General features: G+C 40.3%; 4 protein-coding genes and 1 pseudogene across 5 annotated transcripts; 3 read left to right on the top strand and 2 right to left on the bottom strand.

Annotated features, from left to right (window-relative positions):
- Positions 1 to 248: 248 nt before the first annotated feature.
- LOC101689669 (olfactory receptor 52B4-like) lies at positions 249 to 1193 on the top strand. Its single transcript, XM_004768225.1, has one exon. The coding sequence runs from the start codon at positions 249 to 251 to the stop codon at positions 1191 to 1193; it is 945 nt and encodes a 314-aa protein (XP_004768282.1).
- Positions 1194 to 14293: 13100 nt separating this feature from the next.
- LOC101689956 (olfactory receptor 52B4-like) lies at positions 14294 to 15253 on the top strand. Its single transcript, XM_004768226.1, has one exon. The coding sequence runs from the start codon at positions 14294 to 14296 to the stop codon at positions 15251 to 15253; it is 960 nt and encodes a 319-aa protein (XP_004768283.1).
- Positions 15254 to 22227: 6974 nt separating this feature from the next.
- Positions 22228 to 23816, bottom strand: LOC101676566 (annotated as a pseudogene).
- Positions 23817 to 24665: 849 nt separating this feature from the next.
- On the bottom strand, positions 24666 to 35856 carry TRIM21 (tripartite motif containing 21). Of its 2 annotated transcripts, none has more exons than XM_004768195.3 (7): positions 35768 to 35856; positions 33595 to 34050; positions 29635 to 29730; positions 28349 to 28579; positions 26501 to 26523; positions 25738 to 25838; positions 24666 to 25477 (listed from the first exon to the last, which is right to left on the bottom strand). In XM_004768195.3, the coding sequence occupies exons 2-7, from the start codon at positions 34000 to 34002 to the stop codon at positions 24930 to 24932; spliced, it is 1407 nt and encodes a 468-aa protein (XP_004768252.2). In that variant the 5' UTR covers positions 34003 to 34050; positions 35768 to 35856; the 3' UTR covers positions 24666 to 24929. The 2 variants fall into 2 exon arrangements, with proteins under 2 accessions (XP_004768252.2, XP_004768253.2); XM_004768196.3 differs by having other exon boundaries at positions 35785 to 35805.
- A 12829-nt stretch (positions 35857 to 48685) lies between these two features.
- On the top strand, positions 48686 to 49723 carry LOC101690219 (olfactory receptor 51G2-like). Its single transcript, XM_004768227.2, has one exon. It carries the CDS (start codon positions 48686 to 48688, stop codon positions 49721 to 49723), a length of 1038 nt encoding a protein of 345 aa, XP_004768284.2.
- Positions 49724 to 60948: the final 11225 nt, after the last annotated feature.

The raw sequence follows: 60948 nt of genomic DNA, 5'->3' as shown, positions 1-60948 counted from the left end.
TTGTTCAGTAGTCCTCTATCTGCTCTCAAACTGTCCCTTCTCTGTTATTATCTCTTCTTCTGTTTTTATATTTGATGTTTTTGTTATTTTAACTGATGTTTTAACAGGTAGGAGGAGGAAACAGTAGTAAACACAGGCATTTAATTAGATATATTTAATCAGAAACCTCAAGGAAAACATTTATATGTAATCTGTGTCTCTTTGTCTCTGCTAGGTGAAATTAAAGTCCACATTTGCTTGACTCAGAAATGGCTAGCTTCAATCACACTGGTGTTAACCATGTAGTCTTCTACCTGTTGGGCATTCCAGGCCGAGAAGACCTACACATGTGGATTTCCATCCCCTTCCTCATCTCCTATGTCTTTGCTCTCCTTGGAAATGGTCTGCTCATCTTCATTATCCTCATCAGGAGCAGCCTCCATGAACCTATGTATCTTTTTCTCTGCATGCTGGCTGGAGTTGACATTGTCTTTGCCACAACCACAGAACCCAAGGCATTGGCCATTTTCTGGTGCAATAGTAGGGAGATCTCTCTTAACAGCTGCATTGCCCAGCTCTACTTCCAGCATTCCTCCTTTATTTCTGAGTCAGGCATCTTGCTGATGATGGCATTTGACCGCTACATTGCAATATGTTATCCACTGAGATACACCCTGATACTCCCCCACTCTCTGATAGGGAAAATTGGTGTGGCTGTTTTCATGAGAGCACACTGTACAATTTTTCCCATGATATTTCTTCTGAAGAGGCTGACTTTTTGCAGAAATAACATCCTACCACATACATTCTGTGAACACATTGGCTTGGCCAAGTATGCCTGTGATGATATCCATGTAAATATCTGGTATGGATTTTTTGTTTTAATGTCAACAGTGATCCTAGACATTGTCCTCATTTTTGTTTCCTATACTCTGATTCTCCGTGCTGTCTTTCGTATCCCTTCCCGAGATGCTCGCCACAAAGCTCTCAACACATGTGGTTCCCATGTCTGTGTCATCATCCTTTTTTATGGGCCTGGGATCTTCTCTGTTCTCACTCAGCGCTTTGGCCGTCACATCCCGCTACATGTCCATATCCTGTTGGCCAATGTCAGCATGCTTGCTCCACCTATGCTGAATCCCATCATTTATGGGGTCAGAACAAAACAGATAAGAGACCAAGTGTTTTATGTATTGTTTCCAAAGCAGAAATAACGGGATGGCAGAGACTGCTTTCTAAGAAACTCTGGTCATTTGTGAGATGGGCTTTCACAGCAGTGAACCAGAGAACTAGAAATGAATCCCCAGCAAAATAGCTCCTTGAATTATGGGCCTCTGGAGCAACTTACCTAGGACTGTCAGACTTGCCCCCCTAATCAATCTGTTCTTAGATTGATTCTTAACCCACAGTACCTGTGGGTTGACTGGGATAGTTACAGCTCATTATTTGGGGAAGGGACTGGTTTCTCTGTAGTAATCATGTATAACTCTGTAATATTCAACTCAATTTTGGGAATAGACAATATAATAAGTCTCATTTAGATAAATAGTTTTCTGTCTTGAGCTGTGTCAAGCCCTGAGACCCCTCATCACATGCTTGGACACCTATGTAAACCCTTCATCCCTTCATATGCTTTCTCAAATTATCATGGGCATTAAGAGGACTTAAGTCAACTGTACTCCTAACTTTTGACATTTTGGGAGTTATTTCTCAAAAATCATCCCCCTCAGATGGTACAGAACAAATTCAGACTTCCTTTCCAGCAATACTTTCCCAATTACTTTTACATAGTCTGTGCTTCAGTCTCAAGGAACTGTCTGTCTCTAATTTCTCCATGTTCAGTCATGTTGTCTTGGTACATTTCTCTATGGGATTCATGTGCCTGGAATGACCTCTGCTGTCCTTGATCTTTTATTTTTAAAATAAAAAAAAATAAAAAAATCTGAGAGTGCACACAAGTAGTAGGGAGGGGCAAAGGGAGAGAGAGAAGTAGACTCCCCACTGAACAGGGAACAAGCAGGGCTCAATCTCAGGACCCTGAGATTGTGACCTGAGTCTAAGGCAGATGCTTAACCAACTCAGTCACCCAGGTGTCCCTGTCCTTGACTTTTTAATAAATTCCCTTTATTCATCTTTCAAGGTCTAGCTTGGTGTCATCTACTCAGTGAGGTCATTATAACCACCTCATCTCGAATAGAGATATGACTTCTCGATGAGGTGATATTATATTGTTTGACTTCTTTTGAAAACATTTACTTTGTTTTTTATATAAAGATTCCATAAAAAAATAAGAAAATGAAAATTGCATATAATCCCACCACCCAAAGAAATTTACTGTTATCATTTTGGTATAGAATTTTCCAGATTTTAAACATAACTCTTACTCCAACAACTGTAACCATACACACATATTCAGAACTTAGACATGATTCCGTAATTCAATATTATTATACAGGCCCATAGTGTGGCTATTTTTTTTTTAAAGATTTTATTTATTTATTTATTTGACTGAGAGAAATCACAAGTACACTGAGAGGCAGGCAGAGAGAGAGAGAGAAGGAAGCAGGCTCCCTGCTGAGCAGAGAGCCTGATGCAGGACTCCATCCCAGGACTCCGAGATCATGACCCGAGCCGAAGGCAGCGGCTTAACCCACTGAGCCACCCAGGCGCCCCCAGTGTGGCTATTTTTAAATGACGGTACATTTGGAAATCTGTTAATGACTATTTTATCTTTTAATCATTTACTTAAAAAGCATGCTTGCATTCTTTTTTTTTTTTTAACAATAGCTGACTAGTATTCATCATTTAATTAATTAATTAGTTAATCAATTTTTAAAGCTGTCATTCATTTGAGAGGGAGCGAGAGAAGGGGAGAGAGGAAATGAGTGACAGGGTGGGGCAGAAAGGGGCAGAGGCAGAGGGAGAAGCAGACTCCCCACTGAGCAGAGAGCCTGATATTGGTCTTGATCCCAGGACTCTGAGATCTTGACCTGAGCAAAGGTAGATGCTTAATGAACTGAGCCTCCAAGATGCCCCTCATCCTTTTATTTTTTAAATACTTATGTTTTTGTTTTTGTTTTGTTTGAATCAAATAACTTTATTTTTTTAAATTTATTTTTTATTTTCAGCATAACAGTATGCATTATTTTTGCATCACACCCAGTGCTCCATGCAATCCGTGCCCTCTGTAATACCCACCACCTGGTACCCTGACCTCCCACCCCCAGCCCCTTCAAAACCCTCAGATTGTTTTTCAGAGTCCATAGTCTCTCATTGTTCACCTCCCCTTCCAATTTCCCCCAACTCCCTTCTCTTCTCTATCTCCCCATGTCCTCCATGTTATTTGTTATGCTCCACAAATAAGTGAAACCATATGATAATTGACTCTCTCTGCTTATTTCATTCAGCATAATCTCTTCCAGTCCCGTCCATGTTGCTACAAAAGTTGGGTATTTGTCCTTTCTGATGGAGGCATAATATTCCATAGTGTATATGGAATATACACTTCCTTATCCATTTGTCCGTTGAAGGGCATCTTGGTTCTTCCCACAGTTTGGCGACCGTGGCCATTGCTGCTATAAACATTGGGGTACAGATGGCCCTTCTTTTCAGTACATCTGTATCTTTGGGGTAAATACCCACGAGTGCAATGGCAGGGTCATAGGGAAGTTCTATTTTTAATTTCTTGAGGAATCTCCACACTGTTCTCCAAAGAGGCTGCACCAACTTGCATTCCCACCAACAGTGTAAGAGGGTTCCCCTTTCTTCACATCTTCTCCAACACATATTGTTTCCTGTCCTGCTAATTTTGGCCATTCTAACTGGTGTAAGGTGATATCTCAATGTGGTTTTAATTTGAACCTCCCTGATGGCTAGTGATGATGAACATTTTTTCATGTGTCTGATAGCCATTTGTATGTCTTTATTGGAGAAGTGTCTGTCCATATCTTCTGCCCATTTTTTGACACGATTATCTGTTTTGTGTGTGTTGAGTTTGAAGAGTTCATTATAGATCCTGGATATCAACCTTTTGTCTGTACTGTCATTTGCAAGTATCTTCTCCCATTCCGTGGGTTGCCTCTTTGTTTTGTTGACTGTTTCCTTGGCTGTGCAGAAGATTTTGATTTTGATGAAGTCCCAAAAGTTCATCTTTGATTTTGTTTTCTTTGCCTTTGGAGACATATCTTGAAAGAAGTTGCTGTGGCTGATATCGAAGAGATTACTGCCTATGTTCTCCTCTAGGATTCTGATGGATTCCTGTCTCACATTGAGGTCTTTTATCCATTTTGAGTTTATCTTTGTGTACGGTGTAAGAAAATGGTCGAGTTTAATTCTTCTACATATAGCTGCCCAGTTTTCCCAGCACATTTATTGAAGAGACTGTCTTTTTTCCACTGTGTATTTTTTCCTGTTTTGTCGAAGATTCGACAATACTTATGTTTTTGCAATCATTAACAACATAAGTGCTGTGTTAGGGACATTTTTGTATATAAGATTTATCTAATAATAAGCTTTGCATATTTTCAGCCTTCAAAATAATTACTAGGTTAGGGGTATGAAGATTTTAGTCTTCTCTGGCATATTGAAAAAAGGCATCTAGGGAAGTTATTAATTTTCATTCATCAGAAATACATGAAAGTGCCAAAATTTATTGTACCCCCTACTATTATTTAGTAAGTAGTTCTATTTTATAAAAATCTGCCACATGACAGAGTAAAACCATTTTTCAATATTCTTTCATTTGAATTTATTTAGTTAACAGATACTTTGGGTAATTGTTATGGATATTCTATTTCTTTGTGGATTAATAGTAACAACCATTTATTGAACCTACACAAAACTTATTTCATACTTTATCTTATTGAATCTTCACATTAAACTTGTTATTGCTTTTAAATTTTACCCATTTTGCAGATGTAATTTGAAGCTTAGTGAGAATATATAACTTCCCCAATGTATTAATATTTATTGAGAGTATTTTCTCAGGTGGTTTAAATTACAAATTCTGTAATTTTCTTTGAATGGTTTGGTTGGCTTTTGTTTTACTTAAAGAAATAGAGTATGAAATATTTTCAAATCCATCTTCCTTTTCCTTTTGTGGGTTTTATTGTTTTAGTCTTAGAATATTTTCAACCTATGATTTGATTATTTTTATATATCTTCTAGTTTATTATGGCATACTTTCTATAGTTAATCTTTCAAGAAATATATTAATAAATTAAGCAACAGAAAACAAACTTCAATGACCAATAATAAGAAAACTGGGGCATGATTGTTAAATTTTAGTATGTTTTTCAGTTTTTATATGATTATGTCTGACTATATGATACAGTTAACTTTTTTCTCTTTTTTTGATATAGTTAACTTTTTTCTGTAACATGTTTGTCACTCAGTAAAACGTCAGAAAACAAATTTTCTAATGTTTTATGAGCTAAAGAACAGGTAAAACTTATTGTACTGTTCAAGCCTTCTATATACATACCAATAAAAAATGATTCAGTAATTATTGGTGACAAGAGTTAAATTCCTCACAGTGATTATTTGGCAGTTTTGTGTAATTCTTGTAATTTTTTTCTCTGAAACAGCTGATCTTTGAAACACAACAGCTTTGAGATTGTTAGTATACTGTTCAGTAGGCTATGATTATAGCTACATAGGTTTTCTATTGGTTAGTGTTCTTTTAGTGGCCTATTTATATGTTTTATTCCCAAGCATTTTGTGCTCATGATTTAAGTTGACGTTCTTTAAATGTAAAACTGGACTTTTTGTTTCCATATCTGATAATCTTTGAGTTTTATTGCTATGCATAGTCCAATTTTCTTTTTTATTTCTAATTTTTTTTTATTAGTTCCAGAGGTAGAACTTAGTGATTCATCAGTTGCATATAACACCCAGTGCTCATCACAAGTGTCCTCCCTAATGCCTATCACCCAGTTACCCCATCCTCCCAACCATCTCCCCTCCAGCAGCCCTCAGTTTGTGTCCTAGAATTCAGCATCTCTTACAGTTATATTTCTTATGAATTTAAAATACTGTTTTAAGAAGTTGATTCTTCTGTCTCTATCCTACAAATTATTTAGCCTGTCTTTTTGCATCTCTTTGCTTCTCTCTCCAAGTTTCTACAGATCTTTTAGTTCCTTTTAACAAACTATTTAACAAATCCACTGAATTTTTTTAATTTCAAGAATTGCATTAAAAATTAACAAGTATTTTTAGAACAGTTTTAGTTTTATAGAAAAATTGAGTTGAAAGTACACATTTCCCATATACATCCCTACCTCCTCAGTTGCCTAGAGTTTCTCCTATTTTTAGCATCTTGCATTTGTGTGATACATTTGTTATAATTAATGAGCCAATACTGATACATTGTTAATAAAACGAATAGCTTACATTAACATATACTCTGTGTTACACACTTCTCTGGGTTTTAAAAAAATGTATAATGATATATATTTACCATTACAGTATTGTACAGAGTATTTTCGATGCCCTAAAAATACCCATGTACCCCCTATTTGTCTTTCTCTTGCTCTCCTTGAACTCCTGGAAACCACTAATTTTTTTTTTACTATGTCTATAGTTTTGTCTTTTCCAGAATGTCATAAGGTTGGAATACTACAGTGTGTAAACTTTACATGCTGCCTTCTTTCACTTAGTGTTATACACTTAAGGTTCTTTCATGTTTTGGGGGGCTTGATATGTCATTTCTCTATATTACTGAGTAACATTCCATTGTATGGGTGTACTAGAGTTTGTTTCCTCATTCACCTGTTCAGAGATATTTTGGCTGCTTTCAAGTTTTGGCAGCTATGAATAAATCTTCTATAACATCTGTGTGCAAGTGTTTGTATTGATATAAGTTTTCAATTCTTTTGGTGATTGCTACAACATATGAAAAGAATATGTTTAGCTTTTTAAAGAACAGCCACATTGTTTTCCAAAATGGCTGTACCATTTTGCATTCCCACCAGCAATGAATGAGTCTTGTTGATCCACATCCTCACCAGCATTTGGTGTCAGTGTGTTGGATTTTAGCCATTCTAATAGGAATATAGTGGTATCTCATTGTTTTAATTTGCAATTTTTAAATGAAATATGATGTTGATTATCTTCTCATCTGCTTATTTTCAACATCATGGGTTCTCCATATCAGATTTCTCATATTTTGTTTTCCTAGACAGAACATATGCTGCAAATTTTACCCCAAAATCATGCTTTCGAGGACCATAGTTATGAATGCTCATGGTTATCTTCCTTAGGTGAAGGGATTATTCTTTGACAGGAGACATGGCTCCTCCAATAAGGAGAAATGGGTGGGAGCTGATGCAGCTATGTTTTTATGTTCAGTTTCTTGAATTCGTGTGTTTCCAACTGATTTATTCTGATTTAGTAGGCAAGGTTTTTTGCCAAGCATAAAGAGCTAGGTTTTGGAATCAAGGTTGGAGCTTTGAATATACATATGAAATGTTAATTAGGTAGAGAGATTTAGGTTAATTAGGTGGAGAGATTAGGAGGTTTGATTTAGCTGACTTGAGCATATGTGTAAGATTGCTGGGCTCTGTTAATAGTCTAGGTTGGTAATTATGTTAGTGGCACCATTTTGATTTCCAGGTGACTAGCCAACTATGGTTTTTGTTTTGGTTCATAATAATGTTGAGATGGACTAGATAAAATGGAGAAAAAGATTTGAAGGTATTGATGGGGGAGGGGATGGGTTAGCCCAGTGATGGGTATTAAGGAGGGCATGTATTGCAATGAGTACTGGGTGTTATACATAAACAACGAATCATGGAGAACTGCATCAAAAACTAATGATGACTAACATAATGCAATGAAAGAAAAATAAAAAAGATTTGAAGGATTTGAGCATCTTTAAAGGTATTATAATGAAGGGCAACAGAATTTAAAAATTAATTAAGAAAGGAAATTATACAGAGTGGGTTGGAGGGTTAGAAAGGAAATCATGGTATTGATTAGTAATTAAGAAAGGGAATCATACAGAGTGGGTTGGAGGGTTAGAAAGGAAATCGTGGTATTGATTAGCAGGTTTGGTGAGATTAGTAAGCAGATAGAGTCAGCATATAGTTGGGCAAGTAATTGTGGCTAGGCAGTGGGATGTTTGAATTAGTAAACGTGGAAGTGGAGAAAAGGTGTAATGGGAATGCATAACTAAAGTAAAGTAAAGGAAAGGAAAATGCAATTGAAATCAGAGGAGGAAATGGGAGCAAGAGCACAAGGTAAAGAAATGGTTTTCCAAATGAACATTGAAATCTCTATGACATGAGTGTAAAACATGCACGCATTTGTTCGTGAGGATATCGAGAGAATCTTGAGACCACTTTGAGGAATGGGGAAGGTAGATAACATTATCTCAAAGCAGTGTTAGCTCCTACACTAAAGTGAATGAGCACTAGTATGGAAAAAATTATTAAAGAAAAATTCCTATCAATAATAAAAAATACTACATGGAAATAGAAACATTGCTGTAACAGTTCCTTCTTTGAAATATCAAACATTTAAATAATCTAGGACAAAATGCAAATTTATATGTAAATAAGTTCATTATGGAATTTTTTAACAGAAAAATATCAGTTTTATTTATTTATTTATTTTTATTTATTTTTTTTCAGCATAACAGTATTCATTGTTTTTGCACCACACCCATGCAATCCATGCCCTCTCTAATACCCACCACCTGGTTCCCCCAACCTCCCACTCCCTGCCCCTTCAAAACCCTCAGATTGTTTTTCAGAGGCCATAGTCTCTCATGGTTCACCTCCTCTTCCAATTTCCCTCAACTCCCTTCTCCTCTCCATCTTCCCTTGTCCTCCATGCTATTTGTTATGCTCCACAAATAAGTGAAACCATATGATAATTGATTCTCTCTGCTTGACTTAATTCACTCAGCATAATCTCTTCCAGTCCTGTCCATGTTGCTACAAAAGTTGGGTATTCATCCTTTCTGATGGAGGCATAATACTCCATAGTGTACATGGACCACATCTTCCTTATCCATTCATCCATTGAAGGGCATCTTGGTTCTTTCCACAGTTTGGCGACTGTGGCCATTGCTGCTATAAACATTGGGGTACAGATGACCCTTCTTTTCACTCCATCTGTATCTTTGGGGTAAATACCCAGTAGTGCAATTGCAGGGTCTTAGGGAAGTTCTATTTTTAATTTCTTGAGGAATCTCCACACTATTTTCCAAAGTGGCTGTACCAACTTGCATTCCCACCAACAGTGTAAGAGGGTTCCTCTTTCTCCACATCCTCTCCAACACATGTTTCCTATCTTGCTAATTTTTTGCCATTCTAACTGGTGTAAGGTAGTATCTCAATGTGGTTTTAATTTGAACCTCCCTGATGGCTAGTGATGATGAACATTTTTTCACGTGTCTGATAGCCATTTGTCTTCATTGTTTTCATATGTCTTCATTGGAGAAGTGTCTGTTCATATCTTCTGCCCATTTTTGGACACGATTGTCTGTTTTGTGTGTGTTGAGTTTCAGGAGTTCTTTATAGATCTTGGATATCAACCTTTTGTCTGTACTGTCATTTGCAAATATCTTCTCCCATTCCGTGGGTTGCCTCTTTGTTTTGTTGACTGTTTCCTTTGCTGTGCAGAAGCTTTTGATTTTGATGAAGTCCCAAAAGTTCATCTTCGCTTTTGTTTCCTTTGCCTTTGGAGACATATCTTGAAAGAAGTTGCCTTATCAAAGAGTTACTACATATCTTAGAAAGAAGGATTCCTGTCTCACGTGGCTTTTATATTTCAAACGAGGTTACTACCGAGTTTAATTCTTCTATTATAGCTCCTCTTCCCAGGGTTTTTTATTTAATTTTTTATTTTATATAAACTATGCAGCCATCAAAAGAAAGAAATGAAATCTGCCTCACAACATGGATGGAACTAGAGGTCTTTTAGCCAAAATTCGAGTTCATATGATCTCCCTGATATGAGGAAGTGGTGTGTACATGAGAATGAAGAATTGAAAGAGAATGGGATGGGAGTTTAATGACTCTTCTACATATAGGGTGTCCAGTTTTCCCAGCACCAGGTGGGAAAAATAGCAGTGTTGGTGTATAAGATGTATTGTAAAAAAATATATGTATAAATGTATTGTAGTATGTCACTGATGTGGACTATTTAGTCACTCAAAATTTTCAGGGAATATTTATAGACTACTATGTGGCATTGCATTAGACTGGAGACATATGCAGCTGAATTAAAGGAGCTACATGGCTGATAGAACATTTATTACAAACTGGGGACATTTATTACCAATTATAAATTCAAAATACCTGTATTTTGAAATAAAGCATGCAACATGTACAGTTTTATCTTACCATATATAAATCCATGAATAAGGGAGAAAACAATCTTGGAAGGTCATCAATGAAAATGTTCTATTGATAATCCTTGGATGTTGGAATCAAAGGATTAGTCCTATATACAAAATGATATAAATAAACTTTCTGTGGGTTTGATTTTATTAACATTTTATCGTGGCATGGTCAACATAGCACTTAATACATATTGTTTGAATGGGTGGTGAAAGAATAAATGAATGTTTGAGAGAATCTATAGGATTTTAGCTCCTAATATGCCTCTGTGCCTTCTGGAAGTCAAGGATGAAAAGGATGACCTAAAGTGAGGTGTGGGGCCTTGATAAACGTCCCTAACCACAATCCTATCCTCTGCCCTGCCCTCTCCCCTCTAAAACCTCTCTCTCCTTCTCTGTTCTCCCAAGTCCATACAGCCTCTTGGTACTTTTCATAGGGGGCTTCTAGTATTCAGGAAAGGAAGGGTTAAGTGCTTACTGTTATGTCACTGCAGTAGTGGAAATCCCAAGGGAGAAGAGTCACATGAATAAGTTCATGGTCGCCATGATATTTTAAAGATGCTCAGATGCAGTTCCTCTTTCAACCTGGTCCCCTGGCCACTGCACAGAGTCTCCTGGTTGTGGGAACACCCTGCCATCTGGGCAGGGGCATGGCTTCTGTCTGTGGTTCCTCAGGGCTGTGACAGACAGTTTGGGTGAGGAGAGATGTAGGTTGGTATTGACTCAGGATAGCCTGATTCCTCTCTGGGCTCTTCTGTTCATAGGCATCAGTGGTGGGGTCTGAGCGTGGGGATGTTTATTGTTGAAATATATAGGGAAAATGATGGATTGCCATCATCATTTGGTAACCCTTTAGAGGCTGTATTTGGAATTCTCCATCCCCTGGCGGCAAAGACAGAGAGGAAAGACCAAAATGTTTCCCTAGATGCTTTGTGGCATAGTGGAAATACGAGTGGAAGGAGAAGCAGGAGACCTTCTTGACTCACTTTCTCTATAAACTTGGGAAAATTGCCTTTCTCTCTGTGGCCTTGGCAAAAAGTTACATGATCATTCTAAAGCAGGGGTTGGTAAAATTTTTTTTGTAAAGGGCAAGAGTAAAAGTCTTAACCTTTAAACATGGTCTCCGTTGCAACTACTCTGTCCCACAAAAGTAGTACTGAACAATAAGTAAATATGGTGAATGGTTGTGTTCCAATAAAATTTTACTCACAAAAGCAGGTGATTGGCAAGATTTGGCCCACAGGCTGTAGTTTGATGACCCCTGGTGTAAAGTGCCAACCAGAATTGATCTACCCAAACATGAGTCAGAGATCTAAAATATTGAGTGGAACTGGTGATACGGGAGTGTTGTCCTATGGTTGCATTTCTGTGAGAGTCCTTTCTTCTGGCAGTGGTAAGGGGTATAAGCCTGGAGACAGGGGAAGAGTGGAATAGTCTGTGGAAGCTCTACCTCTCAGAAGAAACTGATTTCATGTGAGGAGAATCAGTGTGCTGAATGAAGACGGCAAATTTATGACCTAGATGTCATAACTCACCTCTGTGGGAGTGAGTTTGAGTTTGACTGGTTAATGACTGTGTGAATTTGGGTGGGTATGTCTGTGAAGAAAAGTTTAAAAGTGTGTATGTGTATGTTAATGTGTTCACAGTGAGGGGCTATTTGTATCAATAGTGAAAATGTGTGTTAGTGTATAAATCTTCATCAAAATTGGTAAGAGTGATTATACACGTGGTGACTATACAAATGAATGTTTGTGATAATATGCACCTGAATGGAAGATTGTGTGTCTGTATTGTCTGTATGTGGATCTGTAGCAGGCACAACTGGAATCAAATCCCAGTGGGTCTGGTTCTAAACCTCTGTGATTTTTTTCTGTATTACATTGTCTTGCATGCCTTACATATTGTGGAATAGATAGGATTAGAAGAGAGTGGGGAGGAACCCAAAGAAAGGTGGCTTAGGTAGTAAAAAATAACAAAATGGAAGTTTTTAAAGATAATGGAAGCTTTGATTCTAATGATCTTGGATTTAAATATCAGCTTAGCTATTAGTTGTTTGACTTTGAGCAATTTCTTGTCTGAGAGTCAATTTTTTCATGCATGAACTTGTGTTACACTCAATTTCATAGATTTAGTGTGATTATGAAATGTCTAACACTTTTTAAAATTTTTTAAAATAATTTTTAATTTTTTAAATTTCTTTTCAGTGTACCAGAATTCATTGTTTATGCACCACAACATTAATAGGTATTTAATGATCACACAAAAGTATTGACAGAAATTGGAGATTCCTAATAGCAAATTAAAAGTAACATTAGATTTGGCAACTGTGATATGATAGATTATTTTAGAGAAGGAAGCCTTAGCAGCATATTGGGGTTATAAGTAAAGTGAGTTTGGGTAAAGATTAGGGGATGATAAGAGGATAGAAGGAGAGAGAGCACATTCTTCTGTGAGACTAAGATGAAGGGGAATGAGATAGTTGAACATATTTTCACATGATATAAGAAGCTAACAGAGAGGGAAAGTTTGAAGTTACTAGAGTGACAGATCAGTGGGGAGAGGCTTAAAGAGAAAGTTGGAGTCCAGTGTGGATGGGGTCCAGCCAGATGGATGGCTGAGCCTTGAATAGGGGGAAAAGGTGATTCAAATATAAATTTGTAGATGGCAGAGTGATGGTAGGAAGTTTAAATGAATGAAAAATAATTGTTTCTATTGTTTTTGTTTCACCTTAAGCCAAGAGGAAGGAAAACACAATCCTGATGAAGGGGACCAACGTGGAGTAGGGCAGGTATGAGTGACTCTAAGGATGGTGTGGTAGCCAAACTCTAGCTCCACAATTTACTGGCTAGGTGACCTTGGGTAGGGTACTACTTAAACCCTGTACACTCTGTTTGCTCCCCTATCAGTAAGATGAAGGAAATGACTGCATTTATCTCAATCACCACAGTGTGAAATAATGTACATGCAGCCCTTAGTACAGAGCCCCTCCTAACTGTTCTGTCTCCATTTTCCAACCTGTCTTCTCCCTTCACCATCCATCTTACACAAAACTGAGAGAGAGAACTACTTAAATAGCTAACTTCATCATGCTATTCTTTCATCACAAATCCTTCAATGGCTCTTACTGCTTCAACATAAATTCTAACCTTTACACTGGTACTCAAAATCCTCAGTGATGACCCCTACCTCACTGCATGACATTATTTTCTACCATTTTGTACCACATCCTCTTTGCTTTGGTAACAGTGAATCATAATTTTCCTCTAAACTCCATGTCCTTCTAGATCTCTTGGACTTTGTTCATGTTATTCCCTCCTCACATGACTTTATTTGATAAAACATTACTTCGTCAAGGTTCCACTTAGACTAGTGCCTTTTAGAAAACCTTTTCTGAATTCCTGGGAAGCTCTTCATGTTTCTACAACTCCTAGTGTTTAACTTTTTCCTTTACATTATCTCTATCATTTAGATATTTTACTTAATTGTCTCCCCCAAGTAGGTTCCCTAAAGAGCCATGGTAGGTGCTCAACAAGGCTTGTTAAAGTATTGTCAACTGTGACCAGTTTCCTATTGAGAGGCATATTATATTCTGATAGTCAAAGTGGAAACTCCAGTATTTGTTATTCACAGCTCTTAACTGTTTATAACAACCCGAGACTGAGATCTATAGCATTCTAGAGCTGGAACAACTCTATTACAAATTAAATAATCCAACTTCTTCCCAACATTAAATTTAAGGCAATTAAAGAGAGACCCAGAGCAGGGAAGTAATTTTACTGAGATCACATAATGTCAAAGAGTTTTAACCCATATTTCTGGACCTTCTGACTAGGATTCTTTCCACAGCTCATCCAGTGAAAAATGATCTTTTCCTACCTCCCCTACTTCAACAGTAGTCGCCCTTTTTTGGCAAAAGAGAAGAGGTGTCTGCAGATCTTAGACATCAACACTGGGTGACTTGTCCTGGGAATGGCAATCCTCAACTATACTGGTACCAGCCACTCATTCTTCGTTCTGGTGGGCATCCCTGGCCTGGAAGACCAACACACGTGGATTTCTCTTCCTTTCTTTATTTCCTACCTGGTTGCTGTCCTTGGGAATAGTCTCCTTGTCTTCATCATCATCACTGAACGTAGCCTCCATGAACCCATGTATCTCTTCCTCTGCATGCTAGCTGTGGCTGACCTCATCCTGTCTACTACCACTGTGCCCAAAGCCCTGGCTATATTCTGGTTTCATGCTGGGGAGATTTCCCTTGATGGCTGTGTCACTCAAATCTTCTTCATCCATGCCACCTTCATTGCTGAATCAGGGATTCTGCTGGCCATGGCATTTGACCGCTATGTGGCCATCTGTGACCCATTGCGCTATACTGCAGTGCTCAGTCATGCCATAATCATAAGGGTTGCCCTGGCTGTGGTCATGAGAAGCTTCTCTGTGATACTCCCAGATGTGTTCCTGGTCAAGAGACTGCCTTTCTGCCATAGCAATGTGCTACCACATACCTACTGTGAGCACATGGCGGTTGCCAAGTTTGCTTGTGCTGATATTCGTGTCAATGTCTGGTATGGCTTGTCTGTTCTCCTCTCTACTGTAGTGCTAGACGCCTTGCTCATCTTGGTTTCTTACACCCTCATCCTCAATGCAGTCTTCCATCTCCCTTCCCGAGGAGCTCGGCAAAAGGCCCTAGGCACATGTGGCTCCCATCTTGGAGTCATTTCCATGTTCTACTTGCCTGGCATTTTTACAATAATTACCCAGCGGTTTGGGCATCATGTTCCCCTCCACACTCACATTCTGTTGGCCAATATCTGCATGTTAGCTCCTCCCATGCTGAATCCTATAATTTATGGGGTCAAGACCAAGCAGATTCGAGAGCGTGTGGTCAGTACTTTTCACAGTGGAACCATGCTGAGTCTGTGTGACTAATCAGGTGGTATGTTTACCACTATAGGGCCTCACATTTTCTTCCCCTGCTTTGTAGTGCCTTATGAACTAAGGGTTCTATTGGTTGTGAGCAAAGTGATACATTATGACTTTGAAAGATAGATTGCCATATTGCTTTGAGAAGGGTAGTGTTTAGAAGGGTAGTGTTTAGGTAGTGTTTAGAAAGTTCATGCCCCTTAGAAAAGGGCATGAACTTTTTTGGATATCAAAGTACAATCAATAAAAACAAAATAAAGAAGCAGAACTACATCAAACAAAAAAGCTTCTGTATACTAAAGGAGGCAATCAAGAACAACAACAACAAAAAACAGGCAACATATGGAATGGGAAAAAATATTTGCAAATCATGCATCTGACAAAGGGTTAATATCCAAAAAATACAAAGAACCCATACAACTCAATAACAAAACTCAGTGGCAAAAGAATAACATGGTTAAAATATGGGCAAAGGGACTGTACAGACTTCTTCTTCTTCTTCTTCTTCTTCTTCTTCTTCTTCTTCTTCTTTTTTTCAGAGAAAACCTACAAATGACCAACAGGTACATGAAAAAAATCTCAACATCACTAATTATCAGGGAAATTCAAGTCAAAACCACAATGAGGTTTTACCTCATACCTTTAGCATGGTTTTTGTAAAAAAGACAAGAGATAACATGTGTTGGTGAGGGCCTGGAGGAAAGGGAGCCCTTGTGCACTCTTAGAATATAAATTGGTAGAGCCACTAAGGAAAAAAAGCATGGAGGTTCCTCAAAAAACTGAAAACTCAAACTGTCATATAATCAGAAATTCTACCTCTGGGTATATATATATGAAGGAAATGAAATCACTATCTCAAAAAGATAACCGCGTGCCCTCATGTTCACTGCAGCATTATTTACAATATTCAAGACATTGAAATGACCTATGTGTCTAGAGAGATGAGTGGATAAAGACAATGTGATATACACACATACACACTATTACACAAAATGGAATACTATTTAGATATAAAAAGGAAATTCAACCATTTGTAACAACATGGATGAGTCTTGAGGCATTACAGTAAGTAAAATAAGTTGGATAAAGACCCATACTGTATGATCTTACTTATATGTGGAATCTAAAAATAAACCAAACTCATACAAACAGAACAGACTGGTGGTTTCTGGAGGTGAGTAGTGGGGGATGGAAGAAAGGGGTGAATGTTGACAAAGTGTACAGCTTCCAGCTATAAGATGAATAAGTTCTAGGAATGTAATGTATAGCATGGTGACTACTATAGTTAGTACTGCACTGTGTAATTTGGAAGTCTCTAAGAGAGTAGATTCTAAAAGTTCTTAACACATGGAGAAAAATATAACTATGTAAAGTGATGTATGAGTTAACTAACCTTATTGTGGCAATCATTTTGCAATATAGATGTATTAAATCATTATGTTTTATACCTTAAGCTTACAAAATGTTATGCCAATTATATTTTAATAAACCTGGAAGATAAAATGTACATATATACAATAGAATACTATTCAGCTATAAAAAGGAGAAAATGCCACCATTTTTGACAACATGGCAGGAGGTGTTTTACTACGTGAAATAAGCTGGACACAGAAAAACAAATATATGATCTTTTATATGTGGAATCTAAAAAAGGCAAATTTACAGAAGTGAAGGGTGAAATGGTGGTTGCCAGGAGCACCAGGGTGGGGGAAATAGGTGTTGGTTGAAGGTTACAAACTTTCAGTTATGAAACCCAAGGATCTAATGTACAGTCTGATGATTATAGTTAATATATTATTGTATACTTGGAACTTGCTGAGAGTTGACATTAAATGTTCTCACTACACACACAAAATGTAACTATGTGAGTCAAGGAATCTCTCAATCAGCTTGATTGTGGTAATCATTTCATAAAGTATACATGTATGTACATGGTGTACATATAAGTACACCTTAAGTGTATGCAGTTTTTTATGCCAATTACACCACACCATCACTGGAAAAAATTTAGAATGTAATGGATAGTTTCATAAAAGTATCATATCTCTAAATTCCTTGATTATACCTTTATCATATGGCTGTGAGAGAACTAAAAAAATATAAACAGGATCTTGAATATATATGACAGAGTAAGTACTGGATACATTTTTAACTTCTTAGCTTGTTTATATTTAAATATTTGGTATGATAATTTCTGCCTCTTCTAATACAAAAAGAAGTTGTAGAATCAAAGACCACAAAAGTCAAAAGGCCTTACTTGCATTTTAGTGGAAAATATTAGAATTAGAATTATTGCTGGTACAATTTTTCTTCATTTCTCAAGAGAATTTTTGTTTGATATGCAGGGTATACCTGGATCATTTTTTAGTAATTACTGATGGGTTAGAAGTTGAGATACTCTAAAATCTCTACAACTTAATTCCTTTCAATGGGGCCCAGGAGGATGGTAGTATGTCATTTGTGTAGTGGATATCTCCAAGTATTGGGGTAACCAGATATGCCAAGGTATTTGGATTTTGAAAAATGAGAATATTTAAGTTTATATCATCATGTTAGTTTTCTCCTACTAGAATATCAATTAAAGGGAACAACTAATGATGTACTATACAGTGGCTAACTGAACATTAAAAGAAAAAAAAAACGAACAAACTATCATTTACATTAATCACTCCAAGGCAAAGGCATAGCAGCAGAAAAGTGGATTTTATAATTTACCCTTAAAAAATTTCTCTGTGACCTTGACATACAGAATCCCACCATTTCCCAGTACATCCCCATGCATATAGGTCTGGGTGCTCCTTTTCTTCCTTCTGTTTATCAACCAAGACAACATTGATTTTGCAAACTTTTATTGGTTTAGCTCTATAATATCGTCATCTTGCCTGAAGATTCTGTTCTTTCTATCCTTCCTTCAAAGTAACTTCTTTTTGTCCATTGTTAAGATAGACCTATATTCATTCTTATAAATAATTCTTTTTAATAAACCTTAAGGTCACTGACATCTTTGTACATTATCTAAATTTCATGAAATGAATATTTACCAGATTTACAGAGAGCAAACTGAGATTCTATTTTATTTAAAAAGATTTAATTCCAGTGTAGTTAACATACAGTGTTAAATCAGTTGCAGGTATATAATAGAGTGATTAAACAGTTCCATATATTACTCAGTGCTCATCAGATAAGTATACTTTCTTTTTCTTTTTTTTAGATAAGTATACTTTCTGTGTTTTTTTTTTTTTAAGAGTGTGCTCCATACACAGTGTGGAGCCCAACATGAGGCATAAACTCACAACCCTGACATCAAGATCTGAGCTAAGGTCAAGAGTTGGAGACTCCACTGATTGAGACACCCAGGTGCCCCCAAGTAAATGTACTCTTAATCCCCCTCATCTATTTTACCCATTCCCCAACTCACCTTCCTTCAGGTAACTGTTTGTTCTCTATAGTTAGGAGTATGGTTTTTTGTTTTCTCTCTTTATTTTGTTCTTTGTTTTGTTAAATTCCACACATGAGTGAAATAATACAGTATTTGTCTTTACCTGATTGGCTTATTTCACTTAGCATTGTGCTCTCTACATCCAGCCATGTTGTTGCAAATGCCAAGATTTCATTCTTTTTTATGCCTGAATAATATTTCAGTGTGTGTGTGTGTGTGTGTGTGTGTGTGTGTGTATGTTTCACATCTTTATCCATTCATATATTGATGACCCTTGGGTTGCTTCCATAATTTAGCTATTGTAAATAGCTATAAACATAGGGGTGCATATATCCCATCAAATTAGTGTTTTCATGTTCTTTGGGTAAATACTTAGTAGTGCATTACTGGATTGAAGGATAGCTCTGTTTTTAATTTTTTGAAGAAACTATACTGTTTTCCACAGTGGCTCTACCAGTTTGCATTGCCAATAACAGTGCATGACCGTTCCTCCTTCTCCACTGCCTTGCCAACACTTGCTTTTTTTGAGTTTTTGGTTTTAGCTATTCTGACAAGTATGAGGTGATATCTCATCGTGGTTTTGATTTGCATTTCCCTGATGATGAAGAGAATTTTTTCATGTGTCTGTTGGCCATCTGGGATTTGGAGAAATATCTGTTTATATCTTCTGCCCATTTTAATTAGATTTTTGGGGGTGGTGTGTGTTGAGTTGTATAAGTGATACGTAGAATTTTTTTGAGAGTTAGTTCATGAGTAGGGTTGGGAGGGGCAGGGGTAGAGAGAGAGAGAAAATCTTAAGCAGGCTCCATGCTCAGCAGGCAGCCCAATGTGGGGCTCAGTCTCACAACCCCAAGATCATGACCTGAGCCAAGATCAAGAGTTGTATGCTTAACCAACTGAGGCACCCCAGTTTTTAAAAATTAATTGGAATATAAGCCCTTTATTGGATATGTCATTTGAAAATATCTTCTCAATCAGTAGATTGTCTTTTAGATTATTCGTTGTTTCCTTTGCTGTACAGAAGTTTTTTATTTTGCTGTAGTCTCGATAGTTCATTTCTGCTTTTTGTTTTCCTTGCCTCAGGAGACATCTTCATTCTGTGATTTGGGGATTTTTGTTTGTTCTTCTTTTTCTAGATCCTTTAGGTGTAAGGTTAGGTGGCTTGAGATTTGTCTTGCTTCCTGAGATAGACCTCTATTGCTATAAGCTTTCCTCTTAGCACACTTGTGCTGCATCCCAGAGGTATTGGACTGGTTTTTTTTTTTTTTCATTTCTCTCCATGTAATTTTTGACTTTTTAAAAAAAATTTCTTGGTTGGCCATTAATTGATTAGTAGCATGTTATTTAACCTCCATGGATTTGTGCAGTTTCCAGATTTTTTTCTTGTGGTTCCTTTCTAGTTTCATAATGAGGTCATGACCATGAGGTCAGAGAAGATACATGGTATGACTTTGATCATACAATGATCAAACTGATTGAGACTTGTTTTGTGGCCTACTATTTGATCTAGCTTGGAGAATGTCCCACGTGTACTTGAAAAGAATATGTATTTTGCTATTTTAGGATGGAATGTTCTGCATATATCTGTTAAATCCATCTGATCCAGTGTCATTCACAGTGACTGTTTCCTTGTTGATTTTTCTGTTTGGTGATCTGTCCGTTGATGTAAGTAGAGTGTTATGGTTTCCAACTATTATTGTATTATGATTTATTAGCTCCTTTATTTGTTATTAACTATTTTATGTATTTGGGTACTCTCATATTGGGTGTATAGATATTTACAGTTGTTCAAATTTTTGTTTAATTGTCCATTTGTTATTATAGTGTTCTTGTCCTTTGTTACAGTCTTTGTTTTAAAGTCTATTTTGTCTGATCCAAGTATTGTTACCTGGCTTTCTTTTCATATCCATGTGCATGGTAGATGTTTCTCCATCCCCTCATTTTCAGTTTGCATGTGTCTTTAGGTCTGAAATGAGTCACTTGTGGGCAACATATCTATGGGTCTTGTCTTTTCATCCATTTTGTCACCCTAGGTCTTTTGATTGGAGTATTTAGGTTCATTTACATTTAAAGTAATTTTTGATACATATGTATTTATTGTCATTTTGCTACTTGTGGGTTTTTAAAAATCCTTTTTTATTAACATATAATGAATTGGTTCAGAGGTACATCTGTGATTCATCACTCTTACATAATTCACAGCACTCACCATAGCACATAGCTTCCCCAATGTCACCTCATCCCTTCCACTCCCTCCCTTCCAATAACCCCCAGTTTGTTTCCTGAGATTAAGAGTCTTTTATGGTTTGTCTCCCTGTCTGGTTTCGTCTTATTTCATTTTTCCCTCCTTTCCCCTATGATCCTCTCTTGTTTCTCAAATTTCTCATATCAGTGAGATCATACAATAATTGTCTTTCTCTGACTTATTTCACTTAGCATAATACCCTCTAGTTCCATTCATGTTGTTGCAGATAGCAAGATTTCTCTTTTTTGATGGCTGCATAGTATTCCTGTGTGTGTGTGTGTGTGTGTGTGTGTGTGTGTGTGTGTGTGGCATCTTCTATATCCATTCATCTGCTGATGGACATCTAAGCTCTTTTCATAGTTTGGTTATTGTGGACATTGCTACTATAAACATTTGGGTGCATGTGCCCCTTTGGATCACTACATTTGTATCCTTAGGGTAAATACCTACTAGTGCAATTGCCAGGTCTTAGTGTAGTTCTATTTTCAACTTTTTGAGGGACCTCCATACTGTTTTTCAGAGTGGCTGCACCAGCTTGCATTCCCACCAACAGTGTAGGAGGGTTCTTCTTTCTTCTCATCCTCACCAACATTCATTGTTTCCTGACTTATTAATTTTAGCCATTCTGATTGGTGTGAGGCAGTATCTCACTGTGGTTTTGACTTGTATTTCCCTGATACGGAGTGATGTTGAGTACTTTTTCATGTGTCTGTCAGCCATTTGGATGTCTACTTTGTAGAAATGTCTGTTCATGTCCTCTGCCCATTTCATGATTATTTGTTCTTTGGGTGTTGAGTTTGATAAGCTCTTTATAGATTTTGGATACTAGCCCTTTATCTGATATGTTGTTTGCAAATATCTTCTATTCTGTCAGTTGTCTTTTGGTTTTGTTAACTGTTTCCTTTGGTGTGCAAAAGCTTTTGATCTTGATGAAATCCCAATAGCTCATTTTTGCCCTTATTTCCCTTGCCTTTGGCGATACTCCTAGGAAGAAGTTGCTGCATCTGAGGTCAAAGAAAGAGGTTGCTGCTTGTGTTCTCCTGAAGGATTTGGGTGGATTCCTTTCTCATTGAGGTAGTTATCCATTTTGGGTATACTTTTTTGTGTGGTGTAAGTAAATCATCCAGTTTTATTCTTCTGGATGTGGCTGTCCAACTTTGCCAACACCATTTGTTGAAGAGACTGTCTTTTTTCGACTGGACATTCTTCCCTGCTTTGCCAAAGTTTAGTTGACCATAGGAATTGAGGGTCCATTTATGGGCTCTCTATTCTGTTCCATTGACCTATGTGTCTGTTTTGTGCCAGTACCATACTGTCTTGATGATGACAGCTCTGTAATAGAGATTTGTGGCTGTTTTTGTTGTTCTTTTCTCATCCTTCTCTCCCTATTATGGTTTACTGAACTTCTTTAGTGATATACTTGGATTCTTTTATTTTTTGCATGTTTATTACTGGTTTTTGATTTGTGGTTATATATACTAAATTTGTATATAGCACCCACATATAGCAGTCTATATTAAGTTGATCACTTAAGATTGAACCCATATTTAACTCTTCTCTCCCCATGTTTTAGGTATATATTGTCATATTTTACATCTTTTTGTGACTCTTTTGACTGATTTTTACAGATACACTCATTCATACTTCTTTTATGCTTCCGACTTTTAAAAAAAATATTATATGGCCATTTAAAATCTTTAATCAAATTTCATCAAAGATTACCAGCCATATTACATGCCATGCTTAGCTTTCTATAAACAACTTTGCTTTCTGTGTATAAATCAGTGTTAACGAAATAAAAAATAAAACCGTATCCTAGGCAAAGAACTTTATTAACCTTGTTTCAAACTTTATTCGCAGGCTTCTTCAGCTTAATTAGCTGCAAAGAATGCATTGTGTATAAGCAAAAACTGAAAAGAGCTGCAGTGTCCAAGGGGCTTGGGCTTAAAAATATCAGAGATCTAGATTTTATCAGATCCATGAGCAAAATCTTAAAAAGCAGTCATAATATTAAATAGCAGCTCCCAGTAACTTCTTCAAGTTTTATCTTTTTCAGAAGTTGACTCAATTCAGTTTGCTTCATTCCTGGAAGCTTCGTCAAAATTCCCCACAAGATCTGGAACTTCATCATCATCATCTGCTCTAGTAGCAAGTGGTGCTTTTCTATGCAGAGATTATTTGGGCAGAGCTTCAGCCAGTCTTCTTAAACTAGTCAACCTGTCTGCACCAAGTTGGTTTAAGATACTGGGTAGCATTTCTGTCAGCTGCTTTGTCTCAGCATGGCCTGTGTTCATGCCAGCGATGCCTGAACTTTGGGATTGTTAAAGTGGATAACTGTTTTTTGGTTTGTGAACATAATTCACTTTTCCAATACGAGAGATATTGTTTACCCCTAACTTCTTTAAGGAGAACTGAAGTTTTTTTTTTTTTTTTTTATCATCTGCTGTAGCCGTACTATGAACCACTTTCTTCTTTGGCGAGCAGTTCCTTTCCCACCAATGTGCACTTGTGCTTGCAGTTTGGTGAGTTTCTCCTGGTTCATGAGTTTCTTTCATTTTGTTGGAACAGAAGTGGGACCACACAGGGAACTAGGGTGCTCAGAGGGGTCTCGGGCGGACCAGCCAAGATTAGGTGCACACACGTGGGGACGAAAGATGGCAGCTAGAGCATGCTTCCTACTTTTACTTGTCTTTTCTTTCCACTCAGAGTCCCTTTAACATTTCTTGTAGAACTGGTTTAGTGCTCATGAACTCCTTTAGCTTTTGTTTGTCTGCTAATCTCTTTACCTCATCCAGTCTGAATGGTAGCCTTGCTGGATAGAATAGTCTTGGCTGCATTTTTTTTTTCACCTTTCAGCACTTTGACTCTATCATATCACTCCCTTTTGGCCTACAAAGTTTCTGCTGAAAAGTTTGCTGAGAGGCTTATGGGGTTCCCTTGTATATAACTATCTTTTATCATGGTGCTTTTAAAACTCTCTCATCATCAAAGAAGCAGAAACTAGTAGGAGATAAATATGATGAGATTTATTGCAAGGAATTCACTTATGCAATTGTGGGGGTAGACAAGGCAGGTCCTAAATCCACAAGACAGGGCATCAGAAACAGCAGGCTATAACTTTGGCAGGAGCTAAAGCTGCTAGGGGTAGATGGATCATCTTCAGTAAAGCTTTGCTTTTCATGTTTTTTACTTAATTGTCCTGTATAAGTTAGGCAGGCCTAATAAAAACTCCTTAAAGTCACATGATTATGGACTTTAATAACATCTACAAAATGCCTTCACAGCAAAATTTAGATTAATGATTAAAGAACTGGGGGCTTATGGCCTAGCCAAGTTGACATATCAAAAATCTATCCCACCTTCCATTTAGGATTGACACACCTTTTGACCAACTCCATTAAGAAGATGTGGTTGGAAGTGCATGATAGGGATAGGGGAGCACAGGAGCTGGATATGTGATGTGGTAATGTAAGGCATGCATCATTCAGCCTTTATTTTCAAAGGATGATTGTTTTTCTATAAGTTTTGTGGAGCCATTTAAGATGTGATGTGTGTATGTTACAACAGTAATCCTAAATGTATACAAGAACAAGGATCGAATGGGATATGTCAAGGCCCAATGCATTTAGGAAGCCCTTTTGCAAACCATGCAAGGTGTATAAGAGATCTGACAAAAGGGCTAGAGCTGGAGAGGAGAAAACAAGACTTGGGTCACATAAGACAGCAGAAACAAATTTTGGTTGATTGAGGTGGTTTGAGCCAAATAGAAGTAGTTTATTTCATGGAAGGAATCAGAAAGCAATCTAGTGCTAGGAATGCTGATGTAGATTTTCAGGGAACTCCCCTGCCAAAGTCTGCTTGCTGGTATCCTGACCCCTCTGCAGAGACAAAGTGGTTCAGAGTTCCTGGGGAAATGAGGAGGGTCAGTGGCTGAGAAGGGCACCAACAGGAGAGGTATTGGTATCCAGAGAATGCCACAACAGGTCAGTGGATCCCTATCACCCCATCTCCAGAGGACAGAGGACAAGAGGAGCTGCATTTCTTCCTCCATCATTAAAACCAGTACTGAAGAAGGGCCGTAGAGGTTCAGCAAAGGCACATTCAGAGAAGGTATAGATGAGGGAGCCATGGTCAGTGATGTTATAGAAGGAGACAATGCGGGCCTCATAGTCCAGGAAAATCCCAACTTGGCGTGGAGGGACCTGAAGGTGGAGGGGAGTCTGGATGCAGGTGCCAGCCTCATATTTTTGTTTGTTCCACAGCCAAATTGTCCAGAAGCCCGTCTCCGGGCTGAGCGAAAATTGCCCCTTCCTTTGCACAGAGTCTCTACAAACACCCAGGTCCCAGGCCTCCTTCCCTGTCACATCTACCTCCCAGTAAACCTGTCCAGAGTCAAAGCACTGGGCACCCAGGACCATGGGATAATGGTCAAATCTGTCCTCATTTTCAGGCACTTCCTGCCGTCGGTCTCCAAGCCTTACTTGTCTCCGATCCTCTGAAAGGATGAGCCATGGATTGGCTGTGTGTGGATCCAGAGTGATGTGTACTGTAGAGAGAGGACCACAGTCAGGCAGGGAGAGGGAGGGGAATCAGGAACCCTGGGCCTGTGGTGTGAGGTAAGGATGAGAGGTGAGCATGGCCTCACTGCGGGAGGAAATACCCCCCAGCCTGACTTTAGAAGGAACCACCTATCTGTCCCTGCCTCACCTTACCCTGACTGGCTATCTCTCCCTGACCCTGGGACCCATTCTGCACCCTTAACACCCCCTGTGTTCCCCAGTCCCACTTTCCTGGTGCTTGCCTCACCTCCACATGTCCTCAGCATCCTCTTCAACCCTGGCACAAGGCACACATTCCTCAGGTCTGGGGAGGTGATGTTCAGCTCCTTCAGGTTCCAAGACTCACTCCTGGGCAAACAGTTATAGACTCTGTTTCCAACTCTTGCCTCACCCTCCTGAACCCTGATACTATAACCTCACTTGTGGATAACACTTTGGTGCAAATTTACAAATACCTGTATTAGGATCCCTGAGGGTAGAAGGCAAAAAGTGGTAGAACTTAGTTCCTATCTAGGTGTTCCTGATTACATGGGCTCCTGAAGCTACTGCGTAGTCTCTATCTCCTCTTCAAGCCTGAGGTCAGCAGGCAAGCACATTCTGTTTCATTTTACAGGTGAGGTATCTGCTACAGATGGAATTACTTCCATAAGGAAGATTCCATGTTGCTGGTCTCCTCACCTGGCTCTTTCTGGGAGATGTGTAACCAACTAGATTCTTTTTAAAGAAAGAGTTCTAGGAGGCTGTGGACTTAGAACTTCACAGAATTTCCCAGTTTGTTGGGACTTCACTTTGTAAAGCTCTTATAGTCCAATTACTTTGGGAAGCTCACTGAGATGTCCATTAATTAGCATCAGACCAGAAAATATTTTATGGAAGACTGGATCTTTGAGAATAGGGAGGAGAATGGGGAATACATCAGTGCATGTTTTTCTAACTTGAAAACCTTTCCCACAGGTATATATGTATGCTTCCTTCCACCCCCTCCTCTTATAAAGAAAACCTCCTCTTACCTTCCCAGGACATTCTTCACCTCCTGAGGAGAAAAGAGATAAGAGTATGAATTCTGGATCACTGGTTTATCATGGAGACCTCAAGACCATAGTTCTGTGGGTGAGGTGATGCCCTTCCCCGCGGAGGCCCATGGGACATTGCTCTACCCTGTTCCTCTGGGCCAATACCTGAAATATTTCCCACCAGCCTGGAGGAGAAAGGATGTGGATATTTGTGGGGTAACCAGCATGGGTGTGACCTCTAGCGAGGGGAAGAATGATTAGTTTAAGGACTGTGATTCGGAAAATAAATGAGAATGAGACTTGTGGGTAGAAGGAGTTGGAGGAAAGTGGAAAGGAACAAGTAGCCCAGCTTGGCCAAACCCCAGAGGCAGTCACAGGGTGAGAATGGCCAAGTCAGGGTGCACAGAAACTGCTCCATCTCATTTGTAGGCTTGTGTTGTTTGGGAAGGAAGGGCTTTTATGCTGGAGTTAATGCTACTTTCTCATGTATGTGAAATTGAATCATTTGAGAACATGCTGTTTCAGACCTTGGGAGCCCTTCACTAGGAACTGGCACCCTCCTAGGCCCAGTCAAAAGTGTGTTTAGAAAGCATGGTTCAGTGTTGGGAAGAAGCAAGCTTTAGAGTGGAAGAGGGTCTGCCAAATCAGGCCAATCCAGTCAGTCTTTTTGCACAAACAAAAACAAAGAATGGCTTCATGACCACATCTGACACACCTTGAAAAAGTTTGGGAAGAGGAAAACTGTAGGACATCAGAGCAGAAGGGACTTTTTAGACTCTGGTCTCCTATAACAAGGTAAACATATAGGGGATGAGAGAACATACAGGGATGAGGTTTTTTTTTTCTTTTTCTTTTCTTTTTTTTTTTTAAACAGTTATATGCTTATTTTAATTTTAGCTATGGCTCTTACTATTTGGGCTAAAGTGGTTAAGTTATTTAGCTGTAGTCTCTTGAGTTTCTCAACCTCTCTGCTCTTCTGTTTTCTCATCTATGAAATGGGGATAACAGAACCCACCTCACTGCATTGTTGTGACAGAATGAATACACTGAGGTGTGTCCTACGTGCTATTTAAGAAATGGCCGTTGTAGACATGAAAACAACAACAAAAAAATCAGTAACATATCAACACATAATTTTGTGACTACTATTGCTTAGGACAAATTTCCTTTTATGCTGAATTTCTTCCGATGAAAGAGTGAGACCATGTTAAGAAAACCCAATGCTAACAGGATTTGGGTAGTTCATAGAAATGGCAGGAAGTATGAAGATGATACATCGTGACTAAAATCTGGGTAATCTTTGTTATTCAGCCCACTCCCTCCCTCTTGTTTCACAAGTGGAGAAAGGAGGTCTTGGAAAAGAAGAGCACTTGCCCTAGAATTATGGAGAAAACTGATGGCAGGGCTGGGGCTGGGCTACTGTCTCTTAATTTCTAGTGCCATGTTCTCAGTTACGTCTGTGAGAACTTTCCCAGGGCCAAACCATCATGAAGAAGCTTTTGTGGTTTCTCTCATTTAATCCTCACAAAAATCCTTTGAGATATGTAATATTATAATGTCCACTTAACATAGGAGAAACCTGACACTCTGAAAGGTTAAGGAACTTTCTCAGGATCGTGAAGTTGGTATGTGTCAAAGCAGCTCTAATGGGGATGCCTGCTTTTTTAAATTGCTGCAAGGAAAATTCCCTCCTAAGTTGGACCTTTCCATGGCTTGAAAGCAGACCACTCATGGGTCTGAATTCTGGTTAGTCCAGACACTGAGTTTCATTTGCTGATGCTAGAGCTCTCTGAGGCTACCCATTTTTCAGTTCATCCTTGAGACTCAGGGAGAGGGCCGGCTCACCTGCAGCAGCTCCACAGCTGAACCTCTGCTCCTCCTCTCCAGCTCCATCACCAGCTCCTGCAGGGCTTGGCTCTTCTGGGCCAGCATGGCCTCCACCTCCCCCAGGATTCTCAGTTGGTTCCTCTCCTCCATGTCTAGCCTCTGCAGTTGCCGCTGCTCCTCTGTAGCCAGGAAGTTTTTCTGCTGCACAAACTCTGCATGAATTCTCAGTTTGTGTGTTTCAACCTGATTCTTTAGTGTCAGTGGGAAGAAAGAGAAGGTTCAGGAATGAAGGTGTTTATATCTATTTCTATTCCCTGTAGACTCATCATTCTGGGTCTGAGAACATACATATGTACATACTATTTTGCTGGGGAAGTACAAGGGTGAGGCTTCTGGGCTAAGAGAGAGATGGGATTATGGGGCAGGGGGCACACTGTAGCAGCCCTACAACCACAGCTGCATGGGCCCATGGTATCAGACTTTCTACAGCCTCTTTCAAAACCCAGACAGTACCCAACTATGCTGCTCTGTCTTCATATCTCCATGAGTTCCTGAGACTGTAACACCTGTCCCCACCGCCAATAACCTCCCTTGCAACATTTCCTCAGTTCTGAGGAAAGAGAGTCCTTGGGATAATCTTTGCCATTTCCTATTAGTGACTGAAGGTCACCTGATGACACAGGATGACTCCTTTTGTCATCACAGCCTGACTTACCCTTCTCCAATCCCAAATGTTCCCTTTCTGGGCTCTATTGGCCATGAGTTCCCTCCATTCCTCTAATCCCTGCCCCCTGCTGCCCCCCCCCATCCCACTTACAGAGGCTTAACAAGCTTTAGTTCTCCATTCTACTTTGGACCAGTGATCTGGACAAGGTCAAGCACCTACCCAGTCACACTGGTTTTTCTATGTTTTGCCTTGGTCATTCCTGTAAGTCTGTTACTCACAGCCTTTGTCATTTCCTGACAGGTGTAGTCATTGGTGATCTCTATATTTCTATTGGGGAACCTCTGTCCCAGACACCAAGGCAGGCATGCTATCATGTTTTAAGACTAGGCTCAAGGATTGGGAATTTAAGGTATGGCTTGTTCCTCTTGGCACCTTCTCCTAAGACTCTTGATTTTTCTGATTGGGAACGCTCTCCTTTTTATTCTCTATCGGAATATCTAGAGGGCAGCTGATTCTTCGAGAGTGAGATATACTATCGTTCCACATATGGGCATAGCTATGGTTAGAGCTTGAGACCAGGACCCTGGACTCTGCCCTGGCTTCTGATCAGAGATTCCCTTTGGGATGTGACACTTGCCTTCCAGGCTGTTCTCTTTGTTGCAATATTCACTTCCATCTCTTCAGCCACCTCCTGTCCTTTTCTCAGTTTCCCTAATGCCACTTGAAGCTTCTCCTGAAGAGAAAGATAGGTTAGCACCCAATTAGACCAAGAAGTGGGGTGGAGTGGCATGAAGATGACCATGCTGGTACTTTGAAAAACAGTGCAGAGAAAGAGGGAAGACTACAGTCTGACTGGGATAGGAATTCTGTGGATAAGAAGACTTTGGGAAAAGCCTGATGTTTCTTAAGAAATGCATCCAAAAAGATGGCAGAGGAATAGGAGAACCTATTTCAGCTGGTCCCCTGAACTGAGCTAGATATCTACCAGAGCACCCTGAACACCTGTGAAATAAGCCCGAGTTGTAAGATTATACACTTCTGGATCTCTACAGGGGCAGAGGATCAGCAGCAGAGTGGTACAAAGTTGTTGAGAGTGCACAGACTGGTATCAGAGGATAAACAGAAGGGGGAGGGAGCTACCAGAAGATAGAGCTACCCCACGACCCAGCAGTTGCACTACTGGTTATTTACCCTAAAGATACAAATGTAGTGATCCAAAGGGGCACATGCACCCAAATGTTTATAGCAGCAATGTCCACAATAGTTAATCAGAGAAAGATAATTATCATATCTCTCTTACATGAAGAATTTGAGGGGCAGGGCAGTGGGTCGTGGGGTATAGGGAGGGAAAAAAATGAAACAAGATGGGACTGGGAGGGAGACAAACCATAAGAAACTCTTAATCTCAGGAAACAAACTGAGGGTTGCTGGTGGGGGGTTGGGATAAGGTGGCTAGGTTATGGACATTGGGGAGGGTATGTGCTATGATGAGTTTTGTGAAATATATAAGCCTGATAATTCAGAGACTCATACCCCTGGAGCAATAATACATTATATGTTAATAAAAAGATTAAAAAATCAAAAAATATCAAAACAAAACAAAATAAAACAAAACCTCCCAAAAAACTAGAGTCCGGGACCTGATGGATTCTCTGGGGAATTCCACCAAACATTCAAAGAAGAAATAATGCCTATTCTTCTGAAGCTGTTTCAAGAAATAGAAAGAGAGGGCGCCTGGGTGGCTCAGTGGGTTAAGCCGCTGCCTTCGGCTCATGTCATGATCTCAGGGTCCTGGGATCGAGTCCCGCATCGGGCTCTCTGCTTGGCAGGGAGCCTGCTTCCTCCTCTCTCTCTCTGCCTGCCTCTGTGCCTCTATGCCTACTTGTGATCTCTGTCAAATAAATAAATAAAAATCTTTAAAAAAAAAAAAAAATAGAAAGAGAAGGAAAACTCCCAGATTCTTTCTATGAAGCCACTATTACCTTGATCCCCAAACCAGGCAAAGACACTATCAAAAAGAATTTCAGACCAATACCCCTGATGAATGTGGATGCCAAGATTCTCAACAAGATCTAGCTAATTGGCAAATAAGTCAAACTCTCTCTCTTTGCAGATGACAGGATACTTTATGTGGAGAACCCAAAAGACTCCACCCCCAAACGACTAGAACGCATACGGCAATTCAGTAATATGGCAGGATAGAAGATCAATGCTCAGAAATCAGTTTCTTATACACTAACAGTGAAACCGGAGAAAGGGAAATTGAGAAGTGATTGCATTTACAATAGCACTGAAAAACACAAGACACCTTGAAATAAACCTAACCAAAGAGATAAAGGATCTCTACTTGAAAACTATAGAATACTCATGGAAGACTGAAGAAGACACAAAAAGATGGAAAAACATTCCATGCTCATGGATCGAAAGAATAAACAATGTTAAAATTTCTATACTTCCCAGAGAAATCTTTTTTTTTTTTTTAAAGATTTTATTTATTTATTTGACAGAGAGAGATCACAAGTAGGCAGAGAGGCAGGCAGAGAGTGAGAGAGAGGGAAGCAGGCTCCCTGTTGAGCAGAGAGCCCGATGCGGGACTCGATCCCAGGACCCTGAGATCATGACCTGAGCTGAAGGCAGTGGCTTAACCCACTGAGCCACCCAGGTGCCCCTTCCCAGAGAAATCTATACTTTCAATGCCATTCTGCTCAAAATATCATCAGTATTTTCCAAAGTGCTAGAACAACCCACCCTAAAATTTGTATGGAACCAGAAAAGACCCCGAAATGCCAAGGAAATGTTGAAAAAGAAAAACAAAGCTGGGGCATCACATTGCCTGATTTCAAGCTTTATTACAAAGCTGATCACTAAGACAGCATGATGTTGGCACAAAAACAGACACATAGACCAATGGAACAGAGTAGAGAGCCCAGATATGGACCCTGAACTCTCCAGTCAACTAATCTGCGACAAATCAGGAAAAAATATCCAGTGGAAAAAAGTCTATTCAATAAATGGTGCCGGGAAAATTGGACAGCTATATATAGAAGAATAAACTGGACCATTCTCTAAAACCATACAGAAAGATAAACTCAAAATGGATGAAAGATCTCAGTGTGAGACAGGAATCCATCAAAATCCTAGAGGAGAACATAGGCAGTAACTTCTTTGACATTGGCCATTGGCCACAGCAGCATGTTTCAGGACACGTCTCCAAAAGCCAAGGGAAAAAAGTGAAAATGAAATTTTGGGACTTCATCAAGATAAAAAGCTTCTGTACAGCAAATGAAAGAGTCAACAAAACAGAGGCAACCCATGAAAGGGGAGAAGATATTTGCAAATGACACTATAGACCAAGGGCTCATATCCAAGTTTTATAAAGAACTTCTCCAACTCAACACCCAAAAAACAGATAATCAACTCAAAAAGTGGGCAGAATACATGAACAGACACTTCTCTAATGAGGATATACAAATGGCTAACAAACACATGAAAAAGTGTTCATTATCATTAACCATCAGGGAAAGTCAAATCAAAACCACATTGAGATACAACCTTATGCCAGTTAGAATGGCAAAAATTAAGGCAAGAAACAACAAATGTTGGAGAGGATGTGGAGAAAGGGGACCCTCTTACACTATTGGTGGGAATGCAAGTTGGTACAACTGCTTTGGAAAACAGTGTGGATGTTTCTCAAAAAATTAAAAATATGAGCTACCCTATGACCCGGCAATTGCACTACTGGGTATTTACCCCAATGATACAGATGTAGTGAAAAGAAGGGCCATATGCATCCCAATGTTCATAGCAGCAGTGTTCACAATAGCCAAACTGTGGAAAGAACCGAAATGACCTTCTACAGTCGAAGATGTGGTCCATATACATAATGAAATATTACCCATCAAAAAGGATGAATACCCAACTTTTGCATCAATATGAATGGGACTGGAGAGGATTACGCTAAGTGAAATAAGTCAAGCAGAGAAACTCAATTATATGGTTTCATTTACTTGTGGATCATAAGGAATAGTATGGAGGTCATTAGGAGAAGAAAGGGAAAAGTGAAGGGGGGAATTGGAGGAGGAGATGATGAACCATGAGACTGTGGACTCCAAGAAACCAACTGAAGGTTTTAGAGGGGAGGGAGGTGAGGGGATGGGTTGGCCTGGTGATAGGTACGTATTGCACGTATTGCATGGAGGATTGCATGTTATATGCAAACAATGAATCTTGGAACACTACATCAAAAACTAATGATGTACTGTATGGGGACTAACATAACATAATTAAAAAAAATGAAACCAAACTGTTGCTGGGCTGCAGGGGTGGGGCACTACTCATTCCTAATTAACAGGAGGCCACAGGAAATGTGATTCCTGCAGCATTTTCCCCAAGTATATTCCCTGCTCCTAGGGAATGAGAAAGTTGTGCTGAGCTTGCAGTTCTCTGCTTGCATTAGATACGGAAGGTGGGAGACCCCCTACCTTTCCTCAACCCCTCCACTTCCACAGGCGATGCTGCCTGCCCACCACTGGGGAACAAAGACCTCCAGGAACCCATATTCCTTTTACCTGCTCATGCCTCTATGCTAGGGCCTCACCTGGTATTCCCGAGCAGCATCTTCAATAGGAACCATGTGGTGGTTACGGTGTCTCTGGGACTGGGAACACACCCAGCAAAGGGTCTTCCCATCTTCCTCACAAAACAGGTGCAGTTTCTCTCCATGCACCTTACACCGGTCCCCCTGTGTGTCCTCCTTGGCACTCTGGGCCATTTGTTTGAGGTTTTCCACCATGTTAGCCAGTGGCCAGTTGGGTCGGAGGTTTTGGAGCAAGAAGTTGTGTTTACACACAGGACAGACACCACCCCCATCTTTCCCGACTTCAGAGATGCATTCATGGCAGAAGTTGTGGCCACAGTCAATGCTCATAGGCTCCACCATGGGATCCAGGCAGATAGGGCATGTAACCTCCTCCCACATCATTGCCAAGGGCGCTACTGAGGCCATAGGGCTAATGTTCTTAGTAAGCAGCAATGCAGAGATCCTGGGGGTAGCCTGGTGGGGAGAGGAGAAAAGGAAATGAGAAGATCATAAGCGTTGTGTGAGAAAAAACAGTCCAAAGGAAAACATGAGAACGAGTTTAGTGGAAGGGGTGAGAATAAGACCAGAACAGTAATTTAAATAATAACTTCTCTAGTCTCATCCACTTAATCTAGTCAGATAGAAGGGAAAACTGAGTCCCCTCAAAGAGACTGTGAATGTTATTGAGAACTTCAGATATAAAGCTGTTTACAACTCTTTTCTCCTCATGGCCATCCTTGCTTCATTGTGCCTGCCCAGATTTTTCCTATCCATTCCCTCCCCTCCCTGGTCACCAGTCTTCTGCTCAGTAGCTCATCATCATGATAGGGGCCGTTCACTACGCACACTCCTTATGCCAGAGAAGGTGCTGTGTGCTCTGCGAACATCACTAATATGCACGATAATGGCAATCACATATCTGTGATTATGTACATAATATATTTATTATATATGTCTATCTGTATGTATCTATACCTGTAGGTATGCATGTGTGGATGCATACACACACAAACTTGTAGACTAGCGCGCTTCCTTGGGGGAACCTGGCAGCTGTTTCCATTGCCTCTGGGGCATAAACTCTTTTTTTTTTAAATTTATTTTTTATTTTCAGCATAACAGTATTCATTATTTTTGCACCACACCCAGTGCTCCATGCAATCCATGCCCTCTATAATACCCATCACCTGATACCCCGACCTCCCACCCCCTGCCCCTTCAAAACCCTTAGATTGTTTTTCAGAGTCCATAGTCTCTGATGGTTCACCTCCCCTTCCAATTTCCCTCAACTCCCTTCTCCTCTCTATCTCCCCATGTCCTCCATGCTATATGTTATGCTCCACAAATAAGTGAAACCATATAATTGACTCTCTCTGCTTTGACTTATTTCACTCAGCATAATCCCTTCCAGTTCTGTCCATGTTGCTACAAAAGTTGGGTATTCATCCTTTCTGATGGAGGCATAATACTCCATAGTGTATACGGACCACATCTTTCTTATCCATTCTCTATTGAAGGGCATCTTGGTTCTTTCCATAGTTTGGCGACCGTGGCCACTGCTGCTATAAACATTGGGGTACAGATGGCCCTTCTTTTCACTACATCTGTATCTTTGGGGTAAATACCCAGGAGGGCAATGGCAGGGTCATAGGGAAATTCTATTTTTAATTTCTTGAGGAATCTCCGCACTGTTCTCCAAAGAGGCTGCACCAACTTGCATTCCCACCAGCAGTGTAAGAGGGTTCCCCTTTCTCCACATCCCCTCCAACACATGTTGTTTCCTGTCTTGCTAATTTTGGCCATTCTAACTGGTGTAAGGTGGTATCTCAATGTAGTTTTAAGTTTCTAACACCGGAAACCATCCTACCCCTCTCACCCTCCGAGGGTTAACTGTCGACAGGGGTTCCTGGGCCACACTCCATAGTTGCTGCCCCATTCTCCTGCTCAAGGTGGTCAGGCCGCGGTAGGAAGGCAGCCCTCAACCCCTCCTCCTTCCCGGTGGTGTGGAAGTCTCTTTCCGAGCCAGGCGCCCTCGGGCAGGGGCTGGGGTGTGGCCCCGACTAGGGCTCAGGGTGCTCCATTGGGACTGCAGGCTCTAAGGGGTGAGCAGGGATGGAAGGGGCCCTTCGGATCTGGGGCAGGGGAAAGAGGTCCCCCTGTTTCTGGGCCACTAGGGTCGGGGCAAGTCACTTACCTTTTAAGGGTACTCACCAGCTGGCGGCAAGTTGCCTATTTCACTTTCGATTTCCCGTCAGAGGCGTGTCTGGAAGGGAGGCGGGCGGAGGGGCGGAGAATGGGAGGAGAGCGTGACCAGCCAGCTGGGGCGGAGCTAGGGCGCAGCAGGTGGTGGCAGCCAGGCTGGCTCTAGTGAGAGCTCCTTAGCTCTTCGTCCTTGCTTCCCGCTCCCTCTCATGTCCTCAGTATCTAATAAGAAAAAATATCGCATCTAATATGGAGGAGTCATGCTGCCTCCTTTGACACTGTTCACCATCACTCCATACCAACGTGCTGTGCCGTGCCCACTTACGGGAGCTGCCCTTAGGGAGGTTTGGATGGCGACAACAGCGCCTGGAGGTCTCTCTTACAGGCCACCCTCAGCTTCCTACTTCCAGAAACAAGTCCATTTGAGGAAGGACTCGATATTCATTCATCCATCCATCCATCCATCCATCCATCCATCCATCCAGATTTTATTTATTTGACAGAGAGAGAGAGAGAGAGAGAGAGAGAGAGTGTGTGTGTGTGTGTGTGTGTGTGTGTGTGTGTAAAGGCAGGAACACAAGCAGGGGGAGTGGGAGAAGGAGAAGCAGGCTTCCTCCCAAGCAGGGAGCCCAATGTGGGGCTTGATCTCAGGACCCCGGGATCATGACCTGAGCTGTGGGCAGATGCTTAACTACTAAGCCATCCAGGTGCCCAAAGACTTGATATTCTTTTAACATCAGGGGGTAAGGGATTTATTCCACATGACCCAAAGGCAGGTGTCACACCAGTGACTGGTAAGAAGGGAATTGACATTTACTGGGCACCAACTGTGTACTTGTCACTGAACTAGGGATTTTCTGAGGTTATTTTTTATTTTAAAAATTGTAGTAAACAAAACTTACCATTGTAACCGTTTTCAAGTATATAGTTCAGTGGCATTAAATACATTCACTTCATTATGTGACCAAAAGCACCATCCACAGAACTTTTTTCATCTTGCCCAACTGAAAACTGTTATCTGTTCAACAATAATTCCCCCATTATACCCTCCCCTCAGCCCCTGGAAGCTACCATTCAATTTTCAGTCTCTACAAATCTGACTCCTTTAGGTGCCCCAATGTAAGTGGAATCATATAGTATTTGTTCTTCTGTGACTGGCTTATTTCACTTAACAAAAGGTCCTCAAGTTTCCTCCATGTTGTAGCATGTGGCAGGATTTCCTTTCTTTTAAAGGCTGAATAATATCCCAATGTTTATAAATGCATTTTGTTTATCCATTCATTTGTGAATGGACACTTGGGTGGCTTCCATCTTTTGACTACTGTGAATACTGTTGCTATGGCAGGTTGTATGATTTAAGCCACATAACAATTTAGTGATTTAGGAATTCTTAAACTCACATCCCAGGAGAGGACATGGAGTCTGAATGGAGTAAAGTGACTTGATTGAAGTGGCATAGTAAGTAGATGCATGAGAATTAAAGGTCAGGGAAGACACTTATTTTAGTGACAGCCCAGAGATAAAAGGCTGCCCCGTCAGCTCAAGCAGAGGTTGTAGGAGCAGCTGGGAGGGATGTGGTCATAAGCTGTAGAGGAGGAAGGGGAAAAAAGGAAGGGCGAGGAGACTAGAATGACTCTCAATTCCTTCCAACTCTCTCTCTCTCTCTCTCTATATATATATATATATATATATACAGAATAATTGGGAAAAAAAAATATATATATATATATATTTGTCCCTGTATAACTGCTTAATGTTTTCTATAGATTTAGGGAACCTAAAAATACTTCTTGCCTTTTTGAAATTTCCAGTTCTGTTTTTAAGAGAATTTGTGTAGTGGAAGGTTATCAGGTGACATCTAACATCCAAGTTGCATCACTGTACTGATTTGATTCCTGGACCATAGTTCCAGAAAGCAAAGTGGAAAAAAAAAACCAAAGAAAGAGACCCATGTATGAATTTTGCAGACACTCAGAAAATGCTCTGCTTCACATCACTGCACTCACTCACTCCTATAGGCAGTGAGTAAGCCACTGTTGGATGTGGTAGAAGAGAACACAGATCCCATGATAGGGCAGACAGGGATTCAGGGCTAACCCTGCTCTTTACCAGCCACGTGCCATCTCTCTGAGTTTCCTTTTTTTAACCTATTAAGTAAAGATATTAATAAATAACACAGGGTTGCTTTGGTAATATTCAATAATATGCATCTAAACTGATGGATAGAACACAGGCAAGCTCAGTATTGGTACTAGCTGTAAGACCAAAGCTGCTAGTCATTCCAACTTCCCCTCACTCACTGCCAGTACCTTAGTCCTCCAGTGTTATTTTCCTGGTGAGTCAACCAAATCATTCCTGAAGGATCAGTATCCTTAATGTTCTTGTCTTTAATGCACTGGCCGTTGCCATCAGGCAATCATAACTAGGAATCTCTCCAATGTATATTTTGGGTTTTAGGCATAGTCCTTCTTGGTCCATTATGTACCAACCACTTGAATTCTTCTTGGTAATAAGGATAATTCACTACAGCCAGTATAGAAACCCCATCCTCTATTTATCAGTGGCTGAAGAAGCCCCAGAGCCAAGGGATAGTTGCGAATTCCAATTTATTAGAACCAGCTTTGCTTACTCTGGTAGAAAGTCCTAGTCATTGTCATTGTGCCCCCCCCTTTTTTTTTTACTAAACAGGCTGAGCACTATATTGGGGGATGGAAAGAAAGTGTTCTATAAAGGAGCTATTAGTTTGGTGATAATAGGGGCCCCTTGATTTTTCTGAAGTGTGTGTATATAGTAGATATGAAAAAATATTTGTTGATTTTAATCACTTATCAGAGTTTATGGGACAACCTTCCTATGTGATACATTGGGGTTTCCAAACTGGTGTCATAGCTGTGCCTTTAGCAGGGCATCTCATAGTCTTATTGGGCCAACTTTTTCTGGCTGATGGTGTATGTTGTAAGACTAATGCATTCCATAGGGCAATCCTATTATCAGAATTCTTTAATTGCAAAGTCAGTTGCTCAGTTACAAGTGATGTTGGGATATCCTGATGGTTTAAGTCTAAAAATGGTAGTGCTGGAAGAAGCAGTGTAGGAGAGAAGATGAATCTGTCTTTGAAATATTACTACCTATTTTGTGAGGACAAATTGCTGTTGGTTCAATGCAACTAATGTGCCACTAGAAGACTATCTAGGTTCTTCTAGAAATAGTGAAAATTCAGGCTTAGAGTTGGCCTTTTATTTATCTGTCCAGAGCAGCAGGGATGGAGGCTCTAACTGAGCATGGGCTTCCCCTCACTGAGGCTTCTCTGTTTACCTCTACTCATATGGACCCTTGCACAGAAGTCCATTGAATGGCAACAGGTCACTGGAGCAGAGATTGATCAATAGCCACTGGATAGGTTTAATTATTACTAATTAAAACTGATGCATTTAGAGTATAGGTACCTGGCACAGGGTATCTAGTTTAGTAATAAGGGTTTAAGTCCTGTTTGATTCCATATGCAATGATCTTAACAACAGTCCTGGCAAGGCTTTTTAATATTTCTTTATTTGAGAGGGAGAGAGAGAGAGAGAGAGAGAGAGAGAGAACGCATGGGCAGGATAAGGGGCAGAGGGAGAAGCAAACTCTCCGCTGAACAGAGAACCTGATGTGGGGCTCAATCCTAAGATCCTGGGACTATGGCCTGAGCTGAAGGGAGATGCTTAACTGACGGAGACACCCAGGTACCCCCCCCCCACACCAGCAAGCCTTTTATTTCTACATATTTAAGGCCAACTCTTCTCAGTCTCAACTCAAATAACATTTTCTTTATATAAAGACTTCTCTATTTCTCTCTTGTCTACTAAAGAGTCCATTTTAGTTTTTACACATACTTTACTTTCTTCTGGAGGCATAAGTTAGGATAGGATTGGTACCTGATTAATCTGTAGGTAAAGTGGAACCCCAATATTGCGAACCATTTCAAAGACTACTAGATAATGTAGACTTTAGAGTGAATAGAATAGTCTCTCAGGAGCAGATGGAATTGCTCTTAGGTTTCATCCATCTACTTCCATTTACCATCTTCCCTCCCACTCCAGATTTGAGAGACAACCTAATATTAGCCATATTTATTAGCTTTAAGGCAAAGAATGCATCTCAGAATGCAGAGCTAGAAAAGCTAAAGAAACAATTTCATCAGAAAGATGCCCAAAATGTCAACATAGTTAATTAAAAAAAATAGTTAAGACTCTATTAAAAATCATGTCAACTTTTTAGAGCCTGAAACACAAGAAACTGAAAAATTTCTAAGATTTCAATGAATGAGAAAAAGGGGTGTGTGGTAGGTATGGGAAAACCTTATATTGGGGTACATCCCATGGAGGAGAGAGCTTGGTCTCCTAATTGGGAAAACCACTAAGAAAACCTCAGGAGATGCTATTGGCCTCAAGCAGACAGAACCTTGAAATGTCCTGTTCTTGAATCTGCAGGACACACTAGGACCTGGAGTGGAATAAAGAGGAGTCAGGACATCCTGTGGGGTAGGCTGTTACCTCTATATCGTCCCCCTTCCCATGTTAGAGAGAAAGGAAGAGGGGATGGTTGAAGTTAGTGAATTAAATGCTCTGACATTCTAAAATAACTGGCCAATATTTTTCAAGACTCTCAAGGTCACAAAAACCAAGTAAAAATTGAGAAACTATCACAGATTGGAAGAGCCTAAGGAGACATGATGGCTAATTGCACTATGGTTCTCTGCACTGGATCTAGGACCAAAAAATTAATACTAATAGAAAAACTGTCAAAACCTAAAATCTGGACTTTAGTTACTAGTAACGTACCACTCTTAATTCCTTAGTTCCAACAAATGTAAGTTGTTAACATTAAGGAAAGTAGGGGGGAAGATATATAGAAACTACATGGCTTTTATAACTTTTCTGTGAATCTGAAAATATCTTCAAATAAAAAGTTTATTTAAACCACCTCCCTCCCACTCCTGACCCTACCCAAACCTCTATGAATGTTAGGGGGAACGTGACCTGTGGATGGGCAAGATAGGGGTGTCCAGACATTACTGAAAGCCTGTTCTCGATTTCCTACTGGAAAGGAAAGGAGGGTCTATGGAGCTTATATGATGTGCCAAGTCCTTTACTGCATGCCTTCATAGTCTAGCATAATTCTAACAATCCTATGAAATAAGCCTTATTCCTAGTTTATAAGTAAAGCATAAAAGGCTCAAGGGGTTAATTTGCTCATTACCACACAGTTGGTAAGTGACAGATCCAGAAATAGATCCCAGCTTTTCTACTACATCATGCTTGATATGTGACCTCAGAGGGTATTACCAGGAGAGAGAGACATTGCTTCATCATTATAGCTTCATTTTCAACCACCTTCATTCCCTAGGTATGGGCAAAAAGAGAACTGTTTTCTCCTAACATGTTCCCCATGTATGAAGCACTCATGCACATCTCTTTGGCTACACTACCTGGGTTTCTCTTTGGGAGAATTTGGAAAGAACTTATATCTATTCTTTCTAGAAATGGAAATTTTTCATGGCCTCTGGTGCTCCAGCAGGACAGTTGGGTGCCCTGGTCTCTAACTATCCTCTTGGTCTCTACCTGCCTTCATCTGTCACCAGGCTGTTCATGGGGCTGGCCCTTTGGGAAAGGCAGGTGCTCAATCTGGGACAATTTAGTATTCTTCTGATGCCCCCTATGAAAAATCATCAGGATTTTCTGCTTGATGCTTCGTTCCAAGTCCCAGAGCTGCCTAGCAGCACTCAGGGGGTTCAGGAAGTTCAACTACGAAAATCTCTTGGATTTGCACTTGGATCCCAGAAGACCAGTTATTCCCCTAATTCCATCAGGAGGATTATAAAGTATTGGTCTTTACTGACAAAGCCAAAAAAATGCTTTTCACAAACAGAGGAACAGATGAAAAGAGATTCCCACTCTGGAGCGATGGTGAGTACTGGCACTGGAAGGTCAAACCTGGGGTCCAGGGTGAGGAATCCTTATAGCTTCAGCCTGTTTCAGCATTTCTGCCTCTGGGCCACACTGAACAGTCTATGTTTAGGGCTGGCAACCACCCTTCTGGTCTTTCCAAATCCCAAGATATGAGTGTTACTTTAAGGCTTTTGCTGATCCTTTTTTCTTATAACATAATAGGCTTGGGTGGACATCTGTAATGAGTTATTACATTAATCAATGCCTTCTTTTGAGCTAGACCATTCCTTGCTGTTCTGGGCTGAGAAACATGGTTACTTCATGATAATAGGAAACACCATTCCTTCTCAGTCTTCAATTACCCGGCCAAATCTGGGCCAAATGAGCTATAGATGAATCTCCAGGTTCACCTGCAGAGGCTTCTTGTAGGACAGGCTGAATCTGACAGATTTCCTGCCTCATAGTATGGGGTTTCTGATTTTGGGGCAAAGACAGGTATAGGGGATGGACTCTGCTTCAGTCTGGGGTTCAGGTTTGTGACCAAACCTCCCTTGAAACAGCATATTCTGACTAGTTTCGGCCAGTATGGAGGGGTCACTTTCCATCTCATTCTAAGTCAAGAAGGCAGTCAGCTATGTAAGAGATAATCATAGTAAACATTGAAAAGATTATGATTTCCTGATGAACTCATTTAACCTCACCAAAACTCAATGAGAAAAGTACTCATTATGTTTTATGGGTCAGAACATTAGGACAGAGAGGTTAAGAAATTTGCCCATAGTCATGTGGCTGATCAGTAGTATGAAGCCAGGATTCAAACCCAAGCTGTCTGGGTCTATTGGTATATACTTCTACTCTGTACTGCCCATCCAGAATAAAATACAGGTTAGAGGCCAGCCTGTCCCAAACTCTGAAATGCTAATGTGAGAAGACACATAATTTTAATAGAACATACAGTAGTCATGTTATAAAAAAACCCTCAAGGAAGTTGGAGAGATCACTTTCGCAGACACTTTTGCCTTGTGTGTTGATTCTGGAGGGAAGATCACAGAAGGCTGGGTTATAACACATTGATAGGTACAGGCCTGTACACCAGGATGATTCTATCGTTTAAAATTTAATACCATTCAGTACTAGAGATATTCCCACCCCATCCCAGACCTTGGCATCTCATTATAAATAGCCAGACAGCATCAGTTAAATCTAATCAAGGATTCATAGTTGCCAATTTTTGAAATCAGGCAACAGATATACTTAAATTTGAAGGGGATCTACTGTTCAAAAAATATTTAAAGTGATTTAGAAAAGACTGATAGAATCAGACTTACTTAATGATTTTTATTACTATATAGATCCTAAATTGATACATAAATGAAAACCTTTGGAGGAACTCTGATTTTATTCCTCCACTCAGATTTCACTGCAATCTCATTGATAGCTTTTGGGATCTAAGTCCTGTATTGAAGCTATAGGCTCTGAGAATCTCTCTTTATATGTGGTAGGAGGAAGAAAGATGTATGGAGGGCAGGAAATCTCCCCACACATCCCCATTCATTCATAAATCATAATAGCAACTTCAAACAGCTAGAAAGCAGCTGGAGGTGGAAGGAGCCTGAGTTATTTCTGGGGAGTTAGAGACCCTGCAATTTGTGACTGCCCAGTTATAGCTGTGTGGCCCAGGCAGGTTTATGCTAAGCTTATTTCTGAGCAGAGCAGTGATAGAGCTAATTTTGACTACAGCAAAACAGCATCATGGGCTTGTGGAAAAACTCGGATCCCTAGTTCCAAGATGCTGGTCTCTGCTAGACTAGAGCTGTCCATACCAAAGCTGATTTTTCCATAAACTTCCTCTTGGCCCCAGGCCTGGGGCTTCTTCAATCCTAGGACTTAGCTGGCAAATCCAGAGGCTTAAAGCTTTACATCCCCACCTCGAGTGCTGGGGACTGATGCCTGGTTGCCATAGAAATCTTTTGGGGTAGGGGAAGGTGTCTCCAATCATCTCTAAGCTGGGTTATTTCTTTTCAGTGGCTCATAGTTCAGCTACAGGCCATGTGGGCACAGAATTCCCTGACTAGAGAAAGAAAAATTCTTTCTGGAACCTGAATGAGGAAGATTGCGGAGGGGCAGAAAGTGTAGTTTAATTCTGTCCCTCCCCACCCCCGTCCTCAGAAGGATCTGCTCTGCATTGTTTCCCTCTCTGTCTCCCTCTTTTTTCTTTCCAGATACAGTATTTTTTTTTTTTTTTAGATTTTATTTATTTATTTGACAGAGAGAGATCATAAGTAGGCAGAGAGGCAGGCAGAGAGAGAGAGGAGGAAGCAGGCTCCCTGCTGAGCAGAGAGCCCGATTCGGGACTCGATCCCAGGACCCTGAGATCACAACCTGAGCCGAAGGCAGCGGCTTAACCCACTGAGCCACCCAGGCGCCCCTCCAGATACAGTATTATCATGTTTCTCCTTTGCTTTCTCAGGAGACTACTACTTTGAGGAGAAAGTTCTTCTTCCTAAACCATGAGCCTATAATTAAACTTATGCATTATGCAGCACAGGGACAGTTAATAAGCACATGGGCCCCTTATAAACTTAGAACTTTTCTATGGGGGAAATTCAAGATTGATGCATATTATAAGTGATTGGAGAGGAGGCAAGGGTGGTAAACAAGGAGATCCCATACATCTATAGTCCTGAGCTTCTTTGGGGATGAACATCTGTGGCACTAATAATCTAGCTAGCACAAAGCAGCAGCATAACACCGTGCTAAAAAATGACAGTTCTAGAGTCAGACTGCTTAGATTTGAACCCAGGCTCATCCACTTTCTTACCTCATGATCTTAAGAAAGTTTTCCAATGACTTGGAGGCTCAGTTTTCACATAGCAAAGTGGGAATGATAATAATAACCACCTTACAAAGCAGTTAATACTCGAATATTAGCTTTTATCATTTTTAAGTGCTTATTATGTGCCAGGCACTGTCCTAAGTGCTTTGCATGCATTCTCATTTTACAATACTCTCAAGGGATAAATATTATTTTCAAAGATTTTAGAGGTGAGAATTCTGAGGAATGGACAGCCACATGAACTTTGGAGTCAAATGGATGGAGCTTGAAGCTGGCCTTCTGCGGACCTTTTGTGTGGTCCCTGTCAAGTTTCTGCATCTCTCAGACTATTTCTCCATTTCCAGAAGGGGTGTGTGTGATGCCACTAATAGGCTTTGGAAGTAGGGAGACTTCATGAGATAATGAATGTGAAATATGCTTGTTATTACATTTCAGTGCCTACCATGTGCTAAACAGTTTATAATCTTTCCCTGTGTTCATGCTCTGTGATGTCAGTGTTCTTGTCCTTTGAACACTACTTTTTGGTGAACTCCTTGTTACTCCTGCAGCACAGGAGTGGAAGAGGAGGGAGCAGCCTCCCTGTATCAACCACCACAACACTCTTGGGTCTTGGGTGCAGGTGGGCTATGGAAGGGGACTTGGCCACTGCTTCCAGGGGATGAGTCACAATCTGTGTGAAAAGGCTAGAAAAACTAGAAATGATTGGAGCAGAACGGTCTAGCTGGACTGATCTGAAGACTGCTTTTATTGGGGGACCTCATTCCAGTGTCCAACTTCTGCATCTGCTTTAGAGGAAGTGGCTTTGGAGGGAGGGGACAGAAAAACTGGCCTTTAAATTGTCTTGAGGGCTGGGCACCTAATAATCATAAAGTGCCAGAACAATTCTTCCTTGTATAAAGCAATTGAGCAAATAGCTTTCTCTTTAGGCCAGCTTGGATTTAAATCCCCAGATCCACAACCTAGTTTCAAGACCTTGGCAAAGTCACTTAGCCCCTCTGAACCCCAGTTTTTTTCATCAGAAAATGGAAAAAGGGTTTCTCCACAGGGTTGAGGATTAAGCCAGCAATATGTGTATTGAACATTTATAAAAGGCCAATGTGTTATTTCTGACTTTTACATTATTTTGTAAGAAAAAAGAACTATGAAGGAGAAGGAAGAAAGCAAGGAGCATAGCAAAAAGGGAAAAATGGGGGCACCTGGGTGGCTCAGTGGGTTAAGCCGCTGCCTTCGGCTCAGGTCATGATCTCAGGGTCCTGGGATGGAGTCCCATATCGGGCTCTCTGCTCAGCAGGGAGCCTGCTTCCCTTCCTCTCTCTCTCTCTGCCTGCCTCTCTCTGTCTACTTGTGATATCTCTCTCTCTCTCTGTCAAATAAATAAATAAATAAATAAATCTTAAAAAAAATAAGGGAAAAAAATGGGGTAGAGCAGAGTAGATTTAACACTAGCACACTGATATACAGATCCCTAGGAATCAGAGATCAGCTTCCACGTGCCTGAGATGTCAGACACTGACTTATTCTCAGGTGTGACTGTGGGCTTGTGGTTGTCATTGCACTCTGCTATGGACAGAAGCTTTGTACAAAATGACACTATATGGAATGGCAGTTGGCAAAAGTGTTGCTTTGGATGGTCCCTAAGCTGCTCTTTTGCTGAATAGACCATTGTGTTTTTTTGAACAGGGGAAAAGCCCCTCCATTTGGGCTCTGGTCTATCAGATAATGCATGTCTTGCCTGACATTAGGACAAGTTTTGTAAACTGTCTACTGCACTGTCTTGAGAATCAGTGCTGAGCTGAGATCAGGATCGTTCACTTACAGCAATTTAGTCAACCTGAGACTCATCTTATTGTTATGAGTGTAGGTAACATCCTTACTCAGTGTCTGGTACATGGTCAATAAATGATAGCAACTGTTCTTATCATCACCATCATCATCATCATCATCATCAGAGACTGATGGGTGGATCCATATACACTCACATTGGGACAAAACCACATTCTTTTAGTCTATCCCTGCCTTATGTGAATTTTCATTGCTATATGCCACTTCCTAGCACAGTGCTTAGCATAGAACAGAAAGTCAGTTTAGTAAGATAGTGCTTTTAAGACAAGTCATCTATTCATCCTTTCAGCAAATAGACAAAATTGAACGAAGGAAGGCACATAGAAGAGTGTATATTGCATGATTCTAACAGGTAAATTAATCTGTGATATTAGAAGTCAGAAAGGTGGTTATCATTGAGAGGATGGGGTGACCAGAAGGGGTCCCAGAGTGTTCTTGGGGAGCTGACAATGTTCTGTTTCACTTCAAGGAAATTCAATCTTGACACTTAATTACAGGTAGGCTTTTCTATGTGTTTTATATACTTTAACAAAAAAGAATTAACAAGTATAGTAAATTTGCTGGTAGAAAGATATCTTATGAGTAGTGTTTATAATGCTTAGGGAACTGGTGATAGAATAAGTTACAGATTTAGCATGGACAAAGTCTCTCCCTCTCTGCCCCAGTATAAAGATCTTACTTAGACCTGATCCTTCAGAATGAGGGGCCAGATCATTAAAAGAAGTTATGATAGGAGACATCCTCCTATAACAAATCTGATCACTGTTTCCTCTCTATGCATGTACTCATTTAATTGTCCATACTTCCCTTTTTAAAAGTTTTCTGAGAATTCTGTTGGAAATTTTGATAATGGATACAGAAAGACTGAAGAAAGTAGGACAGTTAGGAGGCATAAATATCTAGAGAAATGATGACAATTTGTAGTTTCATTGGGATCTGATTTGAGGAATATGTGTTAGAGTGGGGGAAAAAAAAAAAAACAGATCTCCCCCCTCCCCGGGAGATTTCATGGATAACAGGAATGGAAGGAAGGCCTGGCAGGTATTAGAGGGTGAGCCCTGGGGACAAAGTAGGGGAATTACAGTTTGTGCTTCTGTGAGACATTCAATTTATAATGCAAACAGATGTGAAGTTAGTAGACACAGGGAAGATGCAGTGCTGTTGCTGAAGAGAGAATCTGGAGAGAATGGAGAGTCTGAAGGTGTGATGGGAAGTTATGGGATCAGAGGAACTTTCACACTACACTCTGGCCTCCTTGCTTAACTTTATTAATCCTGGGGTTCTGGAAATTCAGCTGCTCTAACTCTTCAAGTGGTTACCCTCAGGCCAGTCAGCCTCACCCTTCTGCCCACACAAAGGAGAACTTCAAAGTACTTGGGGGCTATCATAAGAGCTTTTATGGCAAGAGGGCTGAAAGAGATATGTCAGAGCACAGTGCCTTCCTATTGAGTCCATGTCCATAGGACTGCCTCAAAAGCAGAGTCAGAAGCTTCAAGCAGCCAGGGAGGTGGAGATGGGCCTGGGGAAGATGGCATTTTAACAGAAGTACATCATCTGAGTTCCTATTTTGTTTACCAGACTTAGCTTGAAGAACTCTTGGATACTTACTCTTAAGTCAACCCATCTTCTCAGGAGAGAAATTTGTCGCTATTGAACACATTCAAAAGAACCTATATGCGGCCCCAAAGGAATTTCCAGAAAAGAAATACAGAAAATGTTGGTTTTATACAGCACTAGAGGAAAAACCAAAAAACCAGCCTCCTCAGACAGAGATTTTGAAAATACATCCTTTGTGTGCCTGTGTCCTTTCTAGTGTTGTTTGTTAATAGTGTTTTTTGTATATTGGGCTGTGGAAAACCTGCCTCTAAGAGTAAATAAAAAATGGAGTCTCTTCTGCTTATTCATAATACCATAATACCTAAATCTTGACATAAAATTATTCTCCATTCTTCATTATTTAATTTGAGGAGACACTCTGGAGATAGGCCTTTGAGTATAGCTTAAGTGAATAAAGAAGGTTGTTTAGGCTCAAGAAAAGATACTGAGTAGCTAAAGCAGTAAGCAGAGATCAATGCTTACAATGTATTCATTGTCCCTATATCCAAAGAGAAGGCTAAAGTAGCCAGGAGATGGAGAGAAATGGGCTTCTAAGGGGGAATGAGGTTTCTTTCATGGCCTAAGAAAGGGTTATGGGGTAGATTTTCCTTTCCATACTACACTTATTAGGGACTTTATATAAGTGATGATCAAATGAATGAATGTCTCTTACTTGTAGGATGGACAACTCCCTCCTGGAAACACTATGTTCTCCTGCAACACCAGCACTTCTGGTCATTCTACATTCCTCCTCACTGGATTTCCAGGCCTGGAAGCCTCTCATCATTGGGTTTCCATCCCCATTAACCTCATCTGTGTGGTTTCCGTCCTGGGTAACAGTTTCATCCTTCTCCTGATCCGCACAGATCCATCCTTACATGAACCCATGTACATCTTCCTAGCCATGTTGGCAGCCTCTGATCTGGGACTTTGTGCCTCTACCTTCCCCACCATGATGCGGCTCTTCTGGCTGGGTGCTCGTGAGCTGCCCTTTGATCTCTGTGCTGCACAAATGTTCTTCATCCATGCCTTCACCTATGTGGAATCTGGTGTGCTGCTGGCCATGGCCTTTGATCGTTTTGTTGCCATCCGGGAACCTCTGCATTATGCCACAATTCTGACCCACTCAGCCATGGCCAGAGTGGGGGCTGCCATCCTGGTGAGGGCTGTCCTGCTCAACCTCCCAGGACCCATCCTCCTGCGACGTCTGCTTTTTCCCCAGATCAGTGTACTCTCTCATTGTTACTGCCTACACTGTGACCTTGTGGGATTGGCCTGCTCAGACACCCAGATCAACAGCTTGGTTGGCCTGGTCTCCATCCTCTTGTCACTGGGCCTTGACTCCTTCCTCATCATGCTCTCATATGCCCTGATCCTACGAACAGTGCTGGGCATTGCATCACCTGGGGAAAGGTTCAAGGCACTCAACACATGTGTCTCACACCTCTGCATTGTTCTCATCTTTTATTTGCCCAAACTGGGGTTATCTGTGCTGCACCGAGTAGAGAAACACAGCTATCCTGCTCTGGCAGTACTCATGGCCAACCTGCACTTCTTGGTCCCACCCTTCATGAACCCCATTGTTTACTGCATCAAGTCTAAGCAGATACGTCAGGGCCTCCTAAAGCGCTTCCAGCAGAAAAGGGTAGATATCTCCTGGAAGAGCAGAAGGACCCAGAAACACAAGACCTCTGTGGGGAAACCTGGGTCTTTGGGTGGGGGAGAATTAGTGCTGGAGAGTTAATTTTTGAGGTTTGAATGATTCAGCTTCCATGGTTGAGCCCTTTGTGGGGACACAATCAGCTTATATAATTATAATTTTGGGGGACTTGAGACCACTGAAAAGTATATTTAAGTATTACCTTGTTAGTCCTGTCATTGTTCTTATTAGAGCTATACTATTTCAGACTCACACTGTGACATCTCCTTTTCTAGGGGGCCTAGCCACAGCACCTGAGAGGATGTGTATGCATACCCATTTGTGCAGGCACCTCTCTCCTTTTCCCCACTGGATTCCCCTCCTTCCATTTCATTTCCAAGCCTAAGGAAGAACTATATCCCTGTTATATATAAGGTTAGGTAGAAGTAAACTATATTACCTTAACACTGCTTTTTCCCAAATTCAATATTAACCAGCTCACAAATCAGGAAAACAGACAAGGGGGTGTGTGTGGATGGTGGGAAAACAAACACACAAGGTGACACTGTACATGTTGAATTTATCTAGCACTTATTTACAGCCTAGGGAGTGATATTTTTCTCTTGATTCTCTTCAGGCATGTCTCTGCTTTGAGCTTGAAGTTTGGTACTGGTAAACCCAGGAAAGCTGCTCAGCAGAACTCCTGGATCATGCTGGAGCATCAATGGTACAAGTGGAACAGCCCACTCACTTCCAATGCAGATGATTTGCTAGGATATAAGCTCAATGAGACCAGAAATTTGGGGACTGTTTTGTTCACTGATATGTCCCCAGCTCCAAGAACAGTGCCTACCATATAATAGGTGCTCAATATATATTGTTGAATATATATTGAGTAGGGAAGACAAAGGGACAAAAAAAAAAAAAAAGACTTTATGGCTGGTCCTCAGAAAGGGAAAGGACTAAGAGATCTGAATGTCTGAGGCCTGTAGGGATAATGAGTAGTTGATAAATTGCAGTGGAATGAGGTAAGGATGGGATGTCAGATATCACATGATCAGGACATCAGGATGTGACGATATCACATGATTAGGAAGCCTGTTTCCAAGGATGCAGCTCAGAGAGGAGCTTCAATTTTTTTTTTTTTTTTTGTGGAGATTTCCCCAAAGCTGTTTGCAAATTTCCAGAAGGAATTTTACCCAGAAACTGAAGGGTACTCCACACTAGAGCTAGCATTGCCCTTGGCCTGCTCAGCCCTAAAATAACCAAACACTTGATGGGGAACTGAAATAGGGATATTCCTGGTAGAAAACCACTACTAAAATTTAATAGAAAAAGCCACAATAAAGCTATTTAGAAATTCTTGCTTTTATCTATAGCTACCTAGATAATTGATAATTTACTGCTTATAGTCATTTCTATGTATCATCTTCAGGAACTGAGAGGAGAGAATAGGAACTCAGAGGCAGGAGGCAGGATAGGTAGCTACGAGCCCTATACATGCAGTTCTAGCTGGAAAGGCTGTTTCCCCATTAGAGGTATTCATTTTGGCCACTGTATCCACTGTAGGATTCTAAGAATCTCAGATCCCCATGCTTATCAACAACTAGGAGAAGGCCACTGCCAACACGGTGTGTTTGAAGGTCACAGATCCTGCCCATAGAGGTCAAGAAGCAAGGATAATGAATCATTAGTTTAGAGTTACCATTTCAGAATAGTGTATCTAGTAGTAGCCAGCTAAAGGCTTTAATAAGTCTAGTTTTTTTTTTTTTTTTAGTAACCCACTAGTTTTTTAAAAATTTCTTTTCAGCGTAATAGTATTCATTGTTTTTGCACCATACCCAGTGCTTTATGAAATCCGTGCCCTCCCCAATACCCACCACCTGGTTTCCCCAACCTCCCACCCCCCGCCTCTTCAAAACCCTCAGATTGTTTTTCAGAGTCCATAATCTCTCATGGTTCACCTCCCCTTCCAATTTCCCTCAGTTCCCTTCTCCTCTCCATCTCCCCATGTCCTCCATGTTATTTGTTATGCTCCACAAATAAGTGAAACCATTTGATAATTGACTCTCTCTGCTTGACTTATTTCACTCAGCATAATCTCTTCCAGTCCCGTCCATGTTGCTACAAAAGTTGGGTATTCATCCTTTCTGATGGAAGCATAATCCTCCATAGTGTATATGGACCACATCCTCCTTATCCATTTGTCCACTGAAGGGCATCTTGGTTCTTTCCACAGTTTGGTGACTGTGACCATTGCTGCTATAAACATAGGAGTACAGATGGCCCTTCTTTTCACTTCATCTGTATCTTTGGGGTAAATACCCAGTAGTGCAATTGCAGGTCATAGGGAAGCTCTATTTTTAATTTCTTGAGGAATCTCCACACTGTTCTCCAAAGAGGCTACACCAACTTGCATTCCCACCAACAGTGTAAGAGGGTTCCCCTTTCTCCGCATCCTCTCCAACACATGTTGTTTCCTGTCTTGCTAATTTTGGCCATTCTAACTGGTGTAAGGTGATATGTCAATGTGGTTTTAATTTGAATCTCCCTGATGGCTAGTGATGATGAACATTTTTTCATGTGTCTGATAGCCATTTGTATGTCTTCATTGGAGAAGTGTCGTTTCATATCTTCTGCCCATTTCTTTTTTTTTTTATTTTTTTTAAAGATTTTATTTATTTATTTGACAGACAGAGATCACAAGTAGGCAGAGAGGCAGGCAGAGAGAGAGAGGAGGAAGCAGGCTCCCCAAGGAGCAGAGAGCCCGATGTGGGGCTCGATCCCAGGACCCCAGGATCATGACCTGAGCCAAAGGCAGAGGCTTTAACCCACTGAGCCACCCAGGTGCCCCATCTTCTGCCCATTTTTTATATGATTATCTGTTTTGTGTGTGTTGAGTTTGAGGAGTTCTTTATAGATCCTGGATACCAACCTTTTGTCTGTACTGTCATTTGCAAATATCTTCTCCCATTCCATGGGTTGCCCCTTTGTTTTGTTGACTGTTTCCTTTGCTGTGCAGAAGGTTTTGATCTTGATGAAGTCCCAAAAGTTCACTTTTGCTTTTGTTTCTTTTGCCTTTGGAGACATATCTTGAAAGAAGCTGCTGTCCATCTAGGATTCTGATGGATTCCTGTCTTTCATTGAGGTTTTTTTTATCCATTTCGAGTTTATCTTTGTGTATGGTGTAAGAGAATGGTTGAGTTTCATTCTTCTACATATAGCTGTCCAGTTTTCCTAGCACCATTTATTGAAGAGACTGTCTTTTTTTCACTGTGTATTTTTTTTCTATTTTGTCAAAGATTATTTGACCATAGAGTTGAGAGTCCATATCTGGGCTCTCTACTCTGTTCCACTGGTCTATGTGTCTGTTTTTATGCCAGTACCGAAAGAAATTGAAGAAGACACAATAAGATGGAAGACCATTCCATGCTCTTGGATCAGAAGAATAAACATTGTTAAAATGTCTGTACTGCCTAGAGCAATCTATACTTTTAATGCCATTCTGATCAAAATTCCACCGGTATTTTTCAAAGAGCTGGAGCAAATAATCCTAAAATTTGTATGGCATCAGAAGAGACCCCGAATTGCTAAGGAAATGTTGAAAAACAAAATAAAACTGGTAGTATCACATTATTTGATTTCAAGCTTTACTACAAAGCTGTGATCACCAAGACAGCATGGTACTGGCATAAAAATAAGTCTAGTTTGACAGGCTACTGAAGAGTAGGTCATTTGAAAAGATAGCTTGTGTTATAGGACAAGGTTTCTCATCAGGGCCACAAATCCTGGACTGGACAAGCCTGTATATGACAAGCCCATGTTATCTAGGTCCTTCTGCCCACTTCATCCACCACCCCAAAACAGGAAGGTTCTGGTCAGAGATACAGCAAGTTCATCTTTCTGAGGAGGGTCCTACCTATTTCTGTTAGAAACTCACAGCCGACATGGTGATGGTGTTTAGGACCACAAGCAGCCCTGGGATGTAAAAACAAAACAAAAAGTGTATACATGCCCCAAGGCTAGAGAAGTTGTATTGAGAGGGTTGGCAAAATTAAGCTTGGATATTCAACACCCAATCTAGGATTGTAGGGATCCTTTGGCTTTGTCATTTCTTTTCTTTTTTTTTTTAAATGATTTTATTCATTTCTTTGACAGAGAGATCACAAGTAGGCAGAGAGGCAGGCGGGAGCTGGAGCAGGTTCCCCACTGAGCAAAGAGCCCAATGTGGCACTCGATCTCAGGACCCTGAGACCATGACCTGAGCTGAAGGCAGAGGCTTAGCCCAATGAGCCACCGAGGTGCCCCCTAAGAGGATGTTCTTCTTTTTTTTTTTTTTTAATTTCTTTTCAGCGTAACAATATTCATTGTTTTTGCACCACACCCAGTGCTCCATGCAATCCATTCCCTCTCTAATACCTACCACCTGGTCCCCCCAATCTCCCATCCCTCACCCCTTCAAAACCCTCAGATTGTTTTTCAGAGTCCATAATCTCTCATGGTTCACCTCACCTTCCAATTTGACTCAACTCCCTTCTCCTCTCCATCTCCCCTTGTCCTCCATGCTATTTGTTATGCTCCACAAATAAGTGAAACCATATGATAATTGACTCTCTCTGCTTGACTTATTTCATTCAGCATAATCTCTTCCAGTCCCGTCCATGTTGCTACAAAAGTTGGGTATTCATCCTTTCTGATGGAAGCATAATCCTCCATAGTATATATGGACCACATCTTCCTTATCCATTCATCTGTTGAAGGGCATCTTGGTTCTTTCCACAGTATGGTGACCGTGGCCATTGCTGCTATAAACCTTGGGGTACATATGGCCCTTCTTTTCACTCCATCTGTATCTTTGGGGTAAATACCCAGTAGTGCAATTGCAGGGTCATAGGGAAGCTCTATTTTTAATTTCTTAAGGAATCGCCACACTGTTTTTCAAAGTGGCTGCACCAACTATAACCTGAGCTGAAGGCAGAGGCTTTAACCCACTGAACCACCCAGGCACCCCTGGCTTTGTCATTTCTACCTTTTCTAAACACCAACATTGAACTTGGAGACTTCTCTCATTTTTTTAATGGCTGTCACCGTGCACAACTACTCTTAGATTCTGTGGCTCTACTGACTTCAAAAACTGGAAGAGATTGGGGGGGAGGAGAGTCTGTGTCTCTACTACTTTACTTTCAGGGTACAGACATCCCAGCATGTTCCAATAATGCATTCCTCTGCTCCACAGATGTGATAACTACTGAAGTATTTGAGCCTGGCACAGGCGGAATCCTAAGATGGTTTCTAGGAAGTTTTGCTACTAGTTTGCCCACTTAAAATTATCGAAGTGGGAGATTTTATATATATATGTATATATATATTAGGTATATTATTAGTTATTAGTTAAAAAAAGTCTATGTACATGTATCTAAAAGCTTCTGCTCTTAATTTTTGGGCTAATAAGACTATCCCCCAACCATGTCTGGGTGGCTCAGTCGGTTAAGTGTCTGCCTTCAATTTAGGTCATGATTCTGGGATCCCAGGACCCACATCAGGCCTGGGAGCTTGCTTCTCCCTCTCCCTGCAGCTCCCCCTGTTTGTGCATTTCTCTCGCTCTCGCTCTCTCTCCCTCTCTCTCTCTCTCTGTCAAATAAATAAGTAAAATCTTAAAAAAAAAAAAAGACTATCCCCCACTCATGCAGAAAATTGGAGTTTTTTTTTTTTATCTTTCCTTTTTTTTTTTTTTAAATTTTTTATTTTTTATAAACATATATTTTTATCCCCAGGGGTACAGGTCTGTGAATCACCAGGTTTACACACTTCACAGCACTCACCAAATCACATACCCTCCCCAATGTCCATAATCCCACCCCCTTCTCCCAAACCCCCTCCCCCCAGCAACCCTCAGTTTGTTTTGTGAGATTAAGAGTCACTTATGGTTTGTCTCCCTCCCAATCCCATCTTGTTTCATTTATTCTTCTTCTACCCACTTAAGCCTCCATGTTGCATCACCACTTCCTCATATCAGGGAGATCATATGATAGTTGTCTTTCTCTGCTTGACTTATTTTGCTAAGCATGATACGCTCTAGTTCCATCCATGTTGTTGCAAATGGCAAGATTTCATTTCTTTTGATGGCTGCATAGTATTCCATTGTGTATATATACCACATCTTCTTGATCCATTCATCTGTTGATGGACATCTAGGTTCTTTCCATAGTTTGGCTATTGTGGACATTGCTGCTATAAACATTCGGGTGCATGTGTCCCTTTGGATCACTACATTTGTATCTTTAGGGTAAATACCCAATAGTGCAATTGCTGGGTCATAGGGCAGTTCTATTTTCAACATTTTGAGGAACCTCCATGCTGTTTTCCAGAGTGGCTGCACCAGCTTGCATTCCCACCAACAGTGTAGGAGGGTTCCCCTTTCTCCGCATCCTCGCCAGCATCTGTCATTTCCTGACTTGTTGATTTTAGCCATTCTGACTGGTGTGAGGTGATATCTCATTGTGGTTTTGATTTGTATTTCCCTGATGCCGAGTGATATGGAGCACTTTTTCATGTGTCTGTTCGCCATCTGGATGTCTTCTTTGCAGAAATGTCTGTTCATGTCTTCTGCCCATTTCTTGATTGGATTATTTGTTCTTTGGGTATTGAGTTTGCTAAGTTCTTTATAGATTCTGGACACTAGTCCTTTATCTGATATGTCGTTTGCAAATATCTTCTCCCATTCTGTCAGTTGTCTTTTGATTTTGTTAACTGTTTCCTTTGCTGTGCAAAAGCTTTTGATCTTGATGAAATCCCAGTAGTTCATTTTTTTTCCCTTGCTTCCCTTGCCTTTTGCGTTGTTCCTAGGAAGATGTTGCTGCGGCAGAGGTCGAAGAGGTTGCTGCCCGTGTTCTCCTCAAGGATTTTGATGGATTCCTTTCGTACATTGAGGTCCTTCATCCATTTTGAGTCTATTTTTGTGTGTGGTGTAAGGAAATGGTCCAATTTCATTTTTCTGCATGTGGCTGTCCAATTTTCCCAGCACCATTTATTGAAAAGGCTGTCTTTTTTCCATTGGACATTCTTTCCTGCTTTGTCGAAGATTAGTTGACCATAGATTTGAGGGTCTATTTCTGGGCTCTCTATTCTGTTCCATTGATCTATGTGTCTGTTTTTGTGCCAGTACCATGCTGTCTTGATGATGACAGCTTTGTAATAGAGCTTGAAGTCTGGAATTGTGATGCCACCAACGTTGGCTTTCTTTTTCAATATCCCTTTGGCTATTCGAGGTCTTTTCTGGTTCCATATAAATTTTAGAATTATTTGTTCCATTTCTTTGAAAAAGATGGATGGTACTTTGATAGGAATTGCATTAAATGTGTAGATTGCTTTAGGTAGCATAGACATTTTCACAATATTTATTCTTCCAATCCAGGAGCATGGAACATTTTTCCATTTCTTTGTGTCTTCCTCAATTTCTTTCATGAGTACTTTATAGTTTTCTGAGTATAGATTCTGTGTCTCTTTGGTTAGGTTTATTCCTAGGTATCTTATGGTTTTGGATGCAATTGTAAATGGGATTGACTCCTTAATATCTCTTTCTTCTGTCTTGCTGTTGGTGTAGAGAAATGCAACTGATTTCTGTGCATTGATTTTATATCCTGACACTTTACTGAATTCCTGTATAAGTTCTAGCAGTTTTGGAGTGGAGTCTTTTGGGTTTTCCACATATAGTATCATATCATCTGCGAAGAGTGATAATTTGACTTCTTCTTTGCCGATTTGGATGCCTTTAATTTCCTTTTGTTGTCTGATTGCTGAGGCTAGGACCTCTAGTACTATGTTGAATAGCAGTGGTGATAATGGACATCCCTGCCGTGTTCCTGACCTTAGCGGAAAAAGCTTTCAGTTTTTCTCCCATTGAGAATGATATTTGCGGTGGGTTTTTCATAGATGGCTTTGATGATATTGAGGTATGTGCCCTCTATCCCTACACTTTGAAGAGTTTTGATCAGGAAGGGATGTTGTACTTTGTCAAATGCTTTTTCAGCATCTATTGAGAGTATCATATGGTTCTTGTTCTTTCTTTTATTGATGTGTTGTATCACATTGACTGATTTGCGGATGTTGAACCAACCTTGCAGCCCTGGAATAAATCCCACTTGGTCGTGGTGAATAATCTTTTTAATGTACTGTGGGATCCTATTGGCTAGTATTTTGTTGAGTATTTTCGCATCTGTGTTCATCAAGGATATCGGTCTATAGCTCTCTTTTTTGGTGGGATCCTTGTCTGGTTTTGGGATCAAGGTGATGCTGGCCTCATAAAATGAGTTTGGAAGTTTTCCTTCCATTTCTATTTTTTGGAACAGTTTCAGGAGAATAGGAATTAGTTCTTCTTTAAATGTTTGGTAGAATTCCCCCGGGAAGCCGTCTGGCCCTGGGCTTTTGTTTGTTTGGAGATTTTTAATGACTGTTTCTATCTCCTTACTGGTTATGGGTCTGTTCAGGCTTTCTATTTCTTCCTGGTTCAGTTGCGGTAGTTTATATGTTTCTAGGAATGCATCCATTTCTTCCAGATTGTCAAATTTATTGCCGTAGAGTTGCTCATAGTATGTTCTTATAATAGTTTGTATTTCTTTGGTGTTAGTTGTGATCTCTCCTCTTTCATTCATGATTTTATTTATTTGGGTCCTTTCTCTTTTCTTTTTGATAAGTTGGGCCAGGGGTTTATCAATTTTATTAATTCTTTCAAAGAACCAGCTCCTAGTTTCGTTGATTTGTTCTATTGTTTTTTTGGTTTCTATTTCATTGATTTCTGCTCTGATCTTTATGATTTCTCTTCTCCTGCTGGGCTTAGGGTTTTCTTTCTTGTTCTTTCTTTCTCCAGCTCCTTTAGGTGTAGGGTTAGGTTGTGTACCTGAGACCTTTCTTGTTTCTTGAGAAAGGCTTGTACCGCTATATATTTTCCTCTCAGGACTGCCTTTGTTGTGTCCCACAGATTTTGAACCGTTGTATTTTCATTATCATTTGTTTCCATGATTTTTTTTCAATTCTTCTTTAATTTCCCAGTTGACCCATTCATTCTTTAGAAGGATACTGTTTAGTCTCCATGTATTTGGGTTCTTTCCAAACTTCCTTTTGTGGTTGAGTTCTAGCTTTAGAGCATTGTGGTCTGAAAATATGCAGGGAATGATCCCAATCTTTTGATACCGGTTGAGTCCTGATTTAGGACCGAGGATGTGATCTATTCTGGAGAATGTTCCATGTGCACTAGAGAAGAATGTGTATTCTGTTGCTGGCATGATATTTTCAGAAAATTGGAGTTTTAAAGAATCTTACTTTTGGCCTATACCAGTAAAGGGCAGAGGTCCTCCATGGTAGCTTTCAAAGCTTTCTGCGGCCAGAAGACAGACTATTGAAAATCAGACCCAGGGTAGGATTTTAAGGCAGGCATAAATAAGAAGACAACTGAATGTTCAGTCTCAATAAAAAGTTTGCTTTGGTGTAGATGACCTAATACAGAAAGTGACCTGATACAGAAAGAGCAAGAAATGAAGCATTTCAGTGAATGAGCCTACAACTACTCAACCTTCTATATTTTCTGAATCTTCCAGGCTGGCAGAAGCACTTATTTTCCCTTCACAAGGAGAGAAAAGTTTCTCTGCCTGAATATCACGACATGACCTTATTTGAAGAAGGTGCTTTGCAAGAAGTTTCTTGCTCTCTTTAAGAAAAAAAAAAAAAAAGAAGAAGAAGATCTACTTCATCACTTTTCATGGTTTCCAAGCCTGGTTATACCTTAGTACAGTGTAGGTAGAGAAATACAGTATTTGCTTTTAGAGGAAATAACTTCTATGCAAAGAAAGTTGTAGGACAAGGGGTATACCCCTTGTCTCCCTCCACCAAGAATCCCAGAAGTCTGAATCCCCATTGAGAAATACTGTATTAACATAATACAGTTTCATCAGTTCTTCCCTTGTTTGCTGTCTTTTTCCCCTTCTGACCTTGCATCCTAGGGTGGCTCAGGCTCTGTATACCAATCTTAAGACTGCAACTGTCTCTATTTCTTAGAAAAACTGAATGGATCGTCCTGACCCACTTCACATGGATAGTCTTCTGTTTCTAGCCACTGAAACATTTAATATCCATCTTCTGACTCTTGAGATGGTCCAGACAGATACTTTATATCTACTCATTACTTCAAAGCATGTATTATAGTAGTAACTTATTTAAGCCACTTGTTTGAGTCATTCATCTGAATGGGATATAATGTTGGCCCCAAGCCTATTAGAGTTACAAAATAGAGAAAAGTAGTGTCATGAGAAGGGCTTGGACCTCTAACCCTGCTGGGAGATTGCTTAAATAGTGGATATCAGAAGGGAAAGAGAAACCAAAGGACTCTAGAGTGGACCAGTAAGTGAGGAGAACAGGTGGGCCTAAAGAGAAGATGAGACAATAGAGCAGTACATGTTAAGGTGAACCGATTGGACAAGAATGAAGGAGCAGTGATCCTGGGCACCAGATAGAGTTTTTCCTATATTACAAGGTCAGAGAGACTGAAACTAAGAAAGTAACTGTACAACAGCTTAAATTAGGGTAGCATCCCTGATATCAGCAATTTCCTGTTGAGTTCGGTATTTTAGTTTCAGTAAGTTGAGAACAATTGGTAACATCTCAGACTTTAAACCTTCATAAAAGCTGTGCCTTAATAGTACATCGCATACTAAAGTCTTTGATCTTGGACTAAGGAAATATAGGAAAATAAAATCTGAAATCCTGAAGTTAAACCTCTTAAGATAAGATCTTGACACATCAATAAGTAAATCATGCCTGCTAGACAAAAACTAAAAACTCCTCAAGGCAAGAAAATGAGATCAAGAGATTTTTCAATACATCATTTACAATGTCTGGTATACATTGAAAAATTACTATACATACCAAAAAAGCATAATCAAGGGGACACAAAGTTAGCAGAAAGAGACTTCTCATAGCTCATAATTTGGGTTAAACAAATATTTTCTCTTTGTGTTTAGAATTAAATATTAAAACAAATATTTTACCATAACTATAAAAACAGTTTAAAAAGTACAAAGAAGATGGGTAAATAGGTAACAATTGGTAGTAGGCAACCTTCTTGGGAGCTTCCTAGGTGTAATCTGAAACAGGTCCCTGTACACAGAAGGCAAGGAAAGATTGAAGAAAGAGGCAAGTCACTCCAGATTGGTGGGTAGAAAATTTAAAAAAGGAACTTACATATGAGTCCTGTCTTGGGCAGCCACAAGATGAGCTGATCTCTACATACACCCACCAGAACTTTAAAAGTTTATATAGAGGCCTTAACTGAGCTTAGT

The sequence above is a fragment of the Mustela putorius genome, unplaced genomic scaffold, assembly GCF_011764305.1.
Source record: "Mustela putorius furo isolate JIRA1106 unplaced genomic scaffold, ASM1176430v1.1 tig00003987_pilon_pilon_pilon, whole genome shotgun sequence".
NCBI classification, from domain to species: Eukaryota; Metazoa; Chordata; class Mammalia; order Carnivora; family Mustelidae; genus Mustela; species Mustela putorius.
This window is presented reverse-complemented; position numbering and strand designations above follow the sequence as displayed.

Coding starts and splice junctions, on each gene's coding strand:
- TRIM21 (XM_004768195.3), bottom strand. CDS start 34,002: ATGGCCTCAGTAGCGCCCTTGGCAATGATGTGGGAGGAGGTTACATGC. Junction 26,524..28,348: donor CAGCTGTGGAGCTGCTGCAG/GTGAGCCGGCCC, acceptor TTTTCTCCTCAG/GAGGTGAAGAATGTCCTGGG. Junction 25,839..26,500: donor GTGAAGAATGTCCTGGGAAG/GTAAGAGGAGGT, acceptor CTGTTTGCCCAG/GAGTGAGTCTTGGAACCTGA.
- LOC101690219 (XM_004768227.2), top strand. CDS start 48,686: ATGTTCTCCTGCAACACCAGCACTTCTGGTCATTCTACATTCCTCCTC.
- LOC101689956 (XM_004768226.1), top strand. CDS start 14,294: ATGGCAATCCTCAACTATACTGGTACCAGCCACTCATTCTTCGTTCTG.
- LOC101689669 (XM_004768225.1), top strand. CDS start 249: ATGGCTAGCTTCAATCACACTGGTGTTAACCATGTAGTCTTCTACCTG.